The sequence below is a fragment of the Pistacia vera genome, unplaced genomic scaffold (genome assembly GCF_008641045.1).
Source record: "Pistacia vera cultivar Batoury unplaced genomic scaffold, PisVer_v2 Contig40, whole genome shotgun sequence".
Classification (NCBI taxonomy): domain Eukaryota; kingdom Viridiplantae; phylum Streptophyta; class Magnoliopsida; order Sapindales; family Anacardiaceae; genus Pistacia; species Pistacia vera.
In genome coordinates, this window is record NW_022196224.1 from 3,682,558 (window position 1) to 3,754,646 (window position 72,089).

Here is a 72,089-nt window from a genome sequence, read left to right on the forward strand (position 1 = left end):
TTATATTTACTGAACTGAAAGTCTATATATAGGCTTACAACTAAAAACAAATTAGCAGAGATTTACTCAACCACTATAGCCATTAATGGGATTCTAGCCATAATATCAGACCCTTTATTGGACTAATAGAACTAGAAAAATATGGACCACAACTAACAAACCAAAAGACCAAGTCAAACTTTGAATCATTCTTCAACAAGAACAACCCGATTGATCTGAAAGGGCTACACTTCGAGTTCATCCCATTTGGTGCCAGAAGAAGAGGTTGCCGTGGATTATCTTTTGTGCTTGCTACAGTTGAATATATGATTGCCAACCTCTTATATTGGTTTGATTGGAAGATTGCTGTTGGGCAAGCCTTGGCATGAGTGAGGTATTAGGATAATGGTTCATAAGAAGTTCCCTCTTCGTCTTCAACCAATCTCATGCTTTCCATGATCTTCTTAGAAATTCGAGGTTGAGGCAATAGCATACCTAACTTTTGTATTTTACTATGTGCTTTATGCAATTTTACTATGTGCTTCATGCAGTGTATTCTAATAAATTTTATCAGAGTTAACAACATTATCCCACCCAATGTTTGCCCTAAAGACACTTTCTCACACAAAAAGTTTAAAAAAGACACTTTCCCACCCACTGTTAAGAATTGTTAATTGACACGGTATAATCAATGTAAAGACGAAAATACTCTTTATTATTTGAACTCACATCCAAGTCCATACCTGAATTTAAAAAAAAAAAGTTATAAAAATTTGAAGAAAATTAAAAAACTAAAAAAAAAAATATTGGTCGGAATCATACTTGGCCATGTGCGAATTAGTTGAAATTGCACCCACCCTTCTCACCGTGATCTTTTCACACACAATCTTCATCCTTATCCAAATCAACACACAACATCATCACCCTTATCTAAGCCAAAAGGAAAACACCAACAAAATCATACCAATTGGCCAAAATTGATTCGGTCGATGCGATTCAACCCAAATCACACCGGCCAAATCGATGTGTCAGATCTATGCCTACCGTTTCTCTCTCATGCTCAGCCAACCTCTTTTCTTCTTCTTCTTCCAATTGTCGCAAGGTCCAATCAACATCCCCTGTTTTGACCAATTGAGGAGAAAGGTTGTGGCATAAAGCACGGAGTGTTGGGATTTGGGTATTGACCGATTGAGGAGAAGGGCTATGGCATGGAGAAGCTGACTACCAAGTTTGATTTTGAGGGTGGAGGATTTTGGGGTGGGGAAGAAAGGTAAAAGGTTTTGATTTATTAGGGCTTTTTGTTTTTTTTCCTAAGTTTATATATAGGGGTAAAATGACATAATTACCCTTTGACTGTTTTTTGAATTCACCATTTTGTCATTCTTCATTAAAGTTAACTGTGGGTGGGTGGGAAAGTGTCGTTAACTCAATTTTATTATATACTTCTCTTAGAAATAACATATTGATTTTACTATATATAGCATTTTATATATATAATTTGATTTTAATTATAAAAGTTTGTTGACTAAATTTGAATAAATTATAAAACATGTAACAAAAAATTTACAATAATGCTACATGTACAAAGTTGGGGTCTTACTTTTATATCCTTATTGATGTGATTGTTTATGTGTCAGCACCATATTAATTACGGAGAAGTTTCTTACTTATTATTCTATAATTAATGTGATGTTGACATTTAAATAACTATATTGTTTAATCTAACATGTATAATCAATTATCTTATAAATGACACTAACTAAATCTATTTCACTGTGATTTACTAATTGGGAAGGAAATAGAGAAAAGATAGAAATAATAAAAATAGCAAATTATAACATTTTATAAACTATAAAAAAGCTTTCAAGGGAGTAAAATTAAAATAATTAAGTTAATAGGTAATTAAACTCTTATAATATAAATATGTAACATTCTAGATAATTTTCTTATGTTTATATTTATAATATATTTCATTAATTATTTAATTGCAACATCATCAAAAGGCCATACTTATAGGAGAGGTCTCAAAGAGAGTGGTGCGGAAGCCTGCCTAGATGGTGAAGATTGGTGATATTGGTAACCTGGGTGGAGAGGGAGGTAAATTCTTTCTACTCCTAAAACTAACGACTCACTTCTTTTTATTTTTATTCTGCACCTAAAAGTAACAACTATTCCTTTGTACTTATGTATAGCAGTTAGGGGTGAAATCAATTCGAGTCAAGTCGAGTATTTGGTGAATCAAACTTGACTCGATCGCTATAGTACCGAGTTCAAGTTCAAGCCTGAGAAATCAAGTTCGAACTCGAACTCAGTACTTGAAACTGGAAATCGAGTTTTTTTCAAGTTTTAATCGAATTCGAAGAGCTCATCTAACAGGGGTGGATTTGCAAATTTTATAACTTTTAAATTACATATGACCCCTATTACTTAAAAAACTATCAACTTAACCATCGAGCTTGGAAATACTCACGAACATATCGAATCGAGTTCTACTGTGATCGAACTCGACTCGATTAACTACTTGAACTCGAACTCGACTCGACTAACATCGAGTTGAGTTCAAGTAGCTCGCGAGCGGCTCGACTCAATTTTCATCCCTAATAGCAGCTCATCTTTAGCTTTAAAGTTATAGGAATTGTATGTAATCCGGATTAAAGCTTACCCAGTATTGTAGTTTTACCCATAGTTTATATTTTTCCAAATTTTGGCTTGATTAAAAGGGATTAGATGAGATATGTGTGTTAAATACATGTACTAAAAAGAGTACTTATTGAACATGCCTTAAAACAACATCAGGCGTATTATGAGAAAATTAACTAATATGTTTAGAGTTGAAGGCCACATCTCGGGCAAATTAAGGTCGTTATAGGGAGATAGTGTTGCCAAAACACATATCATAACCTCCCAATATGATAGTAGCTGATAATTCTTGTGGAGAGAAGCAGGTACATATAACCTCGATCAGAGTTTGTTTCTTTGATGACAATTTTTTACTTTCCAGTTGTTAATTCATCTGTTCAATATCATTCATATTTATCAGTCATTTCTGTTTCCCTGGGCTTCTAACCATTTCTTGGACTTTCTTTACGACCCTTGGATTTTTCATACCTCTACCATCGTTTATTCTAATGTTGTTGTACTATTAGTTCCTGCCAAAAAATTGTATTGAAATAAAAAATCAGGAGAACAATTTTTTTTTTTTTGTGATAAATGATATTATAAGGAAAAAAATGAAACAAATACAGCCTAGAAAAGGGGAATCTCTCTTAATCTAAATGAACAAATCAAGTTTTCCTATGTCTTGCCTAGCCTTGGACTTGCAAGAGACCCAACACTAGATCCACCTATCCCAGTAGCAAATTTTCAATTCCTTCCAATTTTTGATATAGCTGCCAACAACACCCATCTTCCATAACTAAAAAACATCCCTCCCAACACATAGAATAATCTTAAGACAAAAAAAAAAAAAAAAAAAGCACCAAAGACTGCCAATCCAAACAATGTTTCATTAGCTGACTGTACACATCAATACACTGCTCACTTTCAAAAACTTATATCCATCCAGAAAAAGAGTTGTCATGAAGAGTGTGAGGTGTACTCTATCGATCAAGGACATCCCCACTCCTTGGCAGTCCTTGGAAAATTGCCTTTCTCTGAATTAGTCAGCTTCAAGGGTAAGGTGATTAATTAAGAGAAAAGCAATTTTCCAGCCCCACTCCTTATGATCAAATAAAGGTAGCAAAGAAAAAAACGAAAAAACAACAATTCTCCCCCTCATCCAGAATCCATCTAACACCTCCCTTAAGCATAGGTAATTAATCCTTCCCCTAAATAAGAAGAAACTGAATGATTGCGAACAATCCTACACCTACGCACACTCTAGTCACTATTAGAAAACCAATGCCATCTCTTGAAACCTCCATCAAAGATACTCTTAGTATTCACAGGCACGACTCTAGTTTCCATAATTGCACACAAAACAAGTTGTCTCTGCCTAATGAAAACACGAACCTCTTTCTACTTAGAGGGCTGGTTGAGTCCCCTAATATTCCAAGAGGCTATATTAATCATGAGAAGGGGCAACAATCAGATGATTCTCCAAACCTCCTCCTGGATCAATTTCTTCCATTTGTTCAATTTGTTTAATTGAAGAATTTTATGTTTCAATTCATTGATTTTTCAATACAAAGTTGCAGTCCTTATATAGGTAGAATACAATCCATTGAATCTCCTAATTATGTCAGTTATAGATTACACAATATACTGACATAATTAGGAGATTACATAATATCAAGAGTATCCTAATACTGACCAAAATAAGAGATTACAAAATATTCTGGAAATCTCAACACTCTTCCTCAAGTTGGTGCGTAGATGTCACACATGCCCAACTTGCCTAAAACTTGTGAGAATATACGTTTAGAGACAGCCTTGGTAAAAATGTCGGCCAATTGATCTTTTGATCAAATCTTGGGCAATTCAATAATATTTTCATCCAGTTTTTCTTTGATGAAAAATCTATCTACTTCAACATGTTTCATACGATCATATTGAACTAGATTGTGAGCAATATCACATGCTGTTTTATTGTTATAATATAACTAGATTGGTTGATTAGGTTGATAGCCCAAATCTTGCAAGAGAAATCGTAGCCACAAAGCTTCGCAAATCCCAAGTCCATTCCCCTAAATTCTGCTTCAGCGCTTAAGCGTTCCATAACATTTTGTTTTTTGCTTCTCCATGTGACTAGATTACCCCCTACAAAAGTGAAATAACCCAAAGTAGATCACCTATCGTCCACTACTCCTGCCCAATCAAAATCAGTATATGCATTCACATTTCGGTAATCCTTATTTTTAGTAAATAGGATTCCTTTCCCAAGAGCATGTTTTAAGTATCTCAAAATGCGCATGACAACATTCATATGTTGTTCTCCAGGGCTATGCATGAACTAACTGACTATACTCAATGCATAGGCAAAATTTGGCCTAGTGTGTGACAAGTACATCAAGATACTTGATTAGTCTTGATACATAATTTCAAATCTTCTTCATTGGTGTATCTGCTGGTTGACACGCTGACATACCAGTTTCCTGCAAAACATCTAAGGCATACTCTCTTTGTGATAGAAAGATATCTTTGTTAGATTGAGACACTTCAATTCCAAGAAAATATTTCAAAGAACCTAGGTTTTTCATTTCGAATTCTGCTAATAAGTACTTTTCCAGAGTCTTTCTTTCTTCTAGATCATTTCCGGTGACTACCATATCATCCACATATACAATAAGTGTAATGATCTTCCCTTGCTATTTCTTTAGGAACAATGTATGATTTGAATTGCTCTAATAGTAGCAAAAAAACTTCATAGCTTTTGTAAACTTCCCAAACCATGCCCTTGGAGATTGCTTCAAACCATATAAAGATTTCTTTAACTTACATACCTTTTGGCTATGCTTTTTTTGTGAAATACACCCTGGTGGACGACCATATATATCTCTTCTGACAAATCTCCATGTAGGAAAGCATTCTTCACATCGAATTGGTGTAATGGTTAATCAAGGTTTGCAGCTAAAGATAATAAAACACGTACCGTGTTGATTTTAGCTACGGGTGCAAATGTCTCTGTATAGTCTATCCCATGGGTTTGAGTGTACCCTTTTGCTACTAGTCTGGCTTTGAATCTCTCAATTGTACTATCAGCTTATACTTCATAGTGTAAACCCATCGACATCCAACAGTCTTCCTTCCTGGTGAACGATCAACAAGTTCCCAAGTCTCATTCTTTTGTAACGATTTCATTTCCTCATTCACAACAGCTTTCCATTTTGGATCAGATAAGACTTCTTGCACACTGTTAGGAATATATATAGTAGATAATTGATTCACAAATGACATATTTGATTCTGATAGACGATGGTTAGACACATAATGACTAATATGGTATTTGACCTTACTAGATAGCTCTGATTCGTATGATGGTTTGGGAATCTCTCTAGTACTATGTAGTGGTAACTATTTCCTAATTAGTTTAAACTCTAAATCAAGAACATTCTCAACAACTGATGGTTATGACATACTAGGAATGAGAGACTCGGACTGAGAAGCTTCCACGGATGGGTTTGATACCACCTCCACATTTTCATCATCTACTTCATCTTCTTGTCGAACAGCAGGGTTAGTTTGTGACTCATGGTCTTCCACATCTTGAATAACATAGTCAACAGTCTGAATGTTTTCTTGACACTACTCCCCTTAAAGTTCAAACTTAGAAGAAAAATACATCAATTCTTCATGGAAAACAACATCCATCGATACAAACATTTGTGGAGTTGGAGGATGATAACATCGATACCCCTTTTAATGAATACCATACCCAATAAAAACAAATTTCAAAGCACGAGGGGACAACTTGTTGCATTGATGTTTATGGAGGTGAACAAAAATGATACACCAAAAAACATGAGATGGTAAGTTCGTGACTGTTGAAGCATAAACTGCTTTACCAGGAGCCTAAAAAAGTGTCTCGAACCCAATAGAGCTAGAGGGCACCTGATTGATTAGGTAGGCTGTAGAAATAAGTGCTTCTCCCCAAAAGGATAACAACATGTGAGCTTCTATTAATGAGGCACAAACAACCTCTAATAAGTGCCGAGTTTTTAGCTCAGCAACACTATTTTGTTGGGGTGTGTTGGGACAAGTAGTTTGATGAATGATACCATGTGTTTCCAAGTACTATTGAAGATATGAACTTTGATATTCTCTTCCATTTTCACTTTGGAGGACCTGAACCTGTGCATTATACTGCATACGAACCATTTTGTGAAATCTCTTAAAGAGCAAATTAACCTCCCCTTTAGATTTTATTAGACATACCCAAGTTATCCTTGTACAGTCATCAATAAAAGTAACAAACCAACGAGATCCACCTAAAGTAGTAACTTGTGATGGCCCCTAGACATCTGAATGTATAAGCATAAAAGGACTTGGACTTTTGTTGAATGTTGTTGGGAATAGGACTCGATGGCTTTTTAATAGTTCACAAACGTCACAACAGAAGTTATTGATATCATTTTTTCAAACAAATTTGGAAAAAGTTTATTTAAGTAACCAAACGAAGCATGTCTGAGGCGCCGATGTCATACCAGTTGTCAGATTTCTGTTTATCCCTTTTTGAGTAATCTACTGTCAAAGCCTGCTTTAACACAGTTGAATTTTGTGACTCTAAATCGAAGTAATACATCTGTCCCCGTTTAACACCATAACAAATCATCTGCTTTGTTCCAATGCTTTTAAACTCACAAAAGTCAAGCCAAAAAATCACCACACAAGATAAAGCTTTGGTTATTTTGGAGTCTGGCAACAAGTTATAATTTAGGGATAGAACAACTAACATAGAATCTAAGTGTAAAGTATTTTTTAGGGTTGATGATCCTTCCCCAATGACTCGGGTGGACTCACCATTGCCAATAGAAACAAATTTTTGTGGGGATGTTTTAAGGTTAGAAACATGCCTAGAATCGGATGTCATATGATCAGTAGCACTAGAATCAATTATCCATGTACTATTAGAAACAAATGTACACATATGTAAAGACTTACCATCATTACAAATGATGAAGACTGTTTGACATCTTCTTCCTTTTCCACAACAACAACAATATAATTTCTCTTGTTGTTGTTGTTGTTGAGCTTGTCGAGTTTCATCTATGCATGCTGACTCTCATTCTGAGCTACCATAGCTGAAGTTTTAGTGAAATTTGAATTGGGTTCTTGTGTAGAATTTCTCCACACATCATTTTTTTTTTTACTTTTGACTCCCTTTTTTTTTTTTTTTTTTTGTACTATCTTTCACATCTTCCTTGTTAAGGATTAAAGGAGCCAAAAAAAAAAAAAAAAAAAAAAGGGATGAATGAGAGAGTTTGAAACACAAACTCTTTTCTTTGGACTAAATCGATTTTTTGATGCAAAAAGAGAGGACAACAGTAGCAAATCGATGGCAGATCAAAGTCTTCAATGGTAAATCAGTCACAGCAGAAGCAATTTAGCAACATATCAATGTCATTGGAAGTAGATTGGAGTTGGTGATGGTAGATCAATGATGTCAGTAGTAGTCGGAGATGGTGGCGACAGCTGACGAGGTAGGCGTTGAAGCTACAACGTTTCGGCTTTGGGCTTTTGCCGATGACGTTTGGAATTTGGCGGTGAAGGTGGCTTTAGGGATGGATTTTTGATTGGTTTTCCGGTTGGGGTTGATGGTTGAAAACACTTGTGGTGATAGTTAATTTGGTTCAGATTTGAGGAAATCAATTAGGATTTGAGAGTAGAGTTATGGCTTTGATGGTGGATCAACGGTGCCTTGGTTGATTTGTAGCTGATTTTTTTTTTTCCATATTTGATTTTTTCTGATGGTGGTTTGTGGTGACTGATAATGATTAGTTGTTTAAAATGAGAATTGCTTGGTGGGTGGCAAGCTTGTTGCATTGTTGCGGATGGATTTGATGGTTGGTATTTTCGATAGGGATAAATCAGTGGTATTGAGAGGAAATGGCAGTGGGGGTGTGGTTGGATTGGTGTTTGGGTTGATTGGTTGATGTCATTTTCTCCTTCTTGGATTGACGACACGATGAATGGTTACTCGCCGGAAGTTTACCGGTGGTTGCTCTACAATGAGCAATTTGTTAGATTAGAAAGTGGCTCTGATACCATGTTTAATTGAAGAATTGTATGTTTCAGTTAATTGATTTTTCAATACATAGTTACAGTCCTTATATAGGTAGAATATAATCCATTGAATCTTCTAATTATGTCAGTTATAGATTACACAATATACTGACATAATTAAGAGATTACATAATATCAAGAGTATCCTAATATTGACAAAAATAAGAGATTACAAAATACTCTGAAAATCTCAACACTATTGAGCCAACTCCCCCTTTGATAAAGCCCATCATATAATTAGAATCAAAGTCAACATCTATGTCCCCTATCTCCCCTTCACTGTCAGCATCCATACGTTGATCATGCTCCAAGTCTGAATGCTTAGGCCCTTTATCACTGTTGTCACACTTTGTAGGAGCCTTCTCCTGCATCGCTGCCAAACAAGAGAACATTAGCCATGCATGAGTTCGTATACGTACCTCTATGATCTAATTGATGCATCCATGTGCCCAAAAAGTGAGGGACAAAATAATGGAAGTGTTAGTGATCACGCCCAGAAGTGAAAACTAATAGAATTTGAGGTGGATCTGACTCCTCACCTAATAAGACTTTGTTAAATGAGAAAATTACCCCCTCTTATAAACCAGTAGGCTTGAACATGCCTAGTCGATATGAGACTCCAACAAAAACATACATCAAGAAAGTAAATAAAATGATATCATATAAAGACATTACAATCAAAATGATTTGACATACTTCACCTATATTTACAGTTGAGTAGTCATGTTAATGTAAGTATATAAGCGTATCAAAAAGGTAGATTACATGAGAGCAATTGTAATTTACCTTTCTTTCCCTGCTCTCTTGGTTGATGTTATTTTATACAAAATAAATAAATAAACAAAGAAGAGAAAAGAAAATATATTTTTATGATGTGGATATGCTTGACATGTAATGTAAGGTTAAAAATTAAAAATTCATCACTAAAAGCTGGATCGTGAATCAGGTCATGATTTAAAAAAGAAAAAAAATTTAATCAGTATTTTAGTAAAAACAATTTAAAGTCTGCAGGTAAAAAAGTGTCATTAAACTATTATTTGGATAGGAAAAAGTCATTAACTCATTTAAAAAAGAAAAAAAAATTAATCAGTATATATATTTTTTGTTTTTAGTAAAAACTTTTAATAATGTTAAATTATCACTTGCGCTAAGAGTAATTTAATTAATAGGTAAATGTTCAAAATTAATCATATCGCCAAAGTAAAGGTGTCAATCACCAAAACCTTGCCTGCAATGCTAATTGTCTGTGCTTAATGCAATAATTACTGAAAATGATAATTACCTTGATTTACTACTTCATTAAACTCCTAGTTTAATTAGATTTATGGAAGTTATAAAACTTTGTCAAACGATGGGTAAAATTTAGACACAGGGTTAACAAAGACTCAAATGTCACATGACTATGCCCATTAATCAGGATTTTTCAAGTTTCACCTCATAAGAACATACCTAGCTTGGTCCTGATTAAAGTTAAGTTATTTGTTAAGGGTGCAGTTGGTTCATTATTCTGATACTTTTATAATAATATTTTGAAAAATATAAAATTAAGTGGTTATTACGATGTAGGATTTGAAAATTAACAAAAATACATCTTTAGGTTTGTTTATTTACTAAACACTCTTATAATAAAATATTGAAAATTAACAAAAACATCCTCACCCACCTATTAAATACCAACAGCCGGCCACCACAGCCAGAGGGTGGCTAGAGTCGCCGTATCGACGCACGACCGGTTGGATCTGGCCTGTCATGCGTCGATATGACCTTTTCCGGCCAGATCCATCATGGATCTAGTCGGAAAATACCAGATCTTGCCGCATTTGGTCATCAATGATGGTCATATCTTGGCTGTCGTTAACGACTAGCTACGACCAAAGATCTGGCTGTCAATGACCATATCTTTGGTCATAGATCTGGCATTTTTCGGCTAAATTCACGATGGATTTGGGCAAAAAAGGTTAGATCGGTGCATTACTGACCAGATCTAACTGGTAGTGCGCCATTATACTAAATTCTGGCTAGCTTCCGGTGGTGGTGGTCGAAATCTGACAAATGTGGGTTGCTGGGGTGTTTTTGTCAATTTCTAAAAAAAAAAATGGGTCTTTAGTTAAACGAATAAATCTAGGGGGTTTAAAAAGATTTGAATAAAATAAAATAATATTTTAAGAATAAGAAAATAAATGTGTATTTGGATAGGATTGGGAATATGATAGGAAAAAATTGTGTAGGCAATGTTGTATAAATTATTTAACAATCTTTTATAATTGAAAATAAAGAAATAATAGTACAATACAAAAGTCAGGAACAGGAATGCTGCTGGCTCAACCTCGAACTTCTAAAAAGATCAAAGACAGCATGAAATTGGTAGAAGGCGCAGAGGAAATTTCTTATGAACCACTATCCCATAAACCTCACTCATGTCTAACATCTGCCCAGCAGCAATCTTCCAGTCAAACCAATATAAGAGGTTGGCAATCATATATTCAGCTGTAGCAAGCGCAAAAGATATTCCAAGGCAACCTCTTCTTCCTGCACCAAATGGGATGAGCTGGAAGTGTAGCCCTTTCAGATCAATCGGGTTGTTCTCAAACCTCTCCGGTATAAAATCTTCTAGCTTGTCCCATATTCCGGGGCCTTTTTGAATCGCCCATACATTGATTAACACTCTTGTTCTGGGAGAAATATCATAACCTCCTAATTTGGCACTAGCTGAAGTTTCTCGAGGAAAGAGCAAAGGAGCCGATGGGTGTAATCTCATAGTTTCTTTGATGATACATTTCAAGTAGTCCATTTGATTGATATCTTTCACGTCTATCCTCGATTTGTTTCCCACTACACTTCTAACCTCTTGTTGTGCTTTCTTCATAATATTTGGATTTTTTAGAAATTCAGCCATCACCCATTCAATGGTTGTTGTAGTAGTATCTGTTAGAGCATTTGATGATCAGTTGAGAGAATCAAGGAACTCATATCACTCAAGCAATTGTGCTGCAGCTGAAGAGCAGTTAAGAGAATCAAGGGAGAAAAGATCGGATCAGATCAGAAGTGGTGCAGCAAACGATACATCTCCAGACTTTCCTCATTCTGTTTTGATTCAAACAATAGGATAAAGTTAGCTGTAAAATGTATTTTGAACTCCTTAATTTTCTGTAGTTTGTTATATGTAATCTGTTATAAATACAATGAAATGAAATACAAACAAAAAACAAGCCAATCAGTTCAAACTCTCTCGTCTCTATTTTACTTCCTCTGCTTATAATTCTTACATGGTATCAGCTGGTATAGAGGCACACGCCTGATCCTAATATAGCTTCCGCATTCACCACAATGGCTTCCAACTCAAATACCACTACCCCACTTCCTCAACCTACTATCCAAGCCAATGCTCAACCCGTGTCCCAAAAATTGGTTAGTTCCAACTATTTGGAATGGAGTGTCCAATTTATGGTCTTTCTCAAGAGTCATGATCTTGCTGATCTTGTGGATGGCGCTGTTCCTCCTCCCTCCAAAACTCTTTCCGATGGCACCACTAACCCAGCTTACACAATGTGGTTAAAGAAAGACACTTGTGTTCTAAGTTGGCTATTAGCTTCTATTACTGAGAAGCTAATCGCTAACGTTTATGGAATGCAGACTTCCAAACAAGTATGGGATGCCCTTCACACTAGATTCTCATCTCCTTCTCGGTCAAGGATTTCTCTTTTAAGAAGAAAACTTCAGACCATTACGTAAGGCAATCGGTCTTGTAGTGAATTTATGGAGGAAGCCAAGAATCTCGTTGATCAACTTGCAGCTGCAGGGAAGACTACCGATGATCAAGATCTGATTAGCTTTCTCTTAGGAGGATTGTAAACCCCGCGTATTATTCCAATGCCTTAAGGTATGAAATTTACCTTTTCAAGTAATTTTTTTTTTTTGAATGGAAGGGTAAAATGGTCAATTTACATGTATTTCGAGATGTGGCCATTATAAAGTGTAAGGGGTGATGTCATTGAAGAGAAATGAGGGTAGAATGGCCATAAAGTTGATTGATATGGTTAAATGGCGTAGACGGTAAGCAAGGGTATAATGGTCTTTTCATACAAATCCATATGTTTTAAGTATCCATAAAAGTTTTTTAAGGGTAAATTAGTCATTTACCTAATGGGATTGCTTAATTTTTAAGTGTTTTAAAGAATTCAAATGGTATTAAATGAATGCTAATCATTATGTTGTGGTAGAGATGACCAAAATGCCCTTATATGAAAAATTTATGCCAAATGACCTTATATCTAACTTTGATTGACCAATCACGTTAGAGAAACAATGAAATAAATATTTACAAGGTTTTAAGAGAGAGTAGTCGGCCTTGTACACCCCAAATATATCATCTTCTTCTTCATCTCTCAAATCCACCATAAAAGCCACTAATTCAAGTATTTTATTCTCAAATTTTCTTAGGGTTTCAAGTTGTTTTTCAAAGGAGATCACCATCCACACTTAAAGAACTTCAATTTCAGGGTTTAAGGTGAGTTTCAAAACCCTAGTTTTTCTGATCTTTTAGTTAAAAGAGAAATTCATAAGTGGTTATATGTGTAAGGTAGAAAGGGTGAACATTTGGAGCTAAGGAGGAGTGTCCTTGTGCTTTGTATACTAAGGTAAGGAAAAAAATCTCCCTTATGACTACAATTGATAACACCTAGGGTTTATGAAACTTACATTTATTTATGTTAATATGAGTGTGATGCTATGTTTTGGTTATGGATTGTTTAAATGGGTGTGTTGATTGGTGTATGTGTGCATATGGAGGATGATTATGCCAATTAAGAGATTTGTAGTTGGACGATGTTTTGGCACTTTTTGGTTCTGTAAAAAGGGAGGTTTTTATGGCCTTTTATACTTAGAATGACATGGCAAATGATATGAATGTGCAAATGAAGGTGACATGGTTAAAATGAATAGAATTCGGATTTGGCTTTTTGAGACTTATACTGTACATGCTTCACTGAATCAGTCATAACTGAAGTTATAGAAGTCTGATTGAGTTGATTCTTGAAGTGTTAAAAAGTTGAGAAACAGACCTAAAACGTTTATGTTTTAGCCAAAAATAAATTCGAATTAGAAGATAATGGAAAAATTGCTTGAAAGTAACGAACTGTATGGCATCCACCTTCTTAATGGAAATTCCCATTTGTTTCTAATTCTAATAAACCCCTGAATAAACTTAATACCAAAATTCCTTGAATTGTATGAGAAATTAAATGAATTAAGTTAAGAAGTTTAGTAGGAGAATATAGTATGATTGAGCATGGGAGATGTTAGTCCATATGTTTGCATTCATAATGGTAATGCATATAGCTTATTTAGTTGTCTTATGAAAAATTTATGAAATGTTAAAGAATGAATTCCATGAGTCTCTTGAGGTATAAACCAAGATCAGAGGAATGGAATTCTTATGGAAACCATGAGTCCTTTGAGGTGACGACCAAGAACAAGGTAATGGTTCAAATGAATCCGATCGGATAACAAAGACTAATGAAACCATCAAGTATAAAGACAAAAGAAATAAGCATGCCATGTACATGAATATTTCATAAGTCATATATGTTCTACGTTATAGTATGTATGGTTATGTTCTGACTTATGTTTATGAGAAAAGTCCAAAGTGTATGATATGTTTTATGAACGTGCTATGTCAAAGAATGAAGGTCATGTTTTGTAGGTAGGTAACGTCCTAAGTAATATACTTATATAATGAATGTTAATAGTTTATAAATGGCCATATTCCTTACTGAGCGATTTGCGCTCACCCCACGAAATATTTTAAAATTTTTTGTAGGTAAGGATTAAGGCATGAAGCTGGGAGAGGATTCTGAGGGACGCTATGAGCATGAAGGGATGTTTTAATGATGACTATCGAATGGTTTTGCTAATATTTAGTGTAGTAATTATGTTCCTATTTCATAATGTAGTAAATATGTCCATATTCTATAATGGAGTAAATATGTTGTATTAATAAAGGAAATCAAATTGCTAGTAAATTTTGTAAAAGTGAGTATGTTCTAGTAAGTATTACTACGGATTTCATAATTTACTCCAAGAAAGGAAATTATATTTATACAATGAACTTATTTTAGTTTAGAAATTAAATTAATAAATATAAATATACATATATATGTTTTTAAACTACAAGTTTATTCTTTAAATAGGATTTTAAAATAAACTTCTTTCCTAGGCGTGCGTTTTCTAGGTTCTCAATGGCCAAGGGATACTTAGGAAATACCCGGCTAGGGTCGGGTTTTACAAGGACTTCAGCCAGCATTTACTCTGTTCATCACTACGTTCAACTTTGCATGCCAAGACAAATCTCTTTCCTTCGATGACTTCCAAGCTAAACTCCTCAGCTTTGAAACTCTCACTGAAGCACAACACAACTCGGCACCTGATCAACACTATGCATTTGCAGCAAACCAAAAAGGAAAAGCACCCTTCCTCCCAAGGAAGCCAAAACAGCAAAGCACAACTCCAAAGCCACTACTTTTGCACAAGGGTCATCAGGATTCTCTTACAACTCGTCCCAATCAGCAAGCTTATGACAGGCCAACTTGTCAAATTTGTGGTAAGAGAGGACATGTTGCCCTTGATTGCTATCATCGCTTTGACTTCTCTTTTCAGGGATGCTTGCCACATGCTGATGTTGCTACCATGGCTGTCGAAGCCAATAATTCCTATGACCAAAATGTCTGGTATGCGGATAGTGGCGCCAATGCTCATATCACCGCCAATGGAGCAAATTTAACGAACCAAGCTTCCTACGAGGGTGCTGATACTGTCCAAGTTGGCAATGGCTCAGGTTTGGTTATTAAAAATACTAGAAATACAACTCTAAAATTTACTCATAGTTCTTTCAAACTCAACAATATTCTTCATTGCCCCAACGCCTCAGCCAATCTTTTATCCATTAATCAGTTATGCTTAGACAATGACTATTATTTTGTGCTAACTGGAACTGATTTTTGTGTGAAGGACAACAAGACAGATCGCATCCTGCTTCAAGGACTGGTTGAAAACGGACTTTATCCTTTTGCTAGTCACAAGAGCTCCTCAAATAAAATGCGTTGTTTCACCGCAAAATTAGGAATAACAACATCCTTGGAACATTGGCATAATCGCCTAGGGCACCCTGCCAAGTCCATCTTAGATTGTTTGCACAAGTATTTGCCTCTCTCTGAGTCCTTCAATACGTTAGATTTTTGCAATTCTTGTCAACTAGGAAAAGCCACTAAATTGCCTTTTGTTGATTCTACCCTAGTCTCTACCAAGCCTTTACAACTCATTCATACCGATGTATGGGTATCTCCAATAACTTCAACTAGTGGTTATCGCTATTATGTTATTTTTGTCGATGATTTTAGTCGGTTTACATGGATGTATCCCATGTGTTTTAAATCTGAAGTCTTTATCATTTTTTAGCAATATAAAGCTCTTGTAGAAAATTTGTTCTCTTCTAAAATTCAACAACTACAATCTGACAATGGAGGAGAATATATTTCCAATGATTTCAAATCTTTTTTAACAAAACATGGGATATACCATAGATTAACCTGCCCCTACACTTCCCAGCAAAATGGAATTGCCGAAAGAAAACATCGACACATTCAAGAAACTGGTTTAACATTATTAGCTAAAGCACAACTACCAAATAAATATTGGACTGATGCCTTTCTTACAGCAGTTTTTCTCATAAATCGGCTTCCCACAAAAGTCCTCAAAAATCTATCTCCTTACTTCCTGCTCCATAAAACCATGCCCTCTTATACTTCACTAAGAACATTCAGATGTGCATGCTACCCATATCTAAGACCATATGAGAACAACAAGCTTTCATTTAGAAGCAAAAAATGTCTCTTTCTCGAGTACGCCGCTCAACACAAGGGGTATAGATGCTTAGATCTGGACTCAGGAAAAAATATATATTTCCAGGCATGTAGTGTTTGATGAGAACTCATTTCCAGCAAGGGATAAAGGCTGCACTTCACCAGACCATGAAAGCAAGATGTCGACAGGTTTGTTTCCTATCTGATGTTCTATTCCACTTCATGATATCCCAAGATTGAACACCTCCAACACTGCTTGTGAAAACAATGCAACACCCGAAATTCAATCTAAAACCTTATTACCTGATAATGAGTCCCCACCAATTCTAATGTTTGAGAACCCAACCAACCTACATACAAAACCACTCTCTTCACATGAGCAGACCATTCCTGACCCTTAACCAGCTCAAACAACACCTCAAGACCCACCAGAAAATATTATCATAACTCTGTCCAAAACAGGAAATTCAAAACCAAAAGAATTTCCTGGATTCAAAATGTTTTATTCCACTCGTCATCCTTTTCATTGTTTAACTAGTATTTTAATTGAATCTGAGCCAACTTGCTATACACAAGCAGTAGCAAAACCAGAGTGGAGACGAGCTATGGGACGTGAATTTGATGCTTTGATGGAAAATGGGACATGGTCTCTTTGTCCAAGGACACACAATAAACATATAGTTAGAAATAAATGGGTATTCAAAATTAAAAGACACCCGGATGGTAGCATCGAGCGCTACAAAGCAAGGCTTGTGGCAAAGGGATTTGATCAAAAATCTGGAATTGATTATTTTGATACCTTCTCTCCAGTAGTTAAACCGACTACGGTTAGATTGGTTTTATCTATTGCTGTTCAATTTAATTAGCTTATCAAACAATTGGATGTGTCCAATGCATTCTTACATGGCATTCTTGATGAAGAAGTATATATGGAACAACCTTACGACTTCATTGATGAGAGCCAACCAGATTTCGTGTGTCGACTACATAAATCTCTTTATGGCCTTAAACAAGCCCCAAGAGCTTGGTTTCGAAGGCTTTCTGAACAATTGCTAGAACTTGGATTTGAGGAATCAAAAGTTGATTATTCATTGTTTATTCTTTGTACTAATACATTCAAACTTTTTGTTTTGGTCTACGTAGATGACATTATCATAACTGGATCAAGCAGTTCGGCTATTATATCTTTCATTGATAGCTTGAAGGAAAATTTCCATATTAGAGATCTTGGACAGCTAAGTTATTTCCTTGGCGTTGAAGCAAAACGTAGCAATGAAAGTCTTTATCTTCAGCAAGCTAAATATATATCCGACCTTCTTGAAAGCAACAAAATGCAAGGAGCGAAGCCACTAGCTTGTCCAACTACTTTAGGTATGAAATTATCTTCTAATGCTGGCACACTTCTATCAGATCCAACGGAATATAGGCGCGTAGTGGGAGCTCTCCAATATTGCACCATTACACGTCCTGATATTTCATAAGTAGTAAATCAATTGTGCCAATTTATGCATAACCCGAGAGACTCACATTGGATATCAGCAAAAAAGGTGCTTCGATATTTAAAAGGAACGGTGGACTACGGACTTTTTTATTCACCTTCAACAATTGACATTCATGCTTATTGTGACTCGGATTGGGTTGGTAACCCAGATGACAGAAGAAACACAAGTGGATTTAGTATTTTTCTCAGGAAAAATTTAATATCCTGGTGTGCCAAGAAACAAGCAGTTGTCTCACGTTCAAGCATAGAAGCAGAATACCGAAGTATGGCTTTGGCTACAGGTGAAGCTTATTGGATCCGAATTTTGATAAAAGAGTTCAAGTTATATCTTTCATCACCTCCAATTATCTGGTGTGACAACATAAGAGCATTGGCCTTAGCTTCAAATCCCGTCTTTCATGCTCGGACAAAACACGTGGAAATTGACTATCATTTCATTAGAGAAAAAGTGGTTAACAAAGATATTTTGGTGAAACATATCTCCACCAAAGATCAAATAGTTGACGTGTTTACAAAGGGCCAAATAGCAACTTGATTCCAGTTTTTAAGGACCAAACTCATGATTTGCTAATTCCCATGAGTTTGTTGGGGGTGTTAGAGCATTTGATGATCAGTTGAGAGAATCAAGGAACTCAGATCACTCAAGCAATTGTGCTGCAGCTGAAGAGCAGTTAAAAGAATCAAGGGAGAAAAGATCGGATCAGATCAAAAGTGGTGCAGCAAACGATCCATCTCCAGACTTTCCTCATTTTGTTTTGATTCAAACAATAGGATAAAGGTAGCTGTAAAATGTATTTTGAACTCCTTAATTTTCTGTAGTTTGTTATATGTAATCTGTTATAAATACAATGAAATGAAATACAAACAAAAAGCAAGCCAATCAGTTCAAACTCTCTCGTCTCTATTTTACTTCCTCTGCTTATAATTCTTACAGTATCAATTCCTCCCACAAATATGTCCTGGAATTTAAAAACAAGAAAAGAAATTAAAACTTTAACCACGAGTGGGTGTGTATACTTATGGGCAATAGAGAGAAGAGAGAAAAATACCACAAGAATTGCTTTAAGATTGTCTTTGAGGAGCTCTATCTCAAGATGATCACCATCCTTTTGAAGTTGAAGGAGAATATCAACAAAGTCTTGTCTATCATACTGGGTATCGTAACTATTTGACGTCCGATGCTCTTCAATCACTTGATCAAGGAAAACATCTAATTCTGTAAAAGTTGCTTTGAGACGACCAATCAAACCTATAAGAACATCCATCCATGCCAAGCAGGGAAATATATCTCCAAAAGCAGATGCTTCTAGCTGAACCATAAACCTCTTAAATAAAGCTCCAAACTTCTTGGTACGATTTTCGTCAACAGCTCTTCGACCCAAAACACATCTAGACACTATATTGTTTGTAATACCAAAAATCATCTCACTTAGATTAACAGATGTGAGAAAGTAACTGTAAAAAATAGAGAACCGTAAAAACAGAGAGCAACAAGAACAGAGAGAAACATAAGCTTTACTAATCTTCGTTAATTACAAAGAAGAAGAGCTACTGTTAACATATATACTCTTCACAGTCAGTAGCCTTTTACACTTTAAACGACAGCGTTTTGGGTGCTCATTATTTGAGCTTCAATGTTTCAATGCTTCAGAATGACAACGTTTCCTTTCAATGACTATGACTTTGGCACTTTGTCATTTGTCCAACTTTGCCCCTCAAACTAGAATGCCTAAGCTATTTACATTGTGTTGTCTGCATTATGCTGAATTTGTCCAACATTGCCCTCAAATTGGACTGCATAAGTTGCTGTATTATGCTATTTAACTCAGCTGCATTTGATCAACACCATTATTCAAACTGAAGGAACTAACTGCATTGTGCCAAATGACTGGGCTGCAATATCTCACTGAAAGAAACTTCAAATCTGCAATAGTAGAACTGCCAAAAAAAAAAAAAAAAATCAAGTATCTGGGCTGAATACATCCATCAACTGAACTGCAACATAATAAGGAAAAATCTGAGTTGCAAGCTGAATACATCTATCAACTGAATGTAACATAGTAAGGAAATTTCTGAGCTGCAACCAGAACAGTTATCTGAGCTTCTAAGGATCAATTAGCAGACAATTTTCAAAATTGCAGAAGAGCAATTAACTGAGCTGCAAATCAGATCAGAAGCAAGATAGTTATCTGAGCTACAAGAATCAATTATCAGAACTTCAAGACACCAATTTATCAGAACTGCAGATCAATTAACTGAGTTGCAAACCAAATCAGAAGCAAAGCAAGAATCAATTATTAGAACTTCAAGACACCAATTTTATTAGAATTGCAGATCAATTAACTGAGCTGCAAACCAGATCAAAATTAAACCAAGAATCAATTATCAGAATATCAAAGCACCAAAAGCAAAGCAAGAATCAATTATCAAAACTTCAAGACACCAATTTTATCAAAATTGCATATCAATTAACTGAGCTGCAAACCAGATCAGAAGCAAAGCAAGAATCAATTATCAGAACTTCAAGACACAAATTTTATCAGAATTGCAGATCAATTAATTGAGCTACAAACTAGATCAGATGCAAAGCAAGAATCAATTATCTGAACTTCAAGGCACCAATCGATCAAAACTACAGAGCAATTAACTAGGCCGCAAACCAGATCAGAAGCAAGGCAAGAAGTAATCAGCACTAAATCAACTATCATTTACTTGCAAACATTTTCTAGTGACACCACATTCAGTTCGACTCTTAACTTAGTGAACTGAGCAACTGAAAGGGCTTTAGTAAGAAGATCCACAATTTGTAGCTTGGAGGGAACATATTGGATGACTAGCTCTTTGCCAAGACTTGTTCTTGAACATAATAAGTGTCAATCTCAATATGTTTGGTTCGAGCATGAAATATGGGATTAGATGCAAGGGCACCAGCACTAACATTATCACACTAAATTACTGGTATAGTGTGAAAGGTTAGACCAAGCTCAGTAAACATATTTTCAAGCCAAGCTATCTTTGTGGCAGTGTGAACAAAGGCTCTATATTTAGCTTTAGTGGAGGAAAGAGCAACAACTTTCTGTTTCCTAGAACTCCACTGATTGAAGTTTGGTCATAAGTATACACAATAGCCACTGGTAGATCTTCGATCCTCTATACTTCCTCCCCAATCAACATCCGCATAACACTCAACATGAAGAGTGCTTTCTAGTTTTAACAGAAGGCCAAAATCCAGAGTACCTTTAATGTACCTTAGCACCCTCTTACAAGTTTGCCATTGAAGTTCAGTAGGTGCTTGTAAAAATTGACTTAACTTATTTACAATGTAACTATCATCTGGTCTTGTAAGAGTTAAGTATTGTAGTGCTCCTATAGTACTTCTATACAAGTTGGGATTCTGGAATAGCTCACTGTCAGTTGAGCTAAGTTTGACACCAACAGTCATTGGAGTTGAGCATGCATGTGCCTCCATCATTTTAGTTTGAACTAATAAATTTGAAGCATACTTGGACTGTTTTAAGTGAATACCTGCTGAATCTCTTGTTGCTTCCAGGCCCATAAAATATTTGAGTGAGCCAAGTGTCTTTAAGGCAAAATTATCATTGAGATCTTTCATCAATTGCTTAATGAAGACCTGATCAGAACATGTGATCAGTATGTCATTGACATACACTTGTAAAGCCTTTAAGTTGTAGAGCAGCCTTCAATCGATCAAACCAAGCTCTTGGAGCCTGGTTAAGACCATAAAGTGTTTTGTTCAGCTTGCAAACTGCATCAGGAAAAGCAAAACTCTCAAAACTAGGTGGCTGTTTCATGAAGATTGTTTCAGTTAAAACTCCATTGAGAAACGCATTGTTAACATCAATTTGTTGAATATCTCACCCATGTGTCACAGCTAGAGTGAGAACAATACGTTTAGTAGCTGGTTTAATCATCAGATTGAAGGTCTCAAAGTAATCAAGACCGGGAGTCTGTTGAAAGCACTTTGCAACTAACCGGGCCTTATATTTCTGTAGGGTTCTATAGCATTAAATTTTGTCCAAAAAACCCATTTGTTTCCCACAATGTTCATGTCAGAAGTAAGGGCAACAAGAGTCCAGGTGTTGTTAGCTATAAGTGCATCATACTCACACTACATGGCAACTTTCCAATTACTGCTCTTGAGAGCTTCGGAGACTATACCATGTTCTGATTCAGCAGATTCAATGATGCTAGATCCACCAATGAGAAGTGCAAAATGATTATCATCATCAGTTTGACTATAAGGAACAATATGGGACTAGACGACTGACTTAGATCTAGTCACCATTGGATGAATATTCACATATACTGATTTATCATTTGGTTCAACAACAACTTGCAATGAATTGAGATCAACAACAAGCTGACATGGTGGTGATTCATTGGAACAAAGGGTCTCACCGAGACAACTGTCATTTGGTTCAACAGCAACTTGCGATGAAGTGAGATCAACAACAAGCTGAGATGGTGAGGAAGAGCAACTTGCAGGAATAATAGGGAGAGTATCTACTATGGTTTGATTGTGATCAGTGAAGATTTTATGATCAGAATCAGGTATAGTAGGGATATTAGAGGGTCAGACATAAAAGTAAATTTGGAAGAGATATTGGGAGAAGTAATTGGTACTGTAGGAGCTGTTATAGTGTGGGGAGAAGACACAACGAATTGAGAAGTCTTACCAACTACTGCATTGTCTGAAGGTGACTGATCAGTAGAGTCAATTACTACAGGGGAATCAATGGGAGCTGAAGGGTGATAATAACTAGGATTAGAGCACATGGAAAATTTAAAACTTATGGATTTGTACAAGTGTCAACATTGGTCTGAGATGGAGAGTTTAGATTTGAGTGTAGGAAAGAAAACATATTATTGACTGCAAAAGGAAATTCACATTCATTGAATTGTACATTGGGGGTGATAATTACTATTCCATTAGGTTTTAGACATTTGTAACCTTTGTGCACTAAACTATAACCAACAAAAACATAATTTATGGTATGAAAATCAAACTTGTGCCTATTGTAATGCCTAGTGTAAGGAAAACATGAGCAGCCAAAGACTTTTAAGCCTTCATAGACAGGAGTTTGGTTAAAAAGGTTTTGATAAGGACACACATTATTTAGGATAGGGGTAGGCAGTCTATTGATTAAGTAAACAACAGTTTTAAAGGCTAGCAACCAATATTGCAGTGGCATAGATGCATGGGCCAAAAGTGTAAGACCGGACTCTACAATGTGTCTATGTTTCCTCTCACTCCTACCACTTTGTTGGTGAACATAAGTACAAGATTGTCTAACCTGAATGCCTTGGTCAACTAAGTATGGTAAAAGGGCTTTGTATTCCCTACCTTGATCAGGTTGTATGGTTTTGAGTTTACATCCAAATTGCCTTTAGCAAGATGCTGAAATTTGATAAAAACTTATCTGACTTCAGCTTTGGTCTTAAGGGGAAACAACCTTGTAAATCTACTGTAGTCATCCAAAAAATGCACATAGTATTTAAAACCTTCTATTGAGGTACAAGGGGCAAGACCCCAAACATCATTGTGGATCAATTCTAATGGAGCTATGGCATGAGATTGTGATGCTGGAAAACTAGACTAGTGTAATTTACCTAATTGACAAGCATCACAGAAGGTAACACTGGAACTAACAGAGGTCCTAATTTTTGATGGAAAATTTAAATGCAAATAAGTTAAAATTTGATGCTGAGTTTGTGAATGAGGATGACCTAATCGTTTGTGCCAAAGCATGTACTCATTAGACTGTGTGTTGGCAATTAAACAAAAACAATGAGAATCCATATTAATGTGTTTGTGATCAGAATTATCAGATATAAAGGTTTTGTTAGAGACATAACTTTTGTCAGAATCAAAAACTTCATTATTTGTCAAGCAAGTAGTACATTGACAATTTTCAGTGACAAATGATGTACAAGTGCTATTATTCAAAACATGAGAGACCTGATCAATATTGTTACTAAGATCAAAAGAAGTCTGACCTGAAGAAGACTGGCCTCTATTACAGAACTGACTTGTATTATTGGAATGACCTTTATTATTAGAAACAGTAGATATACCCTGAAGATAATCATTTAACTGGACTGAACACCTAATGTCATTACAAGTATTTAACAATTGAGAATCAGATTCCTTAATAGAGCTAACAGAGGCTGTATGGGAAGACAAATTATTTGGGGATGACACATGAATAGCATAAGAAGGCTTGTTGGAGGATGAATTTAGCTAGTACAGGACCCTTTTAAGATCCCCTTACAGTAGGATTGCTCTTGTGAATTTTTCCTTAACAACATAACAGTGAGCATCAAATTCAACAATAACGTTGTTGTCTTTAGTAAACTTGGAGATACTTAAATAGGTTTTTTTTGTAATTTTAGAGACAAAGAATGTTCTTGAGATGCAAAGATTTAGAATAAAAAATACTAGGAAAAAAGGAATGGCCAATATGAGAAATATTAAGGTACTTACCATTTCCAACCTGAAGTTGATCCACTCCATTGTAGTTTTTACTAATATTTAGATGACTGAGGTCTGAAGTGACATGGTCAGTTGCCCCTGAATCCATATACCACACTGGATTAGTGGGTGTAAGAAATGTAGCCACTGCAAATTGCTATTGTGCTTGTGGAGGGGATAGCACTGAAAAGGGTGAAGATTGAAAGGGCTGTGCTGAGTGAAAATTGGAACCCACAGCCATGAAATGTGCTTGATTTTGACCAGTTATATGCTGACTAGGAACATTATAAGCAGTAGCAGCCACATTGTCAAAGTAATTTGTGTCATTGTTGAAGTTCCCATGTTGAGTACCAACTTGATTACTATAAGCTGGTTGTGGATAAGCTAACAAACTATAAGAGTCTCCTACAGAACCATTAAACTGAGGAATGTTGGATGGATAATTATTGCCACCACTATTGTATTTGTGATGGTTGTATGAATGTTGGTTGTTGTGTGGCTGAGAGGATAATCCTTCATGATACAAACTAGGTGTTTGTGATGGGTAGCCAATGGGATTCTGAGACATACCAGTGAAAGCAGAGTTATACCTATGATAACACTGCCTAGCTGAATGTCCTGCTTTACTGCATAACTGACAAATTAGTTTTCCTCTTCCAGTATTACGTCCTCTTCCTCTATCATATGACACTCCCCCAAAATAAGGTGGTCTATTGTTATACAGAGGCTGATTGTAGGTTTGAGGGATAGTTTGAGAGCCAGGTATTATGGGATATTGAGGGTAATGAGGATTGCTGAGAGACATCAGAGTGGGAGGTGATGTATAACATGGTTCAGTCATTTTGTCATATTGTTGACTGATTAGGTCTGGTTTGGAGGAAATGTTTGTGACATTGTTTGAACAATTAGAATCACTCATAGAGTTGCCTGTAAAAGCTATATGAGCTGAACAATTGTATAAATCAACAGTATTGAACTTTTCAAGTCTAAGTTCATATTTTTACAGCAAAAATGTAGCTTCTTGCAATGTAATTGATAAGAGCTTGGAAATACACATTTAGTTAGTGGTTTATGGGGATTAATTGTGGGAAATTAGGCTTAATTTGGTAAAGTTGTTTAATATTTTCATAATTGCCTTTTACAGGATCACGGGTGTTTTTGAGTGTTTTTAAGGCTACTAGTGCTTAAATGTTATGCTTGGATGAAGAATCATGTTGGCAATGGAATGAGTGACGAGCGGAAACAAATGGATCAAGAATCGGAGCTGAATTGAAGAAGTTATGGAAGTTGAAGTAAAGAGAAGATTCTAGATTACGTTCTAGCTTGAGTATGCCTCGGTATTTTGAGAATACCTTGAGCTGTAGAACTTGTATTAAGACCATTCTTGGACCGTTGGAAAGCTGATTCAAAGGGCTACATTTCATATGTTTACCACTTTTCCAAATTTCATCGTTATCGAGTTTAAAATCACCATCTCTGAAGAATAGTGGAATGATGCAGGAAGAAGGGCAGTAGCTACTGTGCTGCAGCACAATTTTTCTAGTAGCTACTGTGCCACAGCATAGTGTCGTGGCATAGTCATGGAAGTTACTAACTTTTTATCTGTTTTTAGGTAGGAGAATAGGGTTAAGGGTTCCAAATTAAATAGAATTAAGGGAAAACAAAACCTAACCCTTGTGGGATATAAATATGAGTCTTTTAGCATTATTTTGAGGATTCTTTGGGTGAGAAGAAGAGGAGAAATATCTGTAGAGAAGAGAAGTAACAGAAGTTCTGGAGCTTTGATTCACAATATAGAGAAGTTTTCCTTGTTCCTTTCTTATAAATTCATGATGATTGTTTTAATAAAGATGATTGTTTCTTTCATGTTTATTATGAACTAAATTTATTCTCTAGGACTAAGATGTAGCCTAATCTCTTGATTATGTATTGATCTTTGATTGTTAATTTTTATTAAGAATTCTTCCTAAGTTTTACTATTATTCCTAATGCTTTTGATTCTTAAGGGCCCAAGAATTGAATGAACTAATGGACTAGGTTGAGATCGAGAGATGATACTTAGTTGGTCTACGGTAGTAAAACCATAGGTTGAGCGAAACGCTAGAGATTGGTTACCGCGACTTGTGAGGTTTTGGTAAACTCCATAAAGCGTAATGATCTCCAATTGCTTAAATCTGATTAGAGATAATTCGGGTTAATAATTAGGGGTTAATTTGATAATTGTTCGAGAGAAAGTTATTGGAAATTTAGGGAGTTTGACCTGTAGGAAGAACTTAACAAAATTAGCATAAGAGATCAATACATATGAATAAGAGTTGGTGTGAAGTCTATGCCCTAGGTCCAGTCATCTTGTTTTTACCCAAAGGTTTATTTTAATTGTTCTCTTTTTAGTTTTCTTTTTAAATTCAATTGTTAATTTAATTTAGGTTTTTCTTGATAAAATTTGGATTGATCAAATAGTGATAGGATAGTTTAATTGGTAATTGATAATAGTAATTCCTTTGGATTCGATATCCATAATTTTATACTTTATTACTTGCACGATTTCGTACACTTGCGAAAATCTACAACAATAGAATCAAATTTTGACTCAATTCGTGAGGTTAAGTTCACTACTACAAAATCAAACTCAGGACCAAGTCCATCTAAAATGTACTGTAGTAAATCTTCATCAATGATTATCATTCCACTAGCAGACAAACTCTCTGAAATTTCCTTCATCTTTTTGACATAATCTCCTACATTTAAATTTCCTTTTTGTGTTCTCTGAAGTAAATTTTTTAGATGTAACGCTCTAGCTTTTGAGTCAGTAATGAACTCATGTTCTAATGCAAACCATATTTCAGTGGAGCTTCTACATTTTGACACATACCTAAACATGCTTTCCGAAATTGATGCCAATAACCAACTAACTAAGAACTTATCAATTCTTTTCCACATTATATAAGCAGGATTCAATTGCTCATTAACTAAAACACTACTTGCCCTAACTTCACCACTAGATTGACCTAACTCATGATCAATTGCTGAATCAGAAATTATAAAAGTTAAGGGACAGGAAGCCCTACCAAGTAGGTGATCTTCAAGTTCGTGAGAGCCAACTGTGGACAACACCTGAGAGCTCCAAAATCGGTAATTACTTTGGGTCAACTTCGGATTTATGACCTAAAGGCTGGTAGCTAGAGCTGGGGTAGCTCGATTTGTTGATTGCTTCAACATCTTGTTTGAGTCATTGAGAACATCAGAGGATTTACCAGAATTCGCCATCGATGCAAGTCACGACTCTGATACCATGTGAGAAGGTAGCCGTAAAAACAGAGAGCAACAAGAGCAGAGAGAAGCACAAGCTTTACTAATCTTCGTTAATTACAAAGAAGAAGAGCTACTGTTAACATATATACTCTTAACAGTCCATGGCCTTTTACACTTTAAACGACAGCGTTTTGGGTTCTCATTATTTGAGCTTCAATGTTTCAATGCTTCAGAACTACAGCGTTTCCTTTCAATGACTATGACTTTGGCACTTTGTCGTTTGTCCGACATTGCCCCTCAAACTAGACTGCCTAAGCTTTGGCACTTTGTCATTTGTCCAACAACAGAATCTTCGTTCAGACATGCATTCCGTACTCTATTAATCATATGTTCAATTTCTTCCTCCCTAACAAGCTGAAATGATTTCACTCTTTTGTGGGAGAAAATATCTAGAACACTGATCCTTTTGACTTGTCTCCAATATTCGCGATAAGGAGAAATCAAAACATCTTTGCATCCATAAAAGAAAATATTTGGAGCTGTGGTTCTGGGTCTGTTTGAGAATACAATATCATGGGTTTTTATCATTTCCTTGGCCATGTCAGCTGATGAAATGACAAGAGTTGAAATTTGGCCCAATTGCAAACATCATTAAAGGGCCAGACTTATGGGAGAGGTCTCGAAGAGAGTGGTGGCGAAACTTGCCTAGTTGGTGAAGATTGCCAATTATTGGTAACTTGGGTGGAGATGGAGGTAAGTTAAGTTTGGTACATCTTTTGCTCTTGAGCAAAAACAGAAGGAAAAAGAAAATAGAGAGAAATAAATGATTGTAGGAAGTGGCTTGCCAGAATTGCTCCCACAAGGATTGTAGATGCATTTTCTTTTGTTCTTAAAATTCACTCATTTTCCTTCACTCTTATAGCACATTATCTACTGTGCAGATTTTACCTAATTTGTTTTGTAATTTGGACTTGCAAATGGTTTAAGAAACAGTAAATTGGAGCAATAATGCATGGTGGGATCACATGAAACGCTTCTAAACATCAATGCAATTGGTTACATTTCCTTGTCACCGATTTTGTTGAAGATTTAATCTGGATCCATTTGTACGTCTCCAAAAATACCAACTATTGTATACTAACAAGCAGATTACACGACTGAATTTTAAACTGCATTCTATTGCGGATAGAATTTATGCTATGAAAGTGAAGTGAGAACACTTTGACTATGCTTTTTAATGTCTGAACCGATGTACACTATACAAGCAGATTACACGATTGAATATTATATATATGTGTGTGTGTGGTTAATGCATTTTAAGTAGTTAAAATTTAATCTTATTATATGTGTATAATCAATAACCTTAGAAATGAGATTAATAAACCTGATATTAACTATTCAATGTGTTGTAGCAATTAGAAAAGAGACAGAGAAAAGATAATATATATAATTTTGAGGAATGAGGAGTCAATCAATAAAAATCTTGCATAAAACAGACAGCTTATACTTTGGTCACCAACTGTATCCCAAACCCAAACTAGATCATTCAACAAAAGTTTGATACATATTTTTTCCCTCATTGATGCTTTGACATCAATGAAAAATCAATAACTTAAAGTTTGATACGTACGTCGTCCATTCTCCTCTAACTTCATCGATCTCCGCATCTGTGTATATTTTTTTCCCATGAACTATAAAAGATTAAAAGTAGATAAATTAAGTATATATACAACATAGTAGAAGACCAACAAGACACAACAGCTTCATTAAAAAAACACAGCAGTTCGGTTCTTGATTCAGTTCTGTTTCTACATTTTTCTAAACACCCCTATATTTGGGTGTTGGAAATATGTCTCGCCTAAAACTCATCAAAATTAACAATTTCTGTCGGAATAGGCACGGAATAAGCACCAGAGTCAGTGAGCAAGTCGTCGTCTACTGAATGAGAGTGGTAGAAACGAGAACTTTTCTCCAGTGTCGAAAGTAGGTCGACTAGGAAGGTTTGCACAAATGAGTGAAATATCAAGTAAGTAAAAGTTTTAGGGAAAAAATGGGTGGGAAAAGTTTAAGGCAATTTTTTTTTTTTTTTTTTTTTTTATATACTTAATCTTTGACAATTTTTAACTGTCAAAGATGGAGAGTACAACAGTCAAGGAAAAAGTTTACAAAATTTATTTTTGTCCAAATCCTTCGCAGTTAAAAACTATCAAGAATCATCCCATTATTGTAACCATGTCGACAAATAAAAGTTTTCTTAAAGCAATATAGAAAACTTCAACACATGATAAAGTAAATTAATTGCGTATAAGACTTAAAATGACCTGTTAACCGACATGGTAAAACTAAGTCATTAAGTACAAAATATCCAATTAATCTCTTTACCGTCATAAGAGCATCGATCCCACCAAGCGATGATCAACCCACAGGGTAGAAACACCACTCGTATGGATCTTGGTAAAGAGTTGTAATTCACCATAAATAGTTACCATAATAAGGAAAACAATTTTATGAAACCCAAAAATTATCATGATTGGTCCCATGACAGGTGAGAATACAACCATTCTAAATTATTGGTTTTATTCAAAATTAATTTTCACACATTTATTTCTAAATTAAAAATTATTAGTGTTACGTAACAAAATATAACACTAACCATTTATAAAATTATTTCATAAAATTTTACAAATAAGAAGTCAAGAATTTGTGTGAAAATATTTATTGGTAACTTTCAACAATAATGGCGAATTACGATTTTACAAGAAGGTTTTAGGTCAAAATATAAATACTAAAAATTTGGGTCAAACCATAAATGTTGGAAAATTGTTCGTCAAAAGAGGAATATTAAAAAATGTTGGGCTAAATAAGAAATATTGTAAGAATATAGGCTATAAAAATAAAAAAAACATAGTTGGCGGATAACATAAATATTAGTAATTGTTAGTCCAAAATGTAAGTAATAAAAGATATTAGGTCAAAATCTAAACATTAATTGCATGTTTTCCTCACTAGATGCTTATTGATTCATGTTGATTCCTTAGCCTTAAGCAATCCCACGTTGTCTCTCCAATTGTCATCTGTTAGAACTCTAACTAGGGCAAATAAGAAGATTGGCATGAATCTGTCAAGTTTATCCATCTTTTAATGACAAGGATTTGGCATTACGTAAGGATGCTCCCACTCAGCCCACTATAAGAGCATTGAGCAGAGGTGACTGAATATAAAGCTTGGGAGCATTCTAACAGAGCTTGTTTGAATGTTATGAAATACAGTATTGACAGATCCATCAGAGATAGCATACCAGAATTGAAAATGCTAAAGATTACCTGAAAATCGTTAGGAATCAATTTAAGAAAATTGGTAAGGCAAAGAAGTCTACTATATGAGACTATTCTCTACTATCCAATATAATGGCATCAATGGAGTTAGACAACATATTCTAAGGATGTCTAATGACACGATCTATCTCAACCCTTTCTATCCCATAAGATTTGGGTGCTCCTATAGAACTCAGGCGACCGAGATGTGTCATGTAAGAAAACTGGGAAACCTATTTCTGATTTAAAACAACATAAAACCTTCCTTAATTTCTTTTCATCATAAAAAGACATACAAAATTCATATTCTTTGTAAATTCAAATAGAAATTTTGGCATCAAAGTTTTCCATTTTATAATCAATACATGAGTATAATATATGACATGAAACATCAATTCTACAACGGAAATAAAACGTGTCATGTCTCACCCAAATGAAATGAAGTCAAGTGGTCAAACCTTGAGTGAGATCACTCTTTAGCACAATCTTCCTGTTCACCTGGGGGGGGGGGGGGGGGGGGGGGGGGGGAGACATTACTAAAATCGCTTTTCTAATAATCATTTTTTCACAACGTTTAGACTATCTCTCATAACTGATAATTATAAGCCAATAGCATTTCTGAAAACAACATTTAAGGCATGCAATAGATATTCATGCTTTCAGAAAACATTTCCATAATTATATTCATGCAGTGTAAGCAGGACAACTCAAGCGATGAGTTGAAAAAAAAAAAAAAAAAAAAATCCTATAGTAAAATAGCTAGCTCTTTCACAAAAGACCCTGCAATTTACAAAACTAAAGTTTACTGTGTTGGATGCTAAAAGTATTTTTATCTTAACAAGTAATCCAAGTTTACTATAGCAATATGATAAGTTCTATAATAATAATAAAAAGAATGTGGGATTTAAATTTCGTTTGTAGCTGACTCTTCATATAACCAACAAAGAAAAGCATTAAGAGTCGCACCAATGCTGAAGCTCGTATTCATCTTTATCCAAAACAATGAAATTTTAATTAAATATCAAACGGAAATATATATATATATGCTATACGATCATTTCCCTAGCTAAGATAATTAAATAGGTGGCATTGTTTTATTAGGGATGATGAAAGCATATTATTAATGCAAGCAAATTCCACATTTCAAGTTGAATTAATTAAGTAGTGGGGCATACTAGTTGAATTTAGTTGGCTATGATACAAAACTTGAAATGGCCTTTGGCCTTTGGTGAGGGTATGATATCTATCGTGTGAATCGTGAGAAAATCATATTTCTCTAATTTAATGGATATTTATTAGATATAGATTTATTTGTTCAATTTCCGCTCAGGTATAGGAGTTGTCTTTTTCCTAGGTTACAACAAACTTGAAATAGCCAAAGGCCATTGGTGATGAGGTTTTTTTTTTTATTTTTTTTTTTTTTGTTGTCAGGGTTAGGTATCACGTGAATCATTGGCAAAACCATATTTCTCTATTTTAATGGATATTTATTACATGCAGATTTATCTGTTTAATATCCGCTCAGCTGGGAGTTGTCTTTTTCCTAGGTTACACATTTAATTTATAATCTCCCAAGTGTGCATGATTTCGAAATATATCTTTTTCTTCTTCTTGTCATGAGCTGGAACCTGGAGTCCAATTCATCTGTAATTACATGATCCTGATACTTCAATTCGTCTTATTATACCTCGACATATTTTAATTGTTATATAAAACTTTAAGCATTTGTTTACTATATTCCTAGTTGAATCTAGGAAACTACTTGCAGAGGACTTGATTAATTACCTGTCCTCTTGGGATCTTATACCAGTTCCTAGGGTTTGCACTAAAATAAATAAATAAATGATTCCTGGTGCATCTCTTCTTATTTGTTATTGATCATGTGATTTAAATAATGCACTGATTAGTATTTGAAATAGGCTTCCTCCAACTTGTTTTGCCATCCAAACCTTTTGATCGATTTAATTTATTTGTAAAACTACTATCACTACAGAAAAACTATTCTGTACCTGTGAGATTTAACCACTAATATCGAAAATATTATTTGTATACAATATCTCTATCGACACAATGGTGCATTACATTAATCCTCTGATCTTTTCCATAATGAAGCTAGCGCTGAGAAACATGCCTACAATGACATGGAAAACGGTGTTGCAGAGGGTGGCTACTGTTCCAAACAGCGACATTAATTGAATTATCATACGCTTGCCAGCCCGGCACCGATGTCCCACCTGCATCAAGGTTGTAATACTGCCAATGCGTTAAATATTGGCACCGAAAATTTATAATTATTAGTTGTTGGAATAATATAGAATAACATAATCTCAAGATCATAGCCACCATTGCAATTACATTTATATATAAATGAACTACATTTAATTAACACAACATAAATACCTCTTTTCCTTATCTCTGAAGCAATAAAGTTAATCTGGAAGAAAACCACGAAGTATATTTCTGTTTTCCAAATTCTAGAGAGAGAGAGCGTATTTTTCTTTTGAATATATGAGAGTGACAGTGAGTAACCTATTCTAAAAGGAAAAGTTTTCCTTTTATATGGGAGCGGTTCGTGAGAAACTGCCTTTGACAGTTTCCACTTCTCACGTCCCTTTATCATGGGTGGACTTTATCTAAACAAGTTTTAAATAAAAGCAAATGAGAACTTATCCAATATCTCCCACTCACACATGATGAGACTATCTCTCTCTATGCTTCTTTAAGGTTCATACCTTAGTAAATATGCTGTGTGACCATGCATACTTCGAGAGCACGTTAGTCATATATCTGTTAGGAATATATAACTTCTCGAATTGTGAAACTCAGGTTGTATGTTGTATGCATACCCTAGATTACTTATACAATTGTCTAACAATCTCATTTACAAAAAAATATCCGTTGTATCATAATTATGTTCATCTTTACTAATAAGTAAAACATTATGGTCGACCAATGAATACATGTGATTATAGTGTGATAATTCAAAATCGTAATCTTCCTCTTTTCTCGATTCTTGCTACTTTTATTTAACTTGCTTTTCCAGAAATGTCCCAGCAGATGAATTTATCTTAATCCTTTGGTAACACTCTAAGATAGCAATCATTAAATGAAGTTTTCAAGAAACAGAATAGAGTAATAAGGGTTTTCTATGAGATTATTTTAAAAAAAAAAATCAGGGTCTCACACAATGTTAAGTTGAGATTTTGACTTTCATTACCCTTTGGTCAATGTTTTACACATGTGGTATGAATCACATGCTACAGCATTTCCTCCTTTCCATGGGGTGCATGTCTCTTTTCTTGTAATGCTGTACAGATTTTAGTTCAGACATACCTAATGTCTAACTTGAGTTCACTTACATACTTTTAATTCATCAGAACTCTAATCTGGCAATTAGACAGATAAAGTGATCATTTATCACTTGTGGTCACATTCATTATGACTTATTTAATTCTATTTTCTAGGTGACGTTAAACATTTTAAGCTTGGCTCTTATTATCACCTAGACAATAAGCTTAAAATCGTTCATTCCATTCCTAAGAAGTAATGGAGGCGATTGCCTGTGTGAGAAGGTCAATCTTTAGCTGTCCGACATGCTTTTCAAAAATACAACACTATATATATATAATATTTAAATAACTAAATATAATATATATATTATTATATATATATTATATATTATATATATATTATATATATATTATAATATATATATACAATATACTTCTTCATGATGTTCCATAAAATCTAAATTGAGCATTGACAATATTGTATTTTAATATTGAAAAGACAAATGTGAACAATTTGGGAACTCAAAGTATAAGTACATTCACCCTCGTAAGCCTAGACTAACATGCTAGAAAGTATCTCTTGGTATGGGCTTTGTGAATGGATCCGCAACCATGTCATGTGTAGATATGTACTTCATGTTCACCTCCTTTGTGCCACCAAATCTCGCACAAATATATTTTTATATCTATGTGTTTCGTTTTACCATGATATTTGGGATCCTTAGTGTATGCTATTGCTGCTTGACTATCACAGTTATTCTTACGTGGTCAATAGCAACATTAATTATTCCAGATGATCATGAATCGTCTTAACCAAACGGCTTCTTACACTGCAACTGAAAATGCTACAAACCAGCTCCATTGTAGATAAGGCTATGCATGATGTTTCTTACTGCTCCAAGATATGGCCCCACCATTTAGTAAGAAAACATATCCAGAGAAAATTTCCTTTCATCTAAATCTCCTCCCCAATCAGCATCGGGTGTAGCCTCTCAAGTGTAATCATTTTTGATAACATAATGAGTAATCAGCTATCCCTTTTAGATATCTTAAGATCCTCTTCACTGCTTTCCAATGTGCTGTCCTGGGTCGGACTGGTATTTACTTACCAACCCAACAGCATAACAGATGTCGGCTCTAGTGCACATCATGGCGTACATGAGACTTTAACAACACTTGTATAAGGAACATTCTCATTTGTTCCTTTTTTTGTGAGTCTTCGGACACATTTTACGACTTAAAGTCTTGCCTTTCGGATAGGGTGTCTATGGGTTTACAATCTTGCTATGAATCGTTCAAGAATTTTCTTAATGTATGGTTCTTGTGAAAGAGATACTAATTTTCTTGAGCAATCTCTTGAAATCTTGACTCCAAGAATATATACAGCTTCACCCATATTTCATCTCAAAATGAGTGATAACCATCCTTTGATTTCATTGACAAATCCCTATCATTTCTAGCTATAAGTATATCATCAACATATAATGATAATAAACAAATTGTTATTGGATCTCTTTGTATATACACAATGATCTTCATTATCATTTTGAAATCATACGACATTATCGCATTATGAATCGAATATACCACTGTCTTGAGGACTGCTTGAGGCCATAAATTGACTTTAAAAGTCTACACACTTTGTGTTCTTGACCTTCTCTAACAAAACCATTGGTTGGTCCATATAGATTTCTTCTTGTAATCTCCATTGAGAAAAGCAGTCTTTACATCCATTTGATGCAATTCAAAATCCATACTTGCAACTATAGCTAGAATAAGTCGGATTGAGGTAAACCGCATAACAGGCAAAAAAGTTTCTTCATAACTATTCCTTCTTGTTGTGTATACCCCTTCGCGACTAAGCGAGCTTTGTATCTTTCAATACTGCCATCAGCTTTACGCTTGATTTTGAGAACCCACTTGTTCCCAATAGCTTTGCATCCTTCGTAAATCAACCAATTCCCATACTTGGTTTGATTCATAGACTTAATTCTTCTTCCATTGCTTCATCCATTTTCCTTAGAAGGGCAATTGAGAGCCTCATTACATTCCTTGGTCTTCGTCATCTGTGGAGTAACTAGAAAAATTCCCCCTCAATCTCAAATCGTCGACGTGGAACTTGTTTCCTGTTTGATCGACGTATTGGAGATTGATTGGTGTTACTCTCACTTGGACCAGCTATCATAATTGGATCGCCAGTAGGGAATGATGGACGATCTGAAACTGATTCATCAACTTCATATTGCTCCCACTGGGATGTAGTATAACCAACTGATTGTCGACAACAGAATGCCTGGTCTTGTGTTTCATATAGAAACCAGTCTTTACCTATCTCGCCTTCTTAGGAAAACGGTTTCTAAGAATGTGACATCTCGTGATTCAAACTCAGTGATGCTACCACTTTCTGGTTTCCTCTGAAGATGTATCCCTTTGAATTGTTTGTATCTTATGAAGATACATTTCTTCCCCCTTGGACCTAATTTTTCATATTTATGGGAAGGATCATGAACATAGGCAGCATATCCCATGGTTTGGAGACTCAAATCGGTTTCCGATTTGTCCATAACTCATATGGTGTGTAGTAATAGATTTGGATGGTACTCGATTGAGGATATATGTGGCAGTCAATAAGGCATCAACCCAAAAGGTGATGGGCAAGTTTGTTTGTGCCATCATAGACCTCACCATCTAAGTAGGGTTCTTTTTCTTCGTTCTGCAACACCATTTTGTTGCGGAGTTCTGGGAATAGTTATTGACGTTCTATTCCCATTTCATCACAAATTTTCTGAACTAATTAGATAAATATTCAAGTCCTCGATCGGTTGTAGAACTTTTATCTTTTATAAATGATTCTCAACTAAGTTTTTAAACTTCTGAAAGCATTATAAAGCTTCTGATTTTTGAGAAATCAAGAAAAACATAACCATACGAGTGAAATCATAAATTTGATGAAATAAACAGCCCATGTCTAGCCCTCACATTCATGGACCACATATATCAGAATGAATTAGTTGCAATGGAACTTCAGCTCTTATCGCTTTTCCAAATGGGTTCTTGCTGTTTTTCCAGGAGGCAATGTTCACAGAAGTAGTCAAGTCTACTTTTGTTAAGGATCCTAACAAGCCTTCTTTTGTAGTATATTCATTCGTTGTTGGCCAATATGGCTAAGCCTGCATGCCATACATTCACATCATCATTTTTAGAAGATGTAATGAAGGAAAAACAAACATTACTATTATTATAAGCAACATCAAGTACTATAAAACCATCAGAAAAATAACCACAACCATAGAATATTTCGTCCCAAAATAAATGGACACCAGTACTGGAAAAATTTAAATTAAAACCAAGTTTAACAAGTTCTAACCCAGCAATCAAATTTCGATGAATATCGGGTGCATATAACACGTCATGTAGGTATAGGATTCGACCTCCACGCATGATCAATTTGCATGTGCCGATCCCTTTAACTTCCACTTTTGAATTGTTACTTACATATATCCATTTTGTTTCCCGTGGTATTCGTCGAAACTCCACGAAAGCACTCCTGTCTTTCGCTATGTGGTCTATTGCTGCTGAATCTACAGTCCACAAAGGATGAGACTCAGTTAGAAAAACAGAACTGGAAACATTTATATAACTTACTTATGCAAACAAGTAATTTACCTTCTTCGGCTCGCTACAATCACGAGCAAAATGTCCATTGTTACCACAATTATAGCATTTCACCTTTGCCATATTTCTCTTCCTGGCAGGATGCTTTCCTTTTCCGTATTTGAAGAACTTTCTCTTCTTCTCTTGAGCCTTATCAGTATTGCCTTTTCTTTGGGATCCACCTTAGAATTTACGTTTAAATCCTTTCCTACCATGTGAACTGGAACCAGCCATATGCACATCAGTATTTGCCTTACTCGCATTAAGGCGATCTTCTTTCAATTCCAAATGGCGTATGGCATCTTCTAAATTTCTGATGCCCTCATTGTGGGTAAGGTGTATTTTCATATGTTCTCAATTTTGAGACAATGATCTTATGACAGCTTGAACCTGTTGTTCATCAGTTAAGACATGACCTGCATCTCTCAACTCACTTATCATGTTTGACAAATGCCGTAAATGTACTCTCATAGTATGTTCAGGCTTCTTTTTATATGTGTCAAACTTGATAGTGAGTGACCGGAGTTTGGTAATGGACGTACCACCAAACTTTGTAGCAAGTGCGGACCACATGTCCTTTGCTAATTCGTAATCCCGGTATTTTTTCATGAGATCATTGTCCATGCTGCTCAACGAAGTAATGCGAGCAGTGGAATTCTTCTTCTTCCATATGTCATAAGATGCACGGTCTCATCTATGTTGAGCCATGACTCCTTCTTCAGGCTCTTCCATGGTTGTAGTAAGAGCTTCAAGAACCTCTTGTTCTTCCAAAACATATTGGATTTTCATGCTCCATATCTTATAATTGTCGCCGTTAATTTTTTCTCCTTTGTTAAGTTCAGCGACAAATTACACGTTGGATAATGCATGTTATTCAATGCTTGGAACATACATATTCATTTAATTAATTATACCAATAATAATTGTATATTAGATTTGGAATCAAAATTTAACAATGTCAACAATCATCATCCAAAATTCCAATTTCCAATTATCATAGATATAATTAATTGCAATTCTAAAAATATATTTAGTCACAATTATATAAATATAAATCAACATCAATTCACATAAAATTTTAAATTTTAATAAATAAAATCAATTCCATTATGTAAATAGAATTCAACATGTAATGAAATTAAAACAAACAATTTCAAAAAAAATTAAGTGTACAGCCGCATTCCTAAAACTGGGAAGGATCTGATAATCCTTATGCTAAGGTCTTTATCTAACTTGTAATTAAGCCTAGGCAGGGGAACTCCCAGTTTCTTGTGATGTTCTTTACGAATAGAGACTCCTATTGATGCATCAACTGTCTTTTTCACACCCCAATCTATGTACTCCTTGATATAGTTGTTGACTAAACGTCTATAATTTTTATTGTCATCTTTAAAGTTATGAACTTTCAGCTTGGTCCAAACCATATCAAGGAGACCAACGAGATTAGGGTAACCAAGAGTCTCCCATACAATTTCTTGAATCTTTTCATTCACATGAATGAAATGATTTACGAGTTGCACCAACTCATCCTCTGTGTCTCTTAAAATCATCGTGTGAGTTTGTAGAGTTCTAATCATGTTCATAACCCTTTCCCTTTTGAGCGGGTGTTCTAGCAACCATTGCACGTCTATAACGATTTTTCTGTAACAAATACAAAAAAAACTATTTATTTATTAAATAAAGGTTGACTATATTTGATAAATAATATATATACGTGTTTATGGTTCAATAACAAAATTAGACTCATAACAATATACCAAATATTCATTTTTATTCCTTACAGCAAAAGAAAAAAAATTTAGAATACTTCATGCACCTTCACGCGCCGCCCAGAAGCTTCCACGCGCCGACAGTAGCTTCCACGTGCACCCACGCGCCTACAGGGTACTCCACGCGTGTGCCACGCGCCCACACAAATTCGGGTTGGGTTGACCCGTTTCTACATTCAACCGGGTCAATCCTGACCCATGTTTAACCCATTGACTTGTTTGACTTTTGCGGGTCGGGTGTTGACTGACCCGTTTGGTCTTACGGGTCATCTGTTGACCGGGTTTGATTGACCCGTTTGATCTTATGGGTCGGGTTTGACTAACCCGTTTGGTCATATGGGTTGGGTCCACAGGTCAACTTGACTCATTTTTATTTTGGTTATGGGTTGGGCCGGATAGGAATATATTGGGTTTGTGAATATAGTTAACACAAAACAAAATTAGCCCAGTGGTTAGGGGATTGGGCTTCAACCATGGAGACTTGGGTTCAAGTCTCACCAACCACGCTTATTTGAATTTTGTTTCAAAAGGAAATAAAATAGGAAAAACGACATGTCATTCATAAGGTTGGTTCGAAAATGACATGTCGGTTCTTGTCGTCTTCAACCTCTGTCCAGGTCTGCAACTGGGTACCCGACCCGGAAATTAACCCATACGAAACCTGAAAATTCAAAGAGACATATCTAAGTCATTTTAACTCCATTTTTTATGATTCAAAAACCATTTTCTTCATAATTTCATAAGGAATTTAATGGTCTAATTATCATTACTAGAAAGACAATTTTTTACGTACAAAATTTGAAAAAATCAGAACTGCATTTAATAAACCAATAACATGCTTTAACATTAACAGTATGAATTTAAAACAATATGAACCATGGCTATGATACCAATGTTGGAAATAACATAGAATAACATATATCCTAACATAATCCCAAGATTATAGTCACCATTGCAATCACATTTGTATATAAATGAACTACAATTAATTAACACAGCATAAATACCTCTTTTCCTTATCTCTGAAGCAACAAAGTTAATCTGGAAGAAAACCACGAAGTAAATTTCTGTTTTCCAAATTCTAGAGAGAGAGAGCGTATTTTTCTTTTGAATATATGAGAGTGATAGTGAGTAACCTATTCTAAAAGGAAAAGTTTTCCTTTTATATGGGAGCGATTCGTGAGAAACTGCCTTTGGCAGTTTCCACTTCTCACGTCCCTTCATCATGGGTGGACTTTATCTAAACAAGTTTTAAATAAAAGCAAACGGGAACTTATCCAATATTAGTGTATGGACATAAACTATACTTTAACTTTGAACAGAAAAACCCTATAGTAGAGTAACCTATGAGTGAAAATAACCCTTACTCATGGAGTAGAGTATGATCCTGGCAACATAGTATGACTAGCTACTATGGAAGTTTGAGTAAAGTTACACGGCATTCTAATGTCTGTTTGGGAGTTTTGTGGTAGCGGTTATGAGGGTAAACCACCATAGCAATTTTGAGGAGTTTTTAGTAGCGGTTTTTAAAACACCCAACCTGTGCTTGGGAGTTTATTTTCTAGTGGTTTTGATAGTTTTTTTAAATGATAAATTTACATATATGCCCATAAAAATACTCCAACTACAACCAATATTTGGGAGTTTTGTTTTTTTAATTGCAAGGTAAAGATTCTTTATGTGTTTTCTACTTATTAGTATTTTATAACTTCAAATGTGACAAAATATCTTTATTCTTCTTCACCATTTATACTTAATATGGTTGGAGATGCCCATAATATGATCAATTTTTTTATTTTTTTTATATATAATTGGCTTAGTTTTGTAGTAGATAAGATATTTGTGGAATAAAATTTTAAAACCAATCAAAACAACCAAATTTGGGGTGTTTTATAAACCCCTTAAAAATATACTACATTGGTTTTGTGGTTTTTTTTTGAGCCAATCAAAACCAGTGCATAAAAAATCTGACAAGTAATGGTTTTAGATCTCAAAACTAGTTTAATTAAAAACTCCTCAAAACTAGTGGAAAAAAAAACTTCAAAGCAGACCCTAAGGAAAGGTCATGGGTGGACAAAAAACAAGTGCATTCGCAACAAGTAAAATCTAGCTCATGAAAGAGAAAATCCTCATCACACATCATGAATAAGATTTTCAAATGATAGATTTTCTAAAAGACAGGTAAAAGATTTTGAGAACCCTACATGTTGGAGTTGTCAACCACTTCAACAATAAGAGCATCTCCAGTAGTGTTCTTTATTGTAAAAAAAAAAGAAATTTAAAAAAACATCTTTTATATAAATAAATAGTATTTTTATTAATTTCTAAATATAAAAAACAATTTTGTTATTCAAATCCAATAGATTCTTTAAATTTTAGGAGAGATAATTTTTTTTTTTAGGAAAGAGACTTAATAGGAGAGATAATTAATAACTAAAATGCATAAAAACTTATAATTTATTAATTAAAATTAGGATAGAGTGTAAAATTTGACTCTCTAGATGTAGAGAGTCAAACTCACTATTTAATTTATATTTATAGAATAAAAAGTCTATTGGACTCTCGTTTTTATGGATAAACTCTTTATAATAAAGAGTTTGGGTCATATAAAGAGTTCTTTGGAGATGCTTTAAGGAGCCAAGCAGACGTATTCGGAGCAAATTACAGCTAGTATATAAACATATTTTTCTTTTTATGAGTGTGATAGCAAATCATAAGACAAATTACATTTACTCTAAACAATACAGGTGAGACAATATTGCAATAATATTGACTTTGCTGGATGCAGCATGTTAGAGCATCTCCAATAGTGCTTTTATTTTAAAGAACATATTTCACATAAATAAAGAGCATCTTCATTAATTTTTAAATATAAAGAACAAAATTTGTATTTAAATCCAATGGACTCTTTACATTAGACTTAATAAATAGGAGAGAGACTTAATAGGAGAGAATTAATAATAAAATACATAGAAACTTGTGATTTATTAAATAAAATTGGGATAAAAAGTGAAATTTGACTCTCTAAATGTAGAGAGTCAAACTCATTTTTTAATTTATATAGTAAAATCTCTCTATGGTTATAATGATGGGATTAATTAATTTTATTATTATGAGGAGGTTATAATTTAAAAGGAAGTGTGGTAACAAAAATTTCTTTATAATTCATGTTTTAGTAGTACAGTATTAGGATTTCAATTGATGTTTTAATACTATTAAGATTTCAATTCAGTGCTTCAATTTCCTACTTTTGAAATGGATAGAAGATCGTGTCTTGAAACCAACAAAGATAAATGTTCTTGGTGCAATTATAAATACAGTTGCTGCATGGTCAAATTGATGTGAAGCCATAAACTATTGCCAATTGTTTTAATCATTACAAAATTATGCAGCAAATTGATGTGAAACCACATATTATTGCCAATTGTTTTAATCATTACAAAATTACGATCCCCAATGTTGATGAATTGTAAGTTACAAATGAAGTGGATGAGGAGAATCAAAAAGTAATTGTAGAATTGAGTGATCGGATTTGACAACTTCATTGCATTAATTGAATTGATATTAATATCTTTCTTAATCATCCAAATGAGCAATAAGTTATGTATGTTTTAACTAAAGAATAAATCATTGCTACAATCGGACAAGAAGATAAATGAAATAATCATAAGGATGATAGTACGGAAATACAAAAGTTTTGTGCCAAAAAGCTCTAAATATACTTGAGAAACTAGAAATATTTGGCTTCAACAAGAAGATGTTCATGCTAGTAAGTAATCTATCCACAAGTTAAAAGATGTGATAACAACTCTGAAGCACAAATCATTATCTCCAACAACTTTAGATAAATATTTTTATTTCATCTTAAACCTTTAATTAGAGGTGGAACAAATGGGTCGGGTTAGGCGGGTCAACCCTAACCCAACCAGCATCAAGTCGGGTTCAACCCGACCTGCCTACCCCGCTGGGCGGGCCAAGTCTTCATAAACCAACCCGGCGGCTCGGTGGGTTGTATATTTTTTTTTAAAAAAAAACCATCCAACCCGCCGAGTTGGGGGTTTTCAACTCTGTGGGTTGGACAAAAAAAATTAATTAATTTTTTTTTCAAATACCCTTTTTACCCTTGAAATAAAGCCGTTTTAAGCAGTTGGAAGGGTCTTTCTGATCATGTTCTTTTCCCCTTTTTTTTTATAAATAAGGCCTAAACTCTTATATTTTCTCACATCCCAAATTCTCTCATTTTCTCTATTGAAATCTCTCAATTATTATCTTTGTTGTCAATTTGCTCTCATTTTAATTTTTATTAGTTTTTGCAATTTTCAATTCATATTTCCAAATTCCAATTCTCCTTCTTTAATTTTTTATTTCTTTTATATCCAATTTTTTTTTTTTAACTATAATGGATATATATTTCCATCCCATCGATTTCGATGATGAAGGAAATTATCATAGTCCCGCTTTCCCATTCTCGGAATCCAATACACCTCATAATATTCTCTCCCTTCTCCCCATACTGCTACAGCTCCCGGTGATTCTAGAAGTCGTCCTCGTAATCGTCGTCCTCGTCCAACTCCATCTCAAGCAGAAACGGGTTCATCAACTGCAGTCAAAATTGACGATAGGCACACATAAGACATTTGGGTGCATTTCGATAAGTTTTACGAGACAAAAAATGGAGTTCACATGAAGAAAGTAAGATGCAAGTATTGTGGAAATATTTATAAAGTTGATGCAAGTAATGGTACTAGTACTTTAAAAATGCATGCTAATAAACATAGTACTCAACATGGAAATACAGAAACCAATCAAACTCAAATAACTAATGTGGGTACTATTTGGCGTTATAGTTCTGATGTATATAGGGAACAATTAGCTTTATATATTGCTGCAACTGATCAACCTATTAATATGGCTAAAGATAAATATTTTGAAAGATTTATTAAAAATTCATTTTTTTCAGGATTTAAAAGTTATTCTAAAACTGTAATTAGAAATGATTTAATAAAATTTTTTGGGAAAATGAAATTGTAATTAAAAAATAAAATACATAGTTGTTATGTTAGTGTGGCTCTAACCACCGATATTTGGAGTGGTAGAGCTAAACAAGATTATATTTGTGTGGCTAGTCATTATTTTGATAACAAATGTAAATTAAATAAATCTTTATTAGGATTTAGATTAATGGATGTGGATCATAGTGGTCAACAAATTTATAATAAAATTGTTGAAGTATTAGAAGATTATGACATTGTTCATAAAGTGATAAGCTTAATTTTAGATAATGCAATTTCTAATAGTAGAGCGATAGATTTTTTTAAAAATAAAATTTCTTTTTTATGATAATTTGAAGTTTTTTCACCAACGATGTGCATGTCACATTATTAATTTAATTGTGAAAAGTGGTATGAAAAAAATTAGAAATAATATTGATAGAATTAGAGATTCTTTAGCTTGGATTACTAGTAGTAATAGAAGAAATGTTGAATTTCAAGATGCTTGTATAAAATCAAATATGTCCCCTAGAACTTTTGCATTAGACATGCCTGTTAGATGGAATAATACTTATTTAATGCTTGCATCATGTTTACCTTATGCAAATTTAATTGGTTATTTTGTAGCAAATAGTAGATGTTCTCATTATTTGGTAGACAATGACTGACATATAGCTCAAAAATTTCATTCTTTTCTTAAAATTTTTTATCAATCTACTTTAAAATTTTCTGGTGTGTATTATCCTAGTAGTCCATTGGTAATACATACAATTATAAAAATTTTAGATTTATTTAAAAAAAAAAAAACAGAAACAATACAATTTTAGCGGGACCAATAGAAGCAATGGAATTAAAATTTAAAAAATATTGAAAACCCATTCCTTTTCTTTATTGTTTAGTTGTCATATTTGATCCTAGAATTAAATTAGCACGTTTAGAAAATGGTTTAGACACGTTAAGTGAAAATTTACGAGATATAGCATATGCCAATCAACTAGGGGAGATATGAGAGTGTCTTGTAGAGGTATATTTGCAATATGAAAATAGGTATGAGAACTAGTGAAGAGGTGAAATACCCGAGAAAGTAGCATAAGAAGAAACAAATGAAGACTTCGACTCTAGGAGTGCACTTAATAGGTCAAAGAGGACTCGAACCCGAAACACAACATCATATTCAGAAGCATCAACAACGAATATATTGTCCTTTATGCAACTACAAAGTAATAAGCTTCACCAATATTTGGGAACCCCGACGTGCTACCAGCATATCCACAACAAAGAGCCAACTTTGATATCTTGGAATATTAGAAAACTAGAAAATATATTTTTCCAGTATTATCAAAACTTGCCCTGAATGTTTTCTTTGTTCTTGTCTCAACCATCTCATCCGAACAAACATTTAGTGCAAGTGGAAGAATCATTTCAATACTCCTCACATGTCTTCGAGATTGGGAACGGTCGCGGCATCAGGATCAATACGAGGTTGTAGACAATACTTTAATAAAATCATTTCAATTTTGTAATATAGATGATACGAATGAGGGAGGTTCTAGTCAACCCCAAATTAGTTGTTTTGTAAATTATAACTTTGTAACTTGTAAATTAATTGTCAATTATTGCACTCTTTTTTCCTTATCAAGTTTTTATCCCAATTGGGTTTTTCTTGGTAAGGTTTTTAACGAAACAATAATTATTGTATTTTCTTATTTCTTATTTTATTTTTTTGATAAATGAATAAATTTATTTTTTCTTATATTACAATTTAATTTTATTAAAATTAAATTAATATTTGAAATGTTAACCAAAAAAAATTATGAGCTAGCCTAAAACCTGCCGAGTTAGGGTTGACGGGTCGGGTTGGGTCAGCCTTTCTGGCCAAGAGGAGGGCCGGGTTAGCATAACCCGCCGCTAGCTGGGTCGATGGGTTATTTTTCCACCTTTACCTTTAATGTAACATAGTATATATATATATATATATATATATATATATTACTATGTGGAGGCAACTTTTCTTAAGATGGGAATTAGAAAAATTATAACTTATTACAATGTAGAGTTTATTCTTATTTATATTTATCTCAAATTGAGAATATAATTTTTTATGATTTTGTGGAGTTTATTGCTATATAGAATATTACTATAGAGAAGTTTTACTATATTTAAAGAATAAAAAAGTTTATTAGACTCTTATTTTTATGAACAAACTCTTTATAATAAAAATTTTGGGTTATATAAAAAGTTATTTAAAGATATTTTTAAATATTTGATGAACTAGGATAAATCGTACATATTTTTTATTTCTTTTTACTATCTGTGGTTTGTGTGTGTTTACTATTTTCTGTTTTATATTACTCTTGATTGTTTCACTTCAAAGATTTTCTTAACAACCGTGTTATCAAGTCTAAGCAGGAGGTTATGGTGGAAGCACATATTATCACCTTTCAATAAAAAACACAATCAGCAAAGAGTTTAGTCTAGCAAAAACAAGGCGAAGTATGTTGAATTCAAATGTAGTGTTTTGCTTTTTTTTTTTTTTTTTAATGAAAAAGGTTCGTTAATTAAAAAAAATAAAAATAAAAACTAGTTAAGGAACACATAATGAACCTTATCTCTTAAAATGAAATAATTATTACCATTTAAAGAGAAAAAAAAAAAAACCAAAAAATGTATATGAGAATGGACACGTGCAGGTTAATAGTAAGTTATCAGCATTAGGCAATAAATACTTTTCACTCTTGCATGCTACCACTATCGGTATTTAACCAAAGCTTACTAAATAACATGAAAGTAGTTTCGGAAGAATTTTGATTTCAAACTTTAATTTTTACTTCCAAAGATAACATGCTTCATAGCAAGCCACCCAATTTTACAATAATAGAACATTCTTCAGAAAGAAATAGAAAAAGAAAACCATAATTAAAATTACATAAATGAAGCATAACCATAGACAAATTTATCAAGGAGAATAGAGAGTTGGCACAAGATGAAGTGGAACTTTCCGATGAATGGTTAAGCCATTAGCCTCAGTCATGTCCAGTTTGTCCTCAGTTATACCAGCAGGCAACTTCCAGTCAAACCAGTATAAAAGGTTTGTAATCACATACTCAACTACAGCAACTCCAAATGGCATCCCAGGGCAACCTCTTCTTCCAGCACCAAATGGGATGAATTGAAAGTCTTGACCTTTGAAATCTACCTAGTTGTTCATAAACCTCTCTGGAATAAACTCTTCTGGTCTGTCCCATTGTTCCGGATCCCTTTGAATTGCCCACGCATTAACATACACTCTAGTATTAGCAGGAATATCATAACCTCCCATTTTCATACTTCCTGTTGTTTCTCGCGCGACTAGAAGAGGAAGTGATGCACGTAACCTCAGACTTTCTTTGATGACACATTTCACATATTCCATCTTCTCGATGTCATTCATATCTATCTTCGATTTCTTCCCCACCACATTTCTCACCTCTTGTTGGGCTCTCTTCAATAGATTTGGATTCTTTACAAGTTCTGCCATCACCCATTCTAAAGTTGTTGAAGTTGTATCAGCTCCTCCCAAAAACATATCCTGAAACAGAGAAATTGCAAGAAAAGTTGAGTACTATGCGTGGTGCGTATGCGCCTGAGAGAGAGAGAGAGAGAGAGAGAGAGAGAGAGAGAGAGAGAATTAGAGAGAGAGAAACCATAAGGATCGCTTTAAGGTTGTCTTTATTGAGCTCTTCAAACGTGCCATCCTTCTGAAGTTGGAGAAGTATATCCACGAAGTCTTTCCTGCCAGACTGTTTACCATCTATTTCTTCTATCCTGTGTTCTTCAATCACCTCATCAAGCAAAGCGTCTAATTCCTTAAAAGTGGCCTTAAGACGACCGATGAGTCCCGTGGCAACATCTACCCATCCAAAAGACGGAAACATATCTCCAACACAGAAGGATGTAAATTGTGACATCAACCTCTTTGCTAGCTCCCCAAACTTGCTCTTACCATTTTCCTCTTCAGCTCTCCTTCCAAGAATGCAGCGGGATGCTATATTGTCCGAAACGCCTACTAGCATCGCACTTAAATTAACAGAACCTCCCTTGTAATATGAACCGCGAATTTTATTGATCAAAACTGCTAGTTCCTCCTCCCTTACATACTGAAATGATTGCACTCTTTTGATACTCAGGAGTTCAAGAACACAAAGCTTCCTAAGTTGTCTCCAATACTCACCATAAGGCGTGAAACCAAGATCTGTGCAATTATAAAGGAAAATATTTGCAGTTGTGATTCTGGGGCGGTTGAGGAAAACAATATCATGAGTCTTCATCATTTCTCTAGCCATCGCAGCTGATGAAACAATGAGAGCCGGAGCTTGACCGAAGTGTACGAGCATCAAAGGGCCATACTTCTTTGACAGGCCTTCAAGAGTGCGATGGAGAAGAGGGTCTAGCAGTTGGTGAAGATTGCCGATTATGGGTAACTTTGGTGGGGATGGAGGCAAGTTGAGTTTGCTCCTTCTTTTGAGTTTAAGCAACAGAAGACCAGAAAGGGTAAGTAGAATTGAGAGAGTCAAGGGGTTTTGCAGAGGTGTTGTGTCCAGCTCTGCCCAATATTGCTTCAAGAAAGATACCATTGGAGCCATTTCCATTTCAAGATTTACAGTAGGGACTGAGCAACACAACCTTGAATCTTCATATATAAGGATTTATATCTCCTGTACTGTATAGTCGACGACTATTACAAATTTTTTAAGTAATATTACTGTACAAATAATTAAAGAACCGACCATGAGGAATCATGTGAAAAACTAAAAAGATTCTCTTTTATTTAAATTTTTAATTAACATAATAAAATGTATAATGATCCATCCAATCCAAGAGTGGTTGCTGGCTCTATATTACGCACTCACTTCAAAGGTAAAAGCCGTAAAGTAGACAAGATCTGCCAACCAATCCAAGAGTGGTTGCTGGCTCTATATTCCAAACTCATTTCGAAGGTAAACACTGTAAACTAGACAACATCTGCCAATCAATCGGGAGAAATATTTATATATGGCAATTTCAATTCTAATTGACATCTAGGAATCCTTCCAAAATATATGCGACATATCATATATGTCAAATTTTCTTTTTTCATTATTTAATATTAGTAGTTGATTGTTCTTACTACTAATATATATTATATATATATATAATATATATATATATATATAATATATATATATTATAGACAGAGAGAGAGAGAGAGGAGAGAGCGAGAGAGAGAGGAGAGAGGAGAGAGCGAAGAGAGAGAAGGGAGATGAGAGGAGTGAGAGTGGAGAGAGAGGAGAGGAGAGAAGTAGCGATTGGGGAAGATGAGTGGATGGAGGCGAGGAGAGAGAGTAGGAGAGGGAGGGCAGAGTGGTAGAGTAGGCGCGGGGAAGGGTAGAGGACGGGAGAGAGAGAGAGAGAGTAAAACCTCTCTATAGTGATACTCTATATAGGAATAAACTCTACATAATCATAAAAAATTATATTCCTAATTTAGGATAGTTATAAATAAGAATAAACTTTATATTGTAATAAGTTATAATTTTTCTAATTCCCATCTTAAGGAAAGTTGTCTCTACATAGTAATAATTAACTGTATATTACAAAAAAAATATGGTATGTTACATTAAAGGTTTAAGATGAAATAAAATATTTATCTGAAGTTGTTTGGGACAATAATTTATACTTTAGAGTTCTCATTACATCTTTTAACTTGCAGGTACATTACCTAGCATGAACATTTTCTTGTTCAAGCCAAAATATTTTTAGTTTCTCAAGCATGTTTAGAGCTTCTTGACATGAAATTTTTTGTATTTTCGCACTATTATCCTCATAATTATTTCATTTCTCTTCTTGTTTAATTATAGAAATGATTTCTTCTTTTTTTAAATCATACATGACTTGTTACTCATTTGGATGATTAAGGAAGACATTAATATTCATTCGATTAGTGTAGTGAAGTTATCGAATCTGATCACTCAATTCTACAATGACTCTTTGATTCTCCTCATCCAATTCATTTGTAACTTCCAATTCATCAACATTGGGGGTCCTAATTTTGTAATGTTTAAAACAATTAACAATTGTCTATAGCTTCATATCAGTTGTCATGCAGTAACTGCATTTACAATTCCATCAAAGACAGTTATCTTTGTTGGTTTCAAAACAACTACACCTCTATTAACTTATAATCTCCTTATAGTAATAAAATTAATTAGTCCCACTATTATGACTATAGAGAGGTTTTACTATGTATAGCATGAATTTGCAAAAAATTTACCTCCCAAAACTTGAAACCGTAAATCTAAAGAGATTTTACTAATCAAACCATCGTATAACCAAAGAGAATCCTGAACCGAAAAAGATTTTTTACATCCACGTTGTGTAAATGAATACAAACCCCGTTTATAAATAACCAATATAAGTTGGCAACACAACATAATGCAGATGACACTTCCTTGTCATCGTGACATTATATGGTTCTAATTTAATACCTTTTAACTTTGTAATATATGTCATGTATCAAAATGACTTTCTTAGATTTTGATTTTCATAAAACTACACTCAGATATATTAAATTGACCTTTTAAATATTATAAAAATTTTCACAACTACGTACTCATATATCCTTATGTAATTTCAATACCAATATTTGATCAAATCCAATGAGTTTTTTGTATAAATTTTATTTCAATTGCAAAAACAATAAAATGAGTAAAAATTTATCTCTTTTTATTTGTTTTCTAAACAAGGTCTTCTTTAATATCTCAGAAGGTTAATTATTCAATATCTCAAAAGGTTAGGATTAAGAAAAAAAATTAACAAAAAAAAAAAAAAAATATTTGATGATGTGCTATTAAGATTCTACCGCAAAGGAGATCTGAATCTATGAGTGACCTTTACAGGGGGACAAAAATAAGAAGATGGTCAAGAACAAAATCTTACAGAAATTGAAAAGTGAGGAGATTAAGCAATAATTTTTATTCAGAAATTAATCAATGAATATTATTCGGAATCGGGTTTTGGGCTCCCACAATGGGCCATGAATTTATTGTTTTCGTCAAGATTTTTTATTTCCATGGTTAGTATTTTTTTTCAATTGTATGCTGAAGATTAGGGATTAAATCAAAATGACAACACATTTTTATAAAAATAATTTAAAGGATACAAATATAAAACACGTAATCATATAAAACCATTTAAGTTAACTAAAAAAATTAGAATATTTAAAAGTGAATTATAACTTTATTAATCATCTTTTATAATGTTGATAATTATGATATGATTTTTAATGATTTCAAACTATATAAATGTTATAAACTAAAGTAATAAAAGCAGAGAAATAAAGTATGAAGAATAAGATACTAAATAATATATAGCGTACGGAATTTATTTCTTTTCTTTTATGTATATCTATGTGTATATTTCACGTTGAAGGAGCCTCAATAAATAATGTATAGAGTTTTTTTTTTTTTTTTTTTTTTACTGACTTTTGTGTAAAAACTCACTCTGCATTCAAGCCTAGATAGAGTGTTTAATTTAAATAGACTAATGAAGCAATAAAGATTGGCTTATAACTCAATCTTACAAACTTTCTCTTACAATTTCGATATGACAACTCACAATTAGGTAGATGATACCCATTGTTGGGCAGACATGACTCATTATAAACTGACTAATTGTAAACTGTCATGTCGAAGTTATGAGAGAAAGTTTGTGAGATTGAATTGTAAGTATAGTATTGCCCTAAATGGAGATGTTTGGCGAATATAACGTGTCAGACATAGGTTGTCTTTTTATTTTATATATTTTTTTTTTTCATCCTTTACTTATGTGCTATGGCTTTTAGCTATTTTTGAGTCCTTTTTAAAGTTAAATTAAACAGTTTTATACCATTAAAGTGTTCTATTTTTTACTTTTAAGAAACATATATACATCTCTTTTAAATTGTGTTAATAAACAGAGTAATACTACACATACAACATTTTTATACAACATTTCTCATACAATCTAATGTGGCAAAAGATGATTGAGTGAAAGTTTATTTTTAATTTAAAATCAACCAATCATATTGTGCCACATCAAGTTGTATGAAAAATGTTATATAAAAATATTATATGTGTAGTATTATGCTAATAAACATGTGTCCTTATTTACCCTTAAAACGATTACAAGAATTCTACATATATAGCTTCAGGTACAAAATGTTTATAATATATTATTACAGAGGCCTTTTCCACAAGTAACAGACTTTGTGAACAACTGCAAAACTATTCCCGCAAAACTCAAAACGTAATGATACATTTGTAGAGGAAACATGAAGCGACTAAAGACCCCCAGTTGCACTCGCACCAAGTCTTCGATTTTCCCGTAGTCATCTCAGCACGGTAAGTCTTTAAAATACACACACAATGTATATCTTATATGAGGAGGCATTTTATTAAAAGACCAAATCAAATTCAAATTTAATTAAAATGCCATGCAGTTTTAAAGTGTTAAGTAAATAGCACTATTATTGATTAAGGTTAATTAAACATTATTAGTGGTTAATTAGGGATTAATGAAGTATTGTGTAATCTTTTAAAAATTATAATATGTCCCCAAAAAGCCGAAATTCTTGCAAACAAACCCAAACACCTTCTTCTTCTTCCTCCCGCCATTAACGCACCTCCCTTGGTTGTTGTTTCTTCTAAGCTTCGTCTACATCTTCTTCTTCCTCTACTATTAACACTTTCTTCTTCCTCTGCCATTAACATCTTCTACGCCAAAGATTTGTCTCCTCCTCCTCCTAACATTTTGTCCAGGTATGTGTATCTCTTCTTTGCATTTTAAATTTTGATTTACAAAGATTTAATGATGGATTAGGTTTGGGTTATGATTTTGATTTAGTTGTTTAGGTTGTTGGGTTGTGTTTGATGCAATGCAAGTTCAAAGGAGTGAAATTTGTTGAATAATTTCTTGCATTGTGGGTAGCTGGGGATGGTAGCACCGATTGTAGGTGGATATGACTGAAAATATGTTTTGGATTTGATGGATCACTTAAGTGATCTTGTGTATCGCTTAAGCGATCTAGTATATCTGGTTTAATGCAGTAGATGGCAAATTACTTAAGCAATCAGGTATATGGCATAAGATCACTTAAGCGATCTACTATAAGTCTGGTATATGACAGCAGATGGATTTGATGGCTGGTATTTTTGATCGGGATAAATCGGTGGTATTTAGAGGAAATGGTAGTGGTGGTGTGGTTAGATTAGTGTTTGGGTTGATTGGTTGATGTTGTTTTCTCCTTCTTGGATTGACGACATGATGAGTGGTTACTCGCCAGAAGTTTACTGGTGGTTGCTCTACAATGAGCAATTTTTTAGATCAGGGAGTGGCTCTAATACCATGTTTAATTGAAGAATTGTATGTTTCAATTCATTGATTTTTCAATACATAGTTACAATCCTTATATAAGTATAATACAATCCATTGAATCGCCTAATTATGTCAGTTACAGATTACACAATATACTGACATAATTAGGAGATTACATAATATCAAGAGTATCCTAATATTGACAAAAATAAGAGATTACAAAATATTCTGGAAATCTCAACACGATTGAGCCAACTCCTCCTTTGATAAAGCCCACCATAGAATTAGAATCAGAGTCAATATCTATGTCCCCTATGTCCCCTTCACTATCAGCATCCATACCTTGATCATGCTTCAAGTCCAAATGCTTAGGCCCTTTATCACTGTTGTCACACTTTGCAGTAACCTTCTCCTGCGTCGCGGCCAAACAGGAGAACATTAGCCATGCATGAGTGTGTATACGTACCTCTGTGATCTAATTGATGCATCCATATGCCTAAAAAGTGAGGGACAAAATAATGGAAGTGTTAGCGATCACGCTTAGAAGTGAAAACTAATAGAATTTGAGGTGGGTCTGACTCCTCACCTAATAAGACTTGTTGAATGAGAGGATTATCCCCTCTTATAAACCAATAGGCTTAAGCGTGCCTAGTCGGTATAAGACTCCAACAAAAACATACATCAAGAAAGTAAATAAAATGATATCATATAAAGACATTACAATTAAAATGATTTGACATACTTCACCAATATTTAAAGTTGAGTAGTCATGTTAATGTAAGTATATAAGCGTATAAAAAAAGGTAAATTACATGAGAGCGATTGTAATTTACCTTTCTTTCCATGTTCTCTTGGTTGATGTTATTTTATACAAAATAAATAAATAAACAAAGAAGAGAAAAGAAAATGTAAATAATAACTAGTTTTTACGTAAACGCTATCAAGATTTTAATTTGTTCTCCATATTTTTCTAGTAATTTTAGCATAACATAAACATCATATTATTTAATCGAATAAAAAATTATAATGAAAATTAAAAATTTTGTTGAAAATTGAGAAGAAAAATTATTATTAAAATTATATTAATAAGTGCAATTCTCTTGGTTGAGTATGGCAAATTCAAATCAACCAGATTATAAGATGTTGAGGATAACAACACTCCCATATTTGTAAATCAATAAGAATAATAAAGCAGACTCGATACACCATAGAAAATGACATATCAAAATTGTAGTTAATAAAATATCACAAAAATACCATGTGAGAAAGAAGAGGAAGCAAAAGCGCGGACTTTCATTAAGAGAATAAGAGAGAAGTAGCATTTAGTTTTTAGGAGGCGTTTGTATTAGATATATAAAAGATGTTGGGGGTCTAAATGTAAAGATTCAAAGCTTGGTTGAAACGGTGCGTTTTTAGTATAATTGAATACTATAAAAACAACCCATCTGTAATAGTTTTCTGTTAAGTAAAAGTCCAAATATGTTTTCTCTTTGTTCCGTCTCTCTTCTTTAGTTTTTCTTTGTGTTCTTTGTTGAGGTTTATCACATTTACATTGAAATCTTTCATGGTATCAGAGCCAAAGACAAATGTCAATGGAAAATTGAAATCCTGAATTCATGAATTTAAAGGCTGGAATCGAGCAGACTGGGAGTGAAAATGCAGGAAGTTCAACTCTGTAATCTTCTCTACCGAATCTTTGTCAAATTAGGGGAAAAGAATTACAACTATTGGCGCTCACAAAATCTTCCCGCCCTAGCCTCTCATGAGCTTGATGGATTTGTTATAGGTGAACATCCTTGTCCTCCTATGTTTCAAATAGAGAAAACTTCAGATTGTGAGATAGGAATCAAGAAACCAAACCCTAGGTATTTTAGCTGGAAAAGAACAGACCAATCTCTAGTAAGTTGGTTAATTTCATCCATATCAGAACCTATGTTTAGACATGTAAGAGTACGAAGAAAGAGTCTCTAAGCGTGAATGAGTATATTCTAAAGATGAAAGAGTATGGTGATGAGTTAATTTCTAGTGGAGTTCAGATTGGAGTGGAAGAACTACTCTTGTATATTCTAGATGGGTTAGGACCAGAATTCGATGCTATGGTTGCAAATTTGATAGCTAATAACAGTCAAGCTACTCTTCAAAAAGCTCAGATATTGCTTTACAAACATGAGATAAGACTGGAAAAATAGAACCATGCTCTGTCCAGTTTCCATGAACATATGGCTTCAGCACTACTTGCTTCTAAGCAAGGTTCTACTGTGTTCAAAACCAGAGTATCTGAGCTTCAAGCTTCTAGTACACAAGAGATAGCTTTTACCACTTCTCAGTTGTCGCCAATGTAGGCAGGATTGATTCCATATCAGAATCAGAATCCACATGTTCAGTACCCTTCTAATGCTACCGAATTCAACCCTATGTATTCTCACCCTGGCTCTCCTCAGTTTGTCTCCTTTGGATAGATGCATTTTCCTAACAATGGGATGAGAGGCAAAGGTAGAGGGCAAGGATATGTCAAGCCACGTTTGGTATGTCAAGTTTGTGGCAAAATAGGACACTCAGCTATTCAATGTTACCACCGCTTTGATCATAACTACCAAGGTTTTACAACTCAGAATTATACTCCAGCCGTTGGTCATAATAACATGCCAAATTACTCTACACCAGGCTCATCACCAAGCTTCAATGTTCAACAACCAGCAGCAAGCTTTAATGTTCAACAACCAGCAGTTTCCTTTCCTGAGTCAGTACATGAACTTGCACAAGCCTTGTTTGCTGCAAATTATGGATCACCAACAGTCTCTCACAATTCATATGGAGGTTTTCATGATCTGTCAACAAAGAATAATTCTCCAGCCTCTTCTCAAAATTTTAAAAACTATCAGCCATAGTAGTCTACTAGTGGATCTTCTTATCAACATTCAACATTCATGTCTACTCATACAGTTCCTACTATATAGCCAGTGGCAACAGCACATACCCTTAATGATCAATCCTAGTACATGGACTCAGGTGCTTTAAACCACATGACTGTTGATTCAACAAACCTGATGACGAAGACAGATTATTAAGGAGGGTCACAGGTGCAAGTGGGGAATGGTCAATCTATTCCAATCACACATACAAGTATGATTTCATTACCCTCAACTGTACCTTGTAGAGCTGTACAAATGCATTACATTTTATGTGTTTCACATATCACTAAAAATCTATTGAGTATCTCTCAAATTACCAAGGAGAACAGTGTAATAGTTGAATTTCATGCTGATTATTGCCTGATAAAGGATAAGATCAACCAAGAAGTGCTTCTCCATGGGACTGTCAAAGATAGGCTATATCGATTGACATTTCCAAGAGGAGTCTCTTCTTCAGCAATTTACTCTCCTACTGCTGGTATGTCCTCCAATGTCTGTGATGTTACTGCTCAGCCTACATTTAGTTGTTCTCCTCTAGCTGCTGTTGAACCTAATAAGTTGGATTCTGATATCTCTTCATATAGTACTATAGTTTTTTCTGCTACTTGTAATCAGTCACGGTCTGTTTCCAAAAATGCTATGTTGTGGCATGCTAGATTGGGACATCCCAATACTAAATTACTTAGTGCAGTTCTAAATAAAATGCATGTAAGACATTCTATTGATAATAATAATCCACTGTTTTGTGAGGCCTGCCAGTTTGCCAAATTGCAGCAATGTCGATTCCCAAGCTCACAATCAAGAGCAAAACACCCTTTATAATTAGCATACTCTCATGTGGGGGCCTGCACCTATAAATTCTATTGAAGGGTATAAATACTATATCATCTTTGTAGATGATTTTAGTAGGTATGTTTGGATTTATCCTTTAAAGCTTAAGTCTGAGGCCTTTAATGTCTTTACCCAATTCCACTGTTTTGTTGAAAATCAGTTAAATTCTAAGCTTAAGTGCTTGCAAACAGACTGGGGTGGAGAATACATGCCATTTGCTAATTATTTGCAGAAACATGGAGTATTATTTAGGCACCCTTGCCCGTATATTCATCAGCAAAATGGGCGTGTGGAAAGAAGACATAAGATGATCACTGAATTCGGATTGTCTCTATTAGCACATACTGGAATGCCCTTAAAGTTTTAGTGGACAGCCTTTAGCACAGCTACTTACCTCTTAAACAGACTCCCCTTGGTTGCCATTGGCTTTATCTCACCTTTTCAATGTCTGTTTAATCAAGAACCAGACTATACCATGTTTAAGGTATTTGGTTGTAGCTGCTTTCCATACCTTAGACCTTATCAACCACACAAACTCTCATTTCACACAGAAAAATGTGTGTTTCTTGGGTACAACCTTGCACACAAAGGGTATAAATGTATGGCAGCCTCTGGTAGAGTTTATGTAGTAAAGCAAGTAAGGTTCAATGAGTATGAATTTCCCTTCAAGTCTGGATTTCAAAATGTTATGCCTGATTCTAAAAATTTCACTGAAAAATCTGAATTCTCTTAGGCATGGCTTCTACCGTGTAATACTCAAATAATGTAAGATCCATCCTCATTAAATCCTCCAATACCAGTTTCAGCAGAGCCACCTACCAATCATACTGGTCCAGCTAAATGTACATCTACTAAAGTGTATTCTAACCCTCAATCTGTACTTAATGTCTCTACAGGTTCAAAATAGGTCATGACATCTGATCCTCATGCATCTGTTATCTATAATTCTGGTCCTGTGATTGATAATGTCTCTACAGGTTTAGAGCAGCTTATGACATCAGATCCTCATGCATCTACTATCCATAATTCTGGTCCTGTGGTTGATAATGTCTCTGCAAGTTCAGAATAGCTCAGGATATCTGATCCTCATGTCTCTGCTATCTCTGATTCTAGTCCTGTGATTGAGCCCCCTAGAATTTCACCTCCGGATTTTCCTGGCATTCACTTGGAAGTTGTACTACCCATATCTTCATCTAAGGCTCCATATGATAATGTTCATCCCATGATCACTAGATCCAAGGCTAAGACTCATACTCTTCTTGCAACTCAAGGTATATTAGCATAACCAAAGTTTGTCACGGAAGCAATGAATACTCCAGAATGGAAGGAGGCTATGTATGCTGAATATCAAGCACTTGTGAAGAATCAAACATGGGAATTAGTTCCATATGAAGAAGGTATGAATGTAGTTGGAAGTAAGTGGGTGTTTAAAACCAAATTACACTCTGATGGGTCACTTCAGAAGTACAATGCCAGGTTGGTAGCCAAAGGATTCCAACAAACTCCCAGCCTTGATTACTTTGATACCTTCTCCCCAGTAGTTAAGGTAGCCACTATTCAAATTATCTTGTCTTTAGCAGTCTATAATCGTTGGGAAGTGCAACAATTGGATGTGAATAATGCATTTTTGAATGGTGACTTAACTGATCAAGTGTTTATGATGCCTCTTAAAGGTTTTTCTTATTTCTCTCAAACAAGGCAGGTGTGCAGGCTATATAAGGCTTTATATGGCCTTAAACAGGCTCTTAGAGCCTGGTTTGACAAGTTACAAGCTGCTTTATTGACTTGGGTTTTACAAATTCTGCCTCTGATATTAGCTTGTTTCTTTACAAAAAAAGACTCTCATGTTGTGTATCTCCTAGTCTATGTAGACGATATTCTACTTACAGGCAATAATCCACATTTGTTGTCTCAAATTGTGAAAGACCTTAATGATCAGTTTGCATTAAAAATCCTTGGTCTAGTGAGCTATTTTCTGGGATTTGAAGTGAAGAGAACTGCTGATGGGCTGCTGCTAACTCAAAGTAAATATGCTCAAGAATTACTTCTTAAGGCTGGTATGGAGAGTTCTAAACCTTGTTCTACACCTATGGCTATAGGAACTAGACTCGGTAAGGAAGATAGTGCTTCATTTGAGCAGCCTTCTCTCTATCGAAGCATTATAAGGGGATTGTAGTACTTGATTTTATCTAGACCTGATCTAGCTTTTGCCATCAATAAATTGAGTCAATTCCTTCAACAACCCACTGAAAACCACTGGACAACATGCAAACGTATATTGAGATATGTTAAGGGCACTCTTAAGCATGGGTTGTTGTTCACAAAGAATATCATTTCTCCCTTAAAGCCTTTGCTAATGCTGATTGGGCTAGTGATATCACTGATAGGAGATCAACTACAGGTTATAGTGTATTTGTTGGAGGCAACTTAGTTCAGTGGAGCTTCTGGAAACAAAAGGTAGTTTCCTTGTCCTATACAGAGGCTGAGTACAGAGCTCTCAGCCATATTGCTACTGAAATTATGTGGATCAAATAGTTATTTACTGAATTAGGTATAAATATTACTAATATGCCTGTTATTTGGTGCGATAACATGAGCGCAGGAGCCTTGTCTGCCAACCCTGTATTCCATGTGCAAACTAAGCACATAGAAATAGATGTGCATTATGTTCGGGACTTAGTTGCTCAGAAAAATGTGAGTGTTCAATATGTTGTATTTGAATTTTAGATTGCTGATATCTTGACCAAAGCCCTTCCAAGTAATAGATTTGCTTTCTTAAGGGAGAAACTGAATGTTACTGATGAACTACCTGAATAAAAGTGTTTAGTTGGTTTCTGTGTGTTTAGTTGGTTGCTGTGTGTTTATTCAACTGTGAGTCTTATCTTGAACAGGTTCTGGTTAAAAAGGTATTCAACTGTGAGTGGTTCTGGTTGAAAAGGGAACTTTAGATATTGGGAGTGGAAGTGACATAAATTCGGATATGTTATAGAAACTTCAGAGTAGCAGAAAACCTTCAGTTCAGGGTAGCAAAAAGAATCTTTAAAGCTATAGACACGTTTTGTTTAAGAGGGGATATTGGATATATGAAAGTCTGACTTGTAACAAAGAACCTTCAATTCAGAATAAGCAGGAAGAAGCTTCAGAGCTGCAGAGAAGTTTTTGTTTAAGGGGAGATATTTAATATATGAAAATCTGACATGGAATAGAGAACTCAAAGGTGTAGATATGTTGTGTTTAAGTGAGGGTATTAGATATATATAAGATGTTAGGGGTCTAAATGTAAAGATTCAAAGCTTGGTTGAAACGGTGCGTTTTTAGTATAATTGAATACTATAAAAACAGCCCATCTATAACAGTTTTCTATTAAGTAAAATTCCAGATCTGTTTTCTCTTTGTTTCGTCTCTCTTCTTTACTTTTTCTTTGTGTTCTTTGTTGAGGTTTATCACATTTACATTGAAATCTTTCAGTTTGGATCATATAATTTTTTTATCTTAGTAATAAGATTACCAGAAAGAAAGATTACTTTGTAGATTACTGGGTTTAAATTATTACTGTGCTTGATTCAATTGGGATGTATTAATAATTAATATGTTTGGTTGACAATAATAACAGATGTCCTGAAATGACCTTTTACTAGAATGCCCTTTGGAAGATTACTTGTATTACTAATTAATCTGTTTGGTTGGCTGTAAGATCAGATGTCTTGATTACATTTTACTAAAATGCCCTTCAGATGATTACTGGGTACAAATAATTAATGTGTTTAGTTAATAAAACAAATGATCACTTAACAAAATTCTTTTTCTTATATTTTAGCCAAGTATTTTATTGTTAAGTCATTTATTGACAAATTTACACATACTATTGAAACTTCGAAAAAAAGCTATTGTATTTTCTGTTGGGTATACATTCAACACCTCACCCTATTATTGCAACTAATATAGTTCCCATCTTCCAATTTGAAACTCTGATTTGTGCACTATCCCAAATTATAGTTTCTACATATTGATTTCTACTTTAGTCCAATTGAAGCCTTTTTTTTTCAAGGCAAAGGAAAAATTGTATTTTTTTGGTTTACACCATGGATGGAATTCAGATGCAAGTTTCCAAATTTGAGGAATTTTGTTAACTTTTTCCACTTATCCTAGAGCGGAATTATGTGTGAAAAGTGTGAGAATTATTGGTACATTTGTAGTGTTGTCTGGAAATGGCGATTGGAGTGCTAATCGGATCAAACAGGTGGAGACGAAGACCTGAGGTGCTGCGGCGAAGATGCTCGACCAACGGCACAAGCGAGAGCGAAATCTTAGACTAACAAACGCAAAACAAACCCAAAATGAAAAATATAATGGAAAGAGGGCATTTGACTTACCGGAAAATGGCAATCGAAGTGATGAATCGCAAACGAGATAGAAAGAGGAAGACCAGCGGCGGCGATAGAGGTTTAGGGCAGAGTCTCAGTCAAAATGTGTATTAGGGCTGAGAATTTTTTTCTTTTTATATTGTAGTTCTAGTGAAATAAAAGGGCATATTGGTCACAATATGCAAATATGTGAGGATAATATGGGCACACAAATATTTCATGGCATTTTTGAAAATATTGATAATAAGCAAGGCAATTTTGTCCGAAACATTAAAAAACTGAGGACAAATCCGTCTTCTTGTGCAAATTGGGTGTTTTGTAATTATTAATAAAGCCAAGAATATTTTTATCCATATTGTCTACTGTTTTGGGGCAAAATTGGATAGAAATTTGGATTACCGAAGTAATATTTTAATAACACCCTCCCCTCAGGTAATGTTCTTCACTTCTTCCCCGCGATTTACCCCTAATTTGGCACTGTTTGACATTTTTTTTTTTCCGAGAATGTTTTTTTACAAAACAACCAAACATGGTTATCTATCCAATTTAAAATATATTACACCTGTTATATAATATCAACCAGATCCAAACGGCCTTATAATTTTTAGCAACCAAACAAAAATAAAATAAAATACAGATCATCATCACTTGGTATTCAGAAAGTTGATGGGAGTTATTTAATAGTTAATACTGTTACTCCCCCGTGATTCTTGCGTATCCAATTACGGGGCTTGCCCGCATTATTAGGCTAGCTTTTTGTGAAGCTGTTATATTTTAATCAAATTTATGCTTAAATCTATATTATCTATCGACTGATACCCTACTTAAGCAATTTTTTTATGATTTTGGATAACTTGATTACCTCATCACCCTAAAGTCATTGCTTGTAAACTTGAAAGAAAGCACTGTTCAAATTCTAAATAAATATTAAAAAAAAAAGGATACAATAATTTATTAAAGGATAAAAAGAAAGAAGATCTAGCTAGTCGATAAGCTTCAACATGTTCAAAAGTGATTGAATTATGTATAGTTATGATGTGGATATGCTTGACATGTAATGTAAGGTTAAAAATTAAAAATTCATCACTAAAAGCTGGACCGTGAACCAGGTCATGATTTAAAAAAGAAAAAAAATTTAATCAATATTTTAGTAAAAAAAAATTTTAAATCTATGAGTAAAAAAATGTCATTAAGCTATTATTTGGATAGGAAAAAGTTGTTAATTCATTTAAAAAAGAAAAAAAAATTAATCAATATATATATATATATATATATATTGTTTTTAGTAAAAACTTTTAATAATGTTAAATTATCATTTGATCTAAGAGTACTTTAATAAATAGGTAAATGTTCAAAATTAATCATATCGGCAAAGTAAAGCTGTCAATCACCAAAACCTTGCCTGCAATGCTAATTGTCTGTGCTTAATGCAATAATTACTGAAAATGATAATTACCTTGATTTACTACTTCATTAAACTCCTAGTTTAATTAGATTTATGGAAGTTATAAAACTTTGTTAAACGATGGGTAAAATTCAGACACAGGGTTAACAAAGACTCAAATGTCATATGACTACGCTCATTAATCAGGATTTTTCGAGTTTCACCTCATAAGAACATACATAGCTTGGTCCTGATTAAAGTTAAGTTATTTGTTAAATGTTGTATAAATTATTTAACAATTTTTTATAATTGAAAATATAGAAACAATACGTTATTTCGTAGAAAACAATGTGATAGAATTTATTATAATACGTTCCATGAAACACAAATAGTACAATACAAAAGTCAGGAACAGGAATGCTGCTGGCTCAACCTCGAACTTCTAAAAGGATCAAGGACAGCATGAAATTGGTAGAAGGCGCAGAGGAAACTTCTTATGAACCACTATCCCATAAACCTCACTCATGTCCAGCGTCTGCCCAGCAGCAATCTTCCAGTCAAACCAATATAAGAGGTTGGCAATCATATATTCAGCTGTAGCAAGCGCAAAAGATATTCCAGGGCAACCTCTCCTTCCTGCACCAAATGGGATGAGCTGGAAGTGTAGCCCTTTCAGATCAATCGGGTTGTTCTCAAACCTCGCCGGTATAAACTCTTCTGGCTTGTCCCATATTCCGGGGTCTTTTTGAATCGCCCATGCATTGATTAACACTCTTGTTCTGGGAGGAATATCATAACCTCCTAATTTGGCACTAGCTGAAGTTTCTCGAGGAACAAGGAAAGGAGCCGGTGGGTGTAATCTCATAGTTTCTTTGATGATACATTTCAAGTTGTCCATCTGATTGATATCTTTCACGTCTATCCTCGATTTCTTTCCCACTACACTTCTAACCTCTTGTTGTGCTTTCTTCATAACATTTGGATTTTTTATAAGTTCAGCCATCGCCCATTCAATGGTTGTTGCAGTAGTATCAGTTCCTCCCACAAACATGTCCTGGAATTTAAAAACAAGAAAAGAAATTAGAACTTTAACCGCGACTGGGTGTGTATACTTGTGGGCAATAGAGAGAAGAGAGAAAAATACCACAAGAATTGCTTTAAGATTGTCTTTGAGGAGCTCTATCTCAAGATGATCACCATCCTTTTGAAGTTGAAGGAGAATATCAACAAAGTCTTGTCTATCATACTGGGTATCGTAACTATTTGACGTCCGATGCTCTTCAATCACTTGATCAAGGAAAGCATCTAATTCTGTAAAAGTTGCTTTGAGACGACCAATCAAACCTGTAAGAACATCCATCCATGCCAAGCAGGGAAATATATCTCCAAAAGCAGATGCTTCTAGTTGAACCATAAACCTCTTAAATAAAGCTCCAAACTTGTTGGTAATATTTTCTTCAACAGCTCTTCGACCCAAAACACATCTAGACACTATATTGTTTGTAATACCAAAAATCATCTCACTTAGATTAACAGAATCTTCGTTCAGACATGCATTCCGTACTCTATTAATCATATGTTCAATTTCTTCCTCCCTAACAAGCTGAAATGATTTCACTCTTTTGTGGGTGAAAATCTCTAGAACACTGATTCTTTTGACTTGTCTCCAATACTCGCCATAAGGAGAAAACAAAACATCTTTGCATCCATAAAAGAAAATATTTGGAGCTGTGGTTCTGGGCCTGTTTGAGAATACAATATCATGGGTTTTTATCATTTCCTTGGCCATGTCAGCTGATGAAATGACAAGAGTTGAAATTTGGCCCAATTGCAACATCATTAAAGGGCCATACTTATGGGAGAGGTCTCGAAGAGAGTGGTGGCGAACCTTGCCTAGTTGGTGAAGATTGCCAATTATTGGTAACTTGGGTGGAGATGGAGGTAAGTTGAGTTTGGTACATCTTTTGCTCTTGAGCAAAAACAGTAGGAAAAAGAAAATCGAGAGAAATAAGAGATTGTAGGAAGTGGCTTGCCAGAATTGCTCGCACAAGGATTGCAGATGCATTTTCTTTTGTTCTTAAAATTCACTCATTTTCCTTCACTCTTATAGCACGTTATCTACTGTGCAGATTTTACCTAATTTGTTTTGTAATTTGGACTTGCACATGGTTTAAGAAACAGTAAATTGGAGCAATAATGCATGGTGGGATCACATGAAAAGCTTCTAAACATCAATGCAATTGGTTACATTTCCCTTGTCACCGATTTTGTTGAAGATTTAATCTGGATCCATTTGTACGTCTCCAAAAATACCGACTATAGCATACTAACAAGCAGATTACACGACTAAATTTTAAACTGCATTCTACTGTGGATAGAATTTATGCTATGAAAGTGAAGTGAGAACACTTTGACTATGCTTTTTAATGTCTGAATCGATGTATACCATACAAGCAGATTACACGATTGAATATATATATATATATATATGTGTGTGTGTGTGTGTGTGTGTGTGTGTGTGGTTAATGCATTTTAAATAGTTAAAATTTAATCTTATTATATGTGTATAATCAATAACCTTAGAAATGAGACTAATAAACCTGATATTAACTATTCAATGTGTTGTAGTAATTAGAAAAGAGACAGAGAAAAGATAATATATATAATTTTGAGGAGTCAATAACTAAAAACCTTGCATAAAACAGACAGCTTATGCTCTGGTCACCAACTATATCTCAAACCCAAACTAGATCAAAATTTCCCACTTTTATGGCTCCGTTTGGTTCCCTTTAAAGTTAAATAGTAAAATTACAAAAACTCATAATATTATTCAACTTTTTTTAAATCTTCTAAATTTGTTAATTTAATTAAAAACCCCTAAATATTTTTTTAAAAATTACAAAAAAACCTCAACAACCCATACTTACCAGATTCTGGCCACCACCGCCGGAAAATGGCTGGAATCTGGTATAATGACGCACTACCGGCTGAATCTGGCCGGTAGTGCGTCGATCTAGCCTTTTCCGGCCAGATCTCTAAGGCCAAAAGATCTTTGGCCATAGCCAATCGTCAGCGATGACAAACACATGGTTGTCGTTGACCATCAACGACGGCCATATCTTTGGCCGTCGTTGACAAGCAAATACGGCCAGATCTGGCCGTCAATGGCTAGATCTAGCCGCAGATCTAGCCTTTTCCGGCCAGATCCAAAACTCACAATATGCTTTGATCACCAACTATATCTCAAACCCAAACTAGATCAAAATTTCCCACTTTTATGGCTCCATTTGGTTCCCTTTTGGGAATACTACTATTAGTATTCCCAATAAAGTTAAACAGTAAAATTACAAAAACTCACAATATTATTCAACTTTTTTTAAACCCCATAAATTTTTTAATTTAATTAAAAACTCCTAAATATTTTTTAAAAAATTGCCAAAAAACCCCCAACAACCCATAGTTACCAGATTCTGGCCACCACCGCCAGAAAATGGCCGGAATCTGGTATAATGGCGCACTACCAGGTTTTGCATGCTCCGAGATAAACTCATGGTTCGTCCACTCACCATCAACTTGCAGGGGGCAGTTAACCATATAGATTCTATTCCGAGTCAGATAACTGAAGAGGAAGATTGCATCTCATCTGAATCAGCTAAGAGATAGCAGTTTTGAATTATTTGAAATTGTTATCTTTCTGTTACACGTAATCTTATCATTCTGTTATGCAAGGTTGTTATACTGTATATTTGAAATTCATTCAAACGTGTAAAACTCAGTATATATTCAGTAAGATCTTCTCATCTGGTATCAATTGAACCAGACTTTCAATATCTTAAACTATAAAGAGTCATTTGAAGATGTCTTAATTGAATGAACTAAGATAAATCGTTCTTATTTTTTATTTCTCTTTATTATTTGTGGTTTGTCCGTTTACTATTTTTGGTTTCACTCTAGATGTTTCCTACAATGATTTTCTTAACAACCGTTATCGGTCTAGGAGGAGATTAGGTGGAAGGCTGGAAGCACATATTATACCTTTCAATAAAAAACACAATCAGCAAGGAGTTTAGTCTGGCAAAAACAAGGTGAAGTATATTGAATTCATATATAGTGTTTTACTTTTTTTTTTTTTTAATGAAAAGGTTGGTTAATTAAAAAAAATAAAATAAAAACTAATTAAGGAACACCTAATGAACTTTACCTCTTAAAATGAAATAATTATTACCATTTAAAGAAAAAAACCAAAAAAATACAAAAATGTATATGAGAAATGCACGTGCAGGTTAATAGTAAGTTACAGCATCAGGCAACAAATACTTTTCAATCTTGCATGCTACCACTATCGGTATTTAACCATGGTGATGAGGGGTTTTTTTTTTTTTTTTTTTTTTTTTGTCAGGGTTAGGTATCACGTGAATCATTGGGAAAATCATATTTCTCTATTTTAATGGATATATATTACGTACAGATTTATTTGTCTAATATCCGCTCAACTGGTAGTTGTCTTTCCCTAGGTTACACATTTAATTTATGTCTCCCAAGTGTGTATGATTTCGAAATATATCTTTTCTTGTTGTCTGAGCTGGAACCTGGAGTCTAATTCTTCTGTAATTACATGATCCTGATCTTAATTATCATCTAAGAAGATACTTCAATTCGTTATTACACCTCGACATATTTCAATTGTTATATAAACTTTAAGCATTTACTATATTTAGTTGAATCTAGGAAACTACTTGCAGTTGCAGAGGACTTGATTAATTACCTGTCCTCTTGGGATCTATACCATTTCCTAGGGTTTGCAAAAAAATAATAAATAGATGATTCCTGGTGCATCTCTTCTTATTTGTTATTGATCATGTGATTTAAATAATGCACTGATTAGTATTCGAAATAGGCTTCCTCCAACTTGTTTTGCCACCCAAACCTTTTGATCGATTTAATTTATTTATAAAACTACTATCACTACAGAAAAACTATTCTGTACCGGTGAGATTAACCACTAATGTCGAAAATATTATTGTATACAATATCTCTATCGACACAATGGTGCATTACAGTATCCTCTGATCTTTTCCATAATGAAGCTAGCGTGGAAACATGCATGCATGCCTACAAGACATGGAAAACGGTGTTGCAGAGGGTTGGGCTACTGTTCCAAACAGCGACATTAAATTGAATTATCATACGCTTGCCGGCCGGCACTGATGTCCGTCCTGCATCAGGTTGTAATACTGCCAATACGTTAAATATTGGCACCGAAAATTAACAATTATGTGTATTGAAATAAACTATATTTTAACTTTGACCAGAAAACCCTTAGTAGAGTAACCTATGACTGAAAAAAACCCTTACTCATGGAGTAGAGTGATCCTGGCAGCATAGTATGACTAGCTAAGTAGAGTATAACTATGAAGTTTGAGTAAAGTTACACAGTATTCTAATGTATGTTTGAGAGTTTCATGGTTGCGGTTATGAGGGCAAATCACCGTAACGATTTTGAGGGGAAACCACCATAACGATTTTGAGGGGTTTTTAGTAACGGTTTTAAAATACTCAACCTGAGATAGGATATTTGTGGAATAAAATTTAAAAACTAACGAAACAACCCAATTTGGGGTGTTTTATAAATCTCTTGAAAATACACTACATTAGTTCTGAGGTTTTTTTGAGTTAGTCAAAACCAATGCATAAAAAATTTGGCAAGTAAGGTTTAGAACACCTAAACTAGTCTAATTAAAAACTCTTCAAAACCTTGGAAAAAAAAAAAAAAAAAAAAAAAAAAAAAAAAAAAAAACTCTTAAGCAGACCCTAAGGAAAGGTCAGGGTGACAAAAACAAGTGCATTCTCAACAAGTAAAATCTAGCTCATGAAAGAGAAAATCCTCATCCTACATCATCAATAAGATTTTCAAATGATAGATTTTCTAATAGACAAGTAAAGATTTTGAGAACCCTACATGTTGGAATTGTCGACTACTTCAACAATAAAAGCATTCCAATGGTGCTCTTTATTTAAAGAACACTTTTATATAAATAAAGAGCATTTATTAATTTCTAAATATAAAGAATAAATTTTTTTTCAAATCTAATTGATTCTTTAAATTTTAGTAGAGATATTTTTTTTTTTTTTTTTTAAGAAAGAGACTTAATAGGAGAGATAATAATAAATAAAATGTATAAAAACTTATAATTTATTAATTAAAATTAGGATAGATGGTGAAATTTGACTCTCTAGATGTGAAGAGTTAAACTCACTCTTTAATTTATATTAAAGAATAAAGAGTCTATTGGCTCTTGTTTTTATGGATGGACTCTTTATAATCAAGAATTTTGGTCATATAAAGAGTCATTTGGAGATGCTCTAAGAGGCCAAGTAGACATATTTGGAGCAAATTACACTAGTATATAAACATATTTTTCTTTGTATGAGTGTGATAGCAAATCATAAGACAAATTACATTTATTGTAAACGAGACAGGTGAGACAATATTGCAATAATATTGATTTTGCTAGATGTAACCTACTAGAGCATCTCTAATGGTGCTTTTTTTTAAAGAACATATTTCATAAATAAAAAACATCTTCATTAATTTTTAAATATAAAGAACAAAATTTGTATTCAATCCAATGGACTCTTTAAATTAGACTTAATAAATAGAGAGAGACACTTAGAAGAGAAATAATAATAAAATAAATAGAAACTTGTAATTTATTAAATAAAATTAGGATAGAGAGTGAAATTTGACTCTCTAAATATAGAGAGTCAAACTCACTCTTAATTTACAGTAAAACCTCTCTATAGTTATAATGATGAGATTAATTAATTTTATTACTATGAGGAGATTATAACTTAATAGAGGGTGGTAACAAAAATTTCTTTATAATTCATGTTTTAGTAGTATAGTATTAGGATTTCAATTGATGTTTTAATACTATTATGATTTCAATTTAGCGTTTCAATTGCCTACTTTGAAATGGATAGAAGCGTGTCTTGAATCAACAGAAATAAATGTCCTTGATGAAATTATAAATGCAGTTGCTGCATGATCAAATTGATTGAAACCACAAACTATTGCCAATGTTTTAATCATTACAAAATTATGTAACAAATTAATGTGAAGCCACATACTATTGCCAATTGTTTAATCATTATAAATTAGGATCCCCGATGTTGATGAATTGTAAGTTACAAATGAAGTGGATGAGTAGAATCAAAGAGTAATTATAGAATTGAGTGATCAGATTCGACAACTTCATTGCACTAATCGAATAGATATTAATATCTTTTTCAATTATCTAAATGAGTAATAAGTCATGTATGCTTAACTAAGGAAGAAATCATTGCTACAATCGGACAAGAAGATAAAGAAATAATCAGAGGATGATAATACGGCAATACAAAAGTTTTGTGCCAAAAAGCTCTAAACATACTTGAGAAGCTAGAAATATTTGGCTTTAATAAGAAGATTCCTACTAGTGAGTAATCTATCCGCAGTTAAAAGATGCGATAACAACTCTGAAGCATAAATCATTATCTCAAACAACCGCAAGTTAAGATGTGATAACAACTCTGAGTATAAATCATTATCTCAACAACCTTAATAGATATTTTTTCATCTTAAACCTTAATGTAACAAGTTTTTTTTTTTTTTTTTTTTTTTGCCAATATACAGATAATTATTATGTGGAGACAACTTTTCTTAAGACGAGAATTAGAAAAATTATACATATTACAATGTAGAGTTATTCTTATTTATAACTATCCCAATTGGGAATATAATTTTTTATGACTGTAGTTTATTCTATATAGAGTATTATATAAGAAGTTTCACTGTATTTAAAAATAAAAATTTATTGGACTCTTGTTTTATTAAAAAACTCTTTATAATCAAGAGTTTGAGTCATATAAAGAGTCATTTGGAAATGTTCTTAAATATTGTATGAATCAGGATAAATCATGCATATTTTTTCTTCTCTTTACTATTTATGTTTGATGTGTTGTACTTTTTAGTTTTGTATTACTCTAGATTGTTTCACTTAAAAGGTTTTCTTAACAACCGTGTTATCAAGTCTGAGCATGAGGTTATGGTGGAAGCACATATTATCACCTTTCAATAAAAAACACATCAGCGAGGAGTTTAGTCTGGCAAAAACAAGGCGAAGATATTGAATTCATATATAGTGTTTTTCAAATTTTTTTTTTTTTTTTTAATGAAATAGGTTCGTTAATTAAAAAAATAAAAATAAAAACTAGTTAAGGAACACATAATGAACCTTATCTCTTAAAATGAAATAATTATACCATTTAAAGAAAAAACAAAAAAAACAAAAAATGTATATGAGAATGGACACGTGGAGGTTAATAGTAAGTTATCAGCATTAGGCAATAATACTTTTCACTCTTGCA

The 72,089-nt window shown here is 34.0% G+C and overlaps 1 protein-coding gene and 2 pseudogenes across 1 annotated transcript; all 3 read right to left on the bottom strand.

Annotated features, from left to right (window-relative positions):
• Positions 1-11,044: 11,044 nt before the first annotated feature.
• Positions 11,045-38,110, bottom strand: LOC116141688 (annotated as a pseudogene).
• A 9,511-nt stretch (positions 38,111-47,621) lies between these two features.
• On the bottom strand, positions 47,622-49,442 carry LOC116141689 (annotated as a pseudogene).
• A 14,689-nt stretch (positions 49,443-64,131) lies between these two features.
• On the bottom strand, positions 64,132-65,745 carry LOC116141690 (cytochrome P450 71A1-like). Its single transcript, XM_031427163.1, has 2 exons — positions 64,825-65,745; positions 64,132-64,734 (listed from the first exon to the last, which is right to left on the bottom strand). The coding sequence occupies exons 1-2, from the start codon at positions 65,743-65,745 to the stop codon at positions 64,132-64,134; spliced, it is 1,524 nt and encodes a 507-aa protein (XP_031283023.1).
• Positions 65,746-72,089: the final 6,344 nt, after the last annotated feature.

Excerpts from the sequence above, each read along its gene's own strand:
- LOC116141690 (XM_031427163.1), bottom strand. The coding sequence starts at position 65,745 with ATGCATCTGCAATCCTTGTGCGAGCAATTCTGGCAAGCCACTTCCTAC. Across the intron at positions 64,735-64,824 it reads ATCTTAAAGCAATTCTTGTG|GACATGTTTGTGGGAGGAAC; the intron begins GTATTTTTCTCT and ends TTTAAATTCCAG.